A 72089-nucleotide genomic window follows, 5' to 3' on the forward strand; every position below is an offset into this window, starting at 1 on the left:
TATTGTTTGACTGGCGGAAGAATTGGGGCCATTTTACTGTTTCAGATGATGAATTTGATCCCATCATAATTATCTTCATAAATGGGGATTTATTCTTAAAATGAGCTGGCTACGATACCCTTCTCTGGTCAGATATGGAATGTCAGATACATATCCTATCCAAAGGTAGTAAAAATTCGACCCTCTAATTTCACATTTATTTTTTTATGAATTTTTCATAAGTGTCATTTTAACACACAAGTCTATGGGGTATGTTTTACGTGTGTGACTCCTTAAAACACAGCGACGGTTTACATGGTTTTAGACGGCAGGTAATGACGGTTTCTCTTAAAACATGGGCGCAATCAGTGCCCTAGGTTACACGGGCCTAATTACATCTGGCAGGCAAAAGATACTTATTCGAGCCAATTTATAAATTTTATTTTGCTGATTGACAAAAATGAATGAATATAACTGACAATCTAACACTGATTCTAGGGAAAGTACCTACCGAACTTTTTTTCTAAATTGGAAAGGTATATTCATACCACTTTGGAACTATTGTTTTCCTGGTTGAAGAATTAGGGTTTTTTTTTACTCTCTCAAGTAATGAATTTGTATACCTGTCAGTTGTAGTCTACATAAATGCCGATTTATCTTTAAAATGAGCCAGTCGAGGTTTCCTTTTCTGGTTAGAAATGGAATGTCAGACATATATCATACATGTATCCACTCGAATTTCATCCTTGTACATGTACTTTATGGGGGTTTTTTAAGTGCCACTTTACCACACAAGTCTATGGGAAATGTTTTAGGTTTGTGATACCCCTATATTATACAGATTAGCCAATTCGTTTTCAATAGCGCGAATTGTGTCATTAGAGAAGCACAATTCAAAATAAATTGCAAAAGTTTTTAACCCAACGAATGAAAATGGCTAAACTCTATAAATAAGAGGTTCTATTTGCGTCCACGAACCGCCTCTTCCTGCATGGGTTGAGCTACGATATTTCGAAATGGTTGGGTAGTGTAAAACCGCTTGGGTATTCTTGGATTTCTTCATAATTGTGCACCACATAAACCGTACGCATGTCCGATCCTCGCCGAAAATAAGGTATTATATAGATATTACCAAGACGATTATTAAAAGCCTGCAACCACATCATCTAAAACTGCATTTTATTTATTCATTTCACATCTTTATACTGGCTAACCAATTCAGCTGTACTTGATACCCCCCCCCCCCCCCGAAAAAAGGATAATAATAATAATTATAAAGTAAAAAATAAAAAAATAATAAAATAAATGAATAGATACATGTACGATATGTGTCATTGCATGTACAATTTTTTTCAAGGAAACGTGTTCAACTTTCCCTCCATACGAAAAAATACGACATTTGGGTTTATCGGATCAGAGTCGGAGACCTTAAACGCACTTTACTACTTCATATATTGATAATTCGCTGAATCCCCTATGATCTTCTAGCGGGAAACGTATACGCACGGCGCCATGACCAAATGAGGAAATAAAACTGGACTAAATAACTCATTTTTGCTTTGTATGCACGCATTTGATGCATCCGATGAGAGATGACAACTGCGTCTTTGCTCAATTTTTAAAAAAGAAACAAAAAGTCGACTATAGACAATCGGTCTGAAATTTAGATTGTGGTGATGGAGGCCGCATCATTGATCACATTTCTCATTTTTGGGCTGAGTGAGATTGGTGAGTTCTTTTCAAACCTCTAATTTATGTGATTTAAGTCTCGTTAGTTATGGACAATAATTTCCGAATTGTTTCAAATAGAATGCTGTCGTACTTTAATTTATCCTCTTCACGCGTGCAGTGATAATAAGTAAAGGCGCTGTGACATTTATTTGATGTTTATGATCATGTCACGTCCCGGGTCACGTCTCTTCTCAGTTATTGCAAGGTCAGTATTGGGGGGGGGGGGAATTATTGTTTGGTCGAGAGATATATGCTTTTAAATGAGTGGGGAGCTTAGGTTGTGTTGATAATCATGGTAATTTCTCTGACTTTTCATAGCTATAGTAATTATTACATTCCAGATCGCAGGTGTGATTTGATAATTTGATAAGAATTCGACGGCTGATGTATCAAGGATTATGAAAATTGTAGGGCGAAACCCAAGCAAATTAGCAAACACAAACATTTCATTTCAGAACAATCAGTTGTAAATATACATTGAATATTAAATGTCTCTATTTATTTTGCATTGCGTAGTATGATTACTTTTGAGTTCCATTTCCCCGATATTTATGTACATTTTACAAACGTAATTTTAAACAAAGTTTAGATTTCATTGTTAAGTAGGTTTCAACTTAAAGTTAACTGTTATATATAGATTGTATAAGAGTTAAAGCTTTCTCATCAACTCCGGCTCAAACAATTTCTTTTTTATTCAAAGTGATGCCCCGGGTTGAGAATAATAGGGTTAAACATATTAAGACAAATCAGACAAACAAACCGCTGAAGATTTGATTAAAATCGGACAACGAATACAATAGTTATGGCAATGAAACATTTGCATTATTCCGATGAAACAGTTCTAGGCATGTCTTCATGAATATTTAGTGAGCAAATTGATTATGTCATATCCTCAGTTTTTTGTATTTTATTAAGCTAAAATGAAGTGGTTTAGTTCCAGGAGAAATTTGACCGGCAAGACAAAATAAATCAAAAAGGGTATTCACATGACCAGATCGAAAGACTTTGGAAAAAGAAAAAAAAAAGGTCCACATTTGCTGATGCATGGCATATCCTCCCCCCTCCTTAAATCCGCGACTAATGCAAACTGCGTCTTTTGCACGATCTTTAGTTTTAATATAACTCCATCAGGGAAAAAGAAATGGTACATTTAACCATCGTGGTAGACAATATCTGTATGACATCTGAGTGAAATACTTTAACCCTATCTAGGCGGGGGGGGGGCTCTGAGGCCCCCCTCAACAAATCACGCGATATTTTCGCCGTGCGAAAGATTTTGACCGCGCTGCTCGCGGACTTTTTACTTTCAAGTCTTGCGCAACTTTTGAGACTAATTTTGCGTCACCCGGGTACGTGGTTCCGAAATTACGCAACATTATGTAAGTGCATGTCAGACCGAAAATTGCACAAAAACGTGATTTCGTGTACAAAGTCAATGCAAATTGTGTTTTCAACCCAAACTCACAAATGTATGATTGTTATTAGTTTTGCTGGTCTAAATGTATTTTTTATGCTTTTTATGATCACAGAAGAGTCCCCAACAAATTTCATTGAAAAAATAATGAAAAACAAAAGGTCAGAAAAACAAAGAAATACATAAGAAATTGCAAAAAAAACCCAATATAATACATAAGATAATGATTTGATATCGCAATTTTTTTATTTACACTGGCTAAGAACACCACAAAGAGTTTCTATGCTAAAAATTAGTACTTTTGGAGCTTTACTTAGGGAGTTACAGGAAAAAGTATGATTCCGCATAGGCCTACTAATAACGCAAAAATTAGCATAATCACTTAATAGTGATTCGCATGAAATAAATTACTATACAATCTTGTAGATTATGTCCCAGGCAACCCGTGTGCCAATTTTCGGAGCGATCGCGCGGTCGATAGCCGAGATCTTAAGGGGGGCCTGGGACCCCCCCCCCCCCTGGCCATATGAACTCCCAAAATACCCCGGCCAAGATAGGGTTAAAGATGGTATAAAGTTAGACAAAATGCATAGGCCTGCACAATGCAAAACATGATGGATTCACAAGACGTTGCGCCATCTATCGGTTTGAGCGAACAGGGCCTCCAATTTCGAACTTCGGGGTCCACATCGAGCGCAGACGCAGGCAGCGCACAATAGTGTACTGTAGTGTGACTGTTTGTGATTTAAAAATGAAAACCATATGGCAAGAATTCACCTCCAAAATGGCCTAAATTTCGCAAAGAAATGTGAGAGCAAATTTCTCTCCCACCTCCTGGACCCTAGTAAACAGCATATGCAAGCCGTGTTGATCAATGCTGAATATATTCGCTTGAATGCATGCACATTAGGACTAGCATGTACTATACAGATGCAATTTTTTTTCCCATAGGCATTGCGAATTTATTGCCAGTCCGCTGAAATCGATAGATGGCGCAACGTATTGTGAATCGATCAAATTGTGACTGAAGTCTTATCACTTTATGTCACTGTCACATGAAGAAAACCACCTCCCGATCGATCTATGGTCATGGTATGCCTGATGGTAATAAAGTTATAGGCCCGTCTTCTGAAGTCAGGATTAATACTCCCGGGGTATATCTGATATACCCCTCCCAGGTAATATAACAAGCTTTGATTCAAAGCTTGTTATATTACCTGGGAGGGGCTATTGATAATAATAATAATATAATACATAACATTTATAAGGCGCTTACTACTGGTGTTTCTAAGCACTCTGTGTTCTGTTTATGGTTTGTACTTGGGTTTATAAAAGGGGGCAGGGGATAATGAAACAGGTAATACAACTATTTGAATAATCAAAAATCGAAACTGGTGTGCACCTCCAATTGACCGACCCACAACTGTGAATAATATATTAAACAGGTAGGTTTTGAGTAGGGTTTTGAACTGATTCACAGACTTGGCATTATGAATGTAAGATGGTAGCTTATTCCAAAGGGATAGGGCAATTGAAGAAAAAGCGCGATCACCATATTCAGCAGAGGTTCGTGGTCCAGGAGTTAACTGCATTGTAGACAATGAACGAAGAGGTCTTGAGGAGGTACTAGAACGTAAGCATGGTAAGGAAATGAGATCTGTTAGATATTTTGGGGCTTGGCCATTGAGAATTTTTTAGGTGAGGAGAACTGTATTAGGTCCCCTCCCTGATATCTCGGCCGTGGGTAGCCCGATTGCCTCGACATTTTGCACAAGCGTCAAGGATTACGTAATCTACAAAGTAGTATGCATAGGATGGCGATCATGACGATCATTTTTAAATTAATGAATTTATTTAAATTTATGCTACAAATCATAGGTTTCGGTATTTCTCACCAAATAAAGCCTCTGGGATAGCAATATTTGTGCAAATGTCCTTCACAACTCCCTCATCAATTCCTGGAGAAAAAAAGGTTGCGGTAGATGCTTTTTTAAATACATATTATTGTTTTCAATTTTTCTTATGTATTTCTCTGTTTTTTTTTGTCAATCGTTTACAGATGCGTATATATGTGTGTATGTATGTGTGTGTATGAGAGAGTCTGTATGTATTTTTTGGTAAATATTTACAGATTTAATGCCATGATACTTACTAGAAAGTATTTACGTATACACAGTCATATAGAAAAATTTCGAAATTTCAGTGACATGTGTTCGGTAAGAGTAATCTGACACCCGCACGGTAGGTCCAATCTCCATAAATTTGGTATCAAAATTTGCGGGAAGGATCGTTATAACAAAACAGTCTTTATATTTTATATGGAAATATTGAGGCGCTAGGTAAGTACCGATAAAAATTCGACGGGTGTGGGCATTATACCCCCACCCCGGAGTGTTAGGGTTAAATAAGACCATGGTCTAAGTCTTTGCTGTGTTTACTGTGCTTTTTCTTAACTCGTGAATAGTGAAATGAGCCATATCTTATGCATCTTTCCGAAACGGTTAAGAATGATTTGAATAAAGATGAGCTGAGACGTTGAAATTCTACAGTTAGGGATTTATGTCACTGTTGGATTTCCATAGTTAAACCATTACTTTAGACCAGAGTTTAAATCAAACCAATCTTCAGCATACGAGCCATGGCGTTTCTCGGTCTGGAGCCGGTTTCATCATTGTGATTGATTCATTGCAATGAATTAGGGGCCCGTTGCAGAAAGAGTTGCGTTTAAACGCAAGTAAAAAAATCAATCGCAAGTCAAAAATGCGCGCTGTTGATTGGTTGAAAATCAAGTTGCGCGTGATTTTTAGAGTTGCGTTTGATTGCAACTCTTTCTGCAACTGGCCCCAGGTGGAAGGGGATGAGAATATCAAGGTCCCTTCTTACGATTTATCTATGGAAATCCATCATTGTCAGAATATTTTCTACTAGAAATTTGAACAATGACCTTTGTAAAAAAAGAAAGAAGCACAAGGAATTTAATTTTGAGGTGAAGTGACTATGATTAACATAAATAATAAAACAAGTTCATGAGTTTTAATGCAATTTACATTATATGTCAAAGTACATTGTGAATTTATGAGACATGATGTTTGAACAACTTTCAAATTTCGAATATCAGGATCCTGTCTTACGAAGAGTTTGAATTCATCCAGTTACAACTTTCATGACTATGGAAACGAAGCAACCCAACTTTTTTTTGGTGGTGTTGGTTAGAACTGTTTCCTAAATATTATTTATATATGCGCCATTGTATTGAATATTCAGAGTAGTATTGTACGTTTTCTGAGACACATCTTGCAAAATTTACTGTATCGTGAAAAGTTATGTCATCGAAGGATTTCCATAGTTAAGCTCGATCGGATCAATCATATCGCTACGGGGCCCTGAAGTGCACTTCGTTACTTCACATTTTGATAATTCGTATAAGGTCGGGCGCATTTTACGAACTGTTTCATAAATCCCCTCTGAGTTGTAGCGGGAATAAACGCATCCTCAACAAATGAGGAAATAAAACGGTACGTAAAAGCTCATTTCGCTTTGTGCAGGTGTTTACACGCATTTGGTTACCCCCGATGAGAGAAGTCAACTGCGATTTGATTCATTTCATAAAAAGAAGAAATAAAGTCTTTATTGTCAGTCGGTATGATTCATTAGATGTATTTAAAGATTATGGTGATGGAGACCGCGTTATTGATCACATTGCTACTTTGGGGGCTCAGTGAAATTGGTGAGTTCTTTTCCAAATTCCTCTTTTTAGGACTCTAAATTATGTGATTTAATTCTCGTGAATTATTCACAAGAATTTCCGTCTTTTGAAAATGAAATACTATGCTTTTAGTTTTATCTTTCTCTTGCGTGCAGTATCAATGTATACTGACATTTATTTCATTTTCTAAATTGTGTCATATCTCTTCTCAGGTAATTGTATGGTCATTATTGAAAAAAAACATGTTGGTCAAAATATACTTTTAATTGAGTGGCAAGATAAGGTTAAGTTCATGATCATGCTAATTGCCATGATTGCTATAATTTTGTTTTAATAGCTATGGTAATTACTAAATTTACTTTGCAGGGCCCGTCTTACAAAGAGTTGCTCTGGAAAGCGTTTCATGACAGCTATTTTTATCCGACGTTTACCATAGTTGCAGTGATTTCCAGCCAATAAGAATCAAGAAAAGTTGTCAACTTGTCGGACAAAAATGTTGAAGAAATGCTCCCCTGAGGTTTCGATAATCTAGATCACCCGAAATACAGGGGAAATTTGGTAATTTCATGTGACACTTAACTTTGTGACACAAAGTTGAAAATACCAGGAAATTGAGGCTAAAACTCGTGGTGATTATTCTTTAAAGTTTGGCCTGTAGCTCCATGAATGATATTTGAACGTTTACAGCTTTGAAATTCAGATTCATTTAATGTAATTCCTTACCCATCTTATGATAATATACGATTCGGGATAATTAGCATTATATAAAGTCATTCGTCTGGATTTAAACTTATTGAACTGCAATGCAATGCTACTAAGATATTAATAATTGTACACGAAACTCCTGTTTATTATTTCTCTGAATCCAAATGCCCCCATAATTGTTTTAGTTACACATTACAGATACGTGCTTTATATTATGTGGCTTGTACCTCGCACTTTTATATTGGCATAATATTGAATTTGTCGGCATCTTTTCCCGTTCTTTTAAATAATAGATCTATTGTTCAAACATAAAATGGACTGATTCAATTTGTATATATAAGGAAATATATAATAATATAAAAATATATTATAATCTGCTATGCAGTCACTAGATAAGTAACATAAGCATTCGAATCGCTGTACAAATTATCTTTAAAAAATCATTACAGTGAGAAATGTACAATTAGGTAGCAATGATATAATAAGTAGGATACTGGTGCCAAGTTTTGCCAATTGGAAGGTTAGGCTGATATTAAATCATTGTTAATTATTTTAGAGCTTGCTTAAATTCTCTACTCAAACAATTCAGTCTGGTAATATTAATACTGGATCATCACCAGAGTTCAGACAGGCTTACGACAGGTCCGTGACCCGAGTATAGCATCGTAACACGTGTTTTGAACGTAAAGGCGTACCAAATCCTAAATTGTCAACTTCAAAATTGCCATCAAATACCATATAAAACATATTATATCTAACTTGCAATGAGGTCATTATCAGAATGTCATCTTATCGATCAATACAATTTGCTATGACTTTCATGCGATTTGGGTTTTTATTGGAATCTTGAAGGTTAGCAGCGATTTCGACATCACTATTAAAACGGTTATTTTGAAACGCAGTATACATGTCTAAAATACTCCGTTGTATCCCCTATGCGGTTTGTCACAAAATCTGATCTAAAATCATCCGTAAAATGTGCGATAAAAGCTGTAAGAAGCTATACTGAAAAAAAATCACTGATTCTCACTGTCATCGAAATGTGCTTTGCTTGTTAGATGTTACATAGTTCATTCATTTCGTATCAATCGTGTGAATATAAGGCCGGCTGAGGGCTCCTGAAAACCTGGGGCGTCGATGTTGTGGGGGAGGGAGACAGTGAAAATATGCCCCCAATAATTTTGTCTATTTAAAAAAGATCATAATGAAGATGTAAATATATGTTCAACCGCTGAAGATGGCATAACAATTCTACTAACCCCTCCAAAAACAAGGTATTTTTGGCGAGCAAGATCATGAATTATAATTGCGCAAGGAAAACTTTTGACATCTATTTTTTTTAATTTTGCCCCCCCCCCCCCCTGGCCTTACAAAGGATCGACGTTCACTTCTTTCATCGAAGTGTGCATGATCGGTTGCAGCGGTGTTTATAGAACCATCTTGCTCTCACGCGTAATTCAGATGTCTTAGGATTCCGAGAGTAAACTTCATTTAGTTTCAAAATATAATTGAGCCAAGTGGCGTAAAGAGCCAAAAATCATTATTCGAGTTTAGACCAAGGTTTATCCTAGGTTTAATTATGGGAATACCACACATGTGGATTTTTAATTTTAAACAAAATTAACGTTATTGCAATGTGGGGTAAAGCCCCATCCTCAACTTGAGTGACAAAAACAAAAACGAAATAAGATAACATAAAATAATGAGCATGAAATATAACAACCAATTGTAAATGTACATTATATATTCAATGTGTATTTCTACTTTACACCCCGTAATATAATTTCTTTCAATCTTTTTAGTTTCATTTCCCCCATTATTTATGTACATTTACGAAAGTCGTAAAAACTAAGTTCAGATTTCCCTTTGAAGTAACCTAAAACTTTATTTAATAGTTAAAGCTTCCTCTTCAACTCCGGTTCAAACATTTTTTTTAATCCCTTTCTCTTCAATTTACAATCAATTTGGGAACTTTGTTTAGATGACACTTGACTTTGAAAAGAGTCAAGCACAGGAATATCATACAGGAAATATTAATTTTCGAATCTAAATTATGAACACTTTCATGAAAATTAAATATCAATGTACGGAGACATAGGAGGGGTGAATATCCCATAATGAATAATGCATATCAGTGGCGGATCCACGATTTCCAAATGTAACATGAAAAAAATGCCCCATTTTGGAAAATCCTGGATCCGCCCCTGACATGAAGTCGTTTGGTCCAAGGTAAAAATAAATGAAATAAGAATAACAAAAAATAGGTCCACATTTGCTATTGCATGGCATATCTCCCTTCATTTTTTTTTACCTTTAAAGGGGGACATGATATATATATTCATATATACAATGTGTGTTTGCGTGTGTGTATGTGTATTTATATATTCTAAATCTTGTAACTATCATGTTTGTAGAATGGCTAATTTTTTCATTGATAATGGTCGAAATTCAATTTATAAAGCATGGCGCGTCTCTGGAACTGAAGTTCGTCTTATTGGAGGAGGAGACGAAAGACGAGGGCGAGTAGAAGTCCGTCATGATGGGCTCTGGGGTAGTATCTGTGACGATGGCTGGGATATCCAAGATGCAATGGTAGTCTGTCGAAAACTTGGCTACGGGAACGCATCAGCGGCCACTGGTTATGCAGAATATGGCCCTGGATCTGGTCCCATCTTCCTGGATAATGTAGACTGCACTGGTCAAGAAATGGATCTAGATGATTGCAGTCATAATGGATTCGAAGTTCACGATTGTCAGCATAGCGAGGACGCTGGCGTAGAATGCGTACCAAAAGGTTTGCCATTTAAAAGTTTTTCATATGTTTTCAAATTTATCATTAAAATATTGAACAGATAATACCCTTCTGCTTTTTTAATTTATCAATCAATTTCATGAGATTTAATCCGATTTTTTTTTAATCAGTCTGCTTACAGTGGCAATCCTTCACTTGTAAATTGTGAATGTTGTAGGATCGTTGATCATATTTGCTTAGAATGACAATTCTAGTCCACTTTTTCCCTCTATGGTTTATAAGCAAAAGCAGTAATCAATATATTATGTATGTTCTGAAATGAAAATGTAGTTTACGATTGATAATAAATGCTGGTCAGGAGAAAAACAATAAATCTATTCAATTTTTAAAAGCCCTATACGGACCTAAAATGAAAACGAGTTGCTGAACGTGTTAAAGGGCACGCTTGTTCAATCTGTCAAGATTTCAAATGTAATGGCCTTGGGTAACGGGGTGTTGTAACAATGGGATCTAATTTGACGTCACACATTAAAAGTAGGTATTGCATTTTATTCACTAAATTAAGCAAAATAGACATACCAAAGTGTGCATCCTTAAAGGAAACATATGGTTTAGTGGTATTTGTAATCGAAATTTTGATGTCATACAAAGGAATGATTCTTTGTTGGAAGATTTGAATTTTCTGTTTCGAAATGTTATTTCTTTTCTTCCGTTCACCCCACCCCTATAACCCTACCCCTCCCCCCCCCCTCTCTCTCTTCTGTATCTCGCCTTCCGTCCGATATCTATCAAGATCTGCAAGTACGGCTGGTTGGCGGGGATTCAGCCTTAGAAGGTCGTGTCGAGGTGTTGTACAACGGTTCATGGGAAACAATTTGCGATAATTATTGGAGTTTAAGGGAGGCGAAAGTTGTATGCCGAATGTTGGGCTTCCAAACAGTCACTAGAGCCACCTACAACGCTGAGTTCGGAGAATGGTCTAGTAGTTTTCTCTGGGATTATGTTGGATATGTTGGATGCGTCGGGGATGAACGCAGCCTTGCAGAATGCTTTCACAGTGGATATGGGATTCATAATTGTGGACACTCAGAAGATGCATGGGTGGTCTGCGGTAATGATGTTAATGGTGAGCTGAACTGTTGGTAGAACTAAACGTCTTACTTGTAAATTGGCAGGTGATCCTCGCTGTGGTTATTTCTTTTAGAGAGAATAGAGAAAAAAGGGTTATAAAATTTCAACTAAATGCAGAAGTCCTAAAGACTAACATGAATGGAAACATGGTTAAACGTATGCCTATGGTTTCTATCATTCATAAATTCATTGTCGATCTTCGGTTTGAATTTCGGTTGCAGCAATCGATGTCATACTTCCATCATAAAACAAAATTTGATCTTTTTTCAGTTCAACAAAGTACTTTCCCACGTTGCTGCTATTGTTAATAACATCAGTAGCAAGAAAGAGTCTTGTACTTACAGTGGCAAGTAATATCTGCTTATCAAATAATTGGCCACAATCTGACCCTGGGGGCCACTCTTACTCACGAGTGGATACCATGCGCGACTATGAGATCTCAAAAAGCACCCTAAACACGTATTTTCCATATTCTGAAAATGCACACCTTAACAAGCATTGGCGTGTGAAATCATACCCTTAAAGGACAAGTCCACCCCAACAAAAACTTGATTTGAATAAAAAGAGAAAAATTCAACAAGCAAAACACTGAAAATTTCATCAAAATCGGTTATTTTTAACAAAATTGTTATATGAACGAGCCAGTTACATCCAAATGAGGGAGTTGATGACATGACTCACTATTTCTTTTGTATTTTATTATATAAAATATGAAATATTGTTCTTTTCTCGTCATTGTCATGTGAAATGAAGTTTCATTCCTCCCTGAACACGTGGAATTCCATTATTTTAACATTTTGTGCTTCAGGCAAGGAGGTCCTAATCATCAAGGTCCTAATCATCAAATTCGTAAAAATTGAAATATTGTATAACTCAAACAATAAAAAACAAAAGAAATAGTGAGTGAGTGACATCATCGACTCTCTCATTTGGATGTAACTGGCTTGTTCATATAACTATTTTGTTAAAAATAAGCGAAAATTTTAAACGTCATAACTTTCTTATTTTACATCCGATTTTGATGAAACTTTCAGTATTGTGCTTGTCTGATTTTTCTCTTTTGATTCAAATCAACATTTTTCTGAGGTGGACTTGACCTTTAACAAATTTGGAAACAAAACAATGCCATTGGCAGGTATTCCATTAATTGAACCCTAAAGTACATCCTTTATAATACATTTTAGTTTTGATTTTTTAATACACTCTCAAATTTGACCCTAAACACGTAGCTTTCATAGCGAAATAGATACCCTTTTTTCATTATTTTAGTGTTTTAGACACCCTTATTACGTTACGTACGTAACGTGCCCTATCTTGAAAAAGACATCGTTTTACGTGTTTTTGGGTCGCGCATGGTATCCACTCGCCAATGTTAGTGCCCCCACCCCCGGGAATCTGACATGAGTCGTTCATTTAAGCCCAAAGCAAAAATTGCTTATGACTGGTTTAAGTTATTGTTTTCATGGTTTTGAAATGGTTAATCAAATAACAAGAATCTACATTGCTATCTCATAAACAGAAATGCACATAATTTTACTCGGGCATTAGACAAATTATACACACCATGGGTGTCGATCACGGGGGGGGGGGGGTGGGGGATATATCCCCCCAATATTTCAAGTGGGGGGGATGGCCTGTATTATCCTCCCCCAATAATTTAGGGTAGAAAAATTATAATAATGATGATGAAAAGTTTGATCATAATGGTTATAGTATGCCATCAATCAGTTTGTTTCCCTCGCAATTTGTGTATACTTTTATTAAATAAAAACATTCCTTTTCAGGACTATTAAACAGATGGGTGGAGGTTCAAGATGAAAAAGAATGAAATATTTATGTATATGATATTTTTTTAACACATGACATAAAAAGACCCTAACGAAAAACAACTTTTGTTGATAGGGTGTTTCATCCCACCAGTGGTGAATAAATTAATTTTGATAAATCAATTAATTCAAAAGGGTGGAAAAATAAACCGGAGTAAAAGGATGGCAAGATAAATCGTCTAAGGAATGACCATATAGCTATCACATTAATAGCTCTATGGAATGACGGTAAGCCCGATGGCGCACGAGAAGCCATACAGTTTGTAATTTGTGCTAGTCTTAATTGGTCCGAATCTGCAGTTTATCATGCATTAAGAAGAAAAAAGATATTGCCAGTCGGGTTAGATTTAAGAGAAGTTGTATACACAGAGGCGTCGATCGGGGGGGGGGGGGACAGGGGGATATATCGCTTCCCCCCAATAATAAAAACAAAAAAATGGAATAAGATTGAAATGCTACACTGAAATCAGCAAGTGAGATTGAGATACCAACTCGATTTTCATTTCAAATCGTGCTCAAAATGTCTGCCTTTCAGATTGGAATATATAAATTTTCAGCTCGCGCTTCGCGCTCGCATGATTTCTGTACCAAAAACCCATACTTTTCATCATTGAATAGGTGAATAGAATGTCCCGTTTTCAGTTCTAAACCTCAAAAGAACTCCCGCTTCGATTTGCAATAATCTTTTGTTGGATATAATATATCTTGTTCTTTAGTAAAAGCGTCCATTAAACTATCCTTCCAGATCGAAATATCAAAATTTTCAACTCGCGCTTTGCGCTCGCATCTAGTGTTCTTCTAGATACCCATCTTAATCATTGGTACCAAAAATGCTTAGAATATCAAGCTTTCAGGTCAGAATATAAAGGAATTTCAGCTCGCTCTCTAGTAAGATACATACTAATCTACCCTCCTCATGAGTTACTAAAAACACACCTAAACAGGTACATTTTCCTGTTTTCATGTCATACTTAAAAATTTCAGCTCGCGCTTCGCGCTCGCATTGTTGGTGAGGGTGATATATATATAAATAAACATATATTATATATATACATATATACATCATGCTCAATAAACAGATCACTATGTACACGATCCAGACAATTTTTTGTCATTTTTTTCTTTCGTATTAGTTTAGAATAGGCTTACTTGTAACCCAACAATGAAGGAATTTCCAAGAACTCCATCCATATCAACCACTCTCTAATGTCCTAACTTGTTATTTTAGTGGGGGTAATGTTGACAGATCCCCATCCACATGAACATTTGTGTCAATCATCCCCCCCCCAAACCAAGAATACCGATCGACACCCATGATACACACACTCGTTACCTTTGACATGTTTGAAGCAGCAGAATAGTCATGAGCTTCAACTTTAAATCGTTCCAAACATGACAAAGGTACGTCGTACATGTTATTCTGACTTAAACTGTTACAATGCATGATATGTACACTCATTACCATATGTACCAGCACTGCAAGTTCGTCTTGTCGGTGGACAATCAGCCTTAGAGGGTCGCGTAGAGGTGTTCTACGACGGTTCCTGGGGAACAGTTTGCGATGACGACTGGAGTTTTAGTGACGCCAAAGTTGTATGCCGAATGTTGGGCTTTCAAACAGCCGTTAGGGCCACCACCAACGCTGAGTTTGGCGAAGGTTCAGGAAGTATTCTTTTGGATGAAGCTGGATGCATCGGAGATGAACTCAACCTTGCAGAATGCTTTCACACTGGATATGGGATTCATGATTGTGGTCACTCAGAAGACGCCGGTGTCGTCTGTTGGAAAGGTGAGAGCGTGTGTATGAGTTTAAAGGTTAAATCTTAATTTTAGTTGACTAAATTAACAGCTCTGCTATTTTTTTACTTAATGTTGCAGTTCTTACATTCTTTTGTTTTACTGTCACGAAATAAGGCATCTATCTCCATGTTCTAATATCCATTTTTACAGTATTTTCTTCTTCTTCGCCGTCCTCTTCCTTTTCCTCTTCTCTTTGTTCTTCCTCCTCTTCTTCTTTTTTTCATTTTGGTAACCGCATTCACTTGTTATCGTATGTTATTTCTACTGTAGTTCTTTGTTACATTCATTATCATTATGAGTATAATTGTTGCAATTATTCGTCGTCTTTGCCATTATTTGAATTTTGCTATTGCATGGGTCATGTTATTACCGTTGTCATCGTCTTCATAGTTTTCCTATTACCATTCGCACTATTTTCACCCTAACTAGCCCGATGGGCGAATTGAAATTCGCCTTGCAGGTGGAAGGGGGCAAAATGAAGGCCGAGTAGAAATGCTGTTTAACTCATCGTGGGGTACACTTTGTGGGCGAGGATGGGACTTAAAGGAGGCCGACGTGGCCTGTCGACTGTTAGGCTTCCTAGGTGCTTCAGACGTTCTCCATAACGCTGCATTCGGCGAAGGGACTGGGAAGGTACTTCTGGAAGACATCTCTTGTCTTGGATCGGAGGACACCTTGATGAACTGTACCTTCATGTCCATAGAGGCCGTCGACTGCCCCCATAATCTGGATGTTGGAGTCATGTGCAAAGGTGAATGTTAATTCATTTCATATCAAGAATTCAAGTACGAATTTACATTGACTTTAACCATTACCATCGCAATCAGTGATTTCAAGGAGTAAATCAATTTGGTAAATAAAATTAGAATATGAAAATCGTTTGATTCTTTGCATACTTAGTAGAGGCGCAATTTGAAATTGATATCCTTCTTTAATTATATGGTCACTAACGTGCCAGTGTAGCTGATGGGGAAGTGGTAGATTGCCAACGTGGCAGATTTATGTTTTTGCCTGTCACGTGATTTTACGATGGTTGATTTGAATAACGGTGCTGACCTTTCGCTTCTTTTTCAGTTGTCAGAAAATAGTCTATAAGAAAATTTTAAGGACATGTCCGCCCCAACCAAAAATGATTTGAATAAAAAGGAAAAATCCAACAAGCACAGCACTACAAATTTCATTTAAATTAAGAAAGTTACGACATTTTAAAGTTTCGCACAATTTCACAAAACGGTTATATTCACGTCCTGGTCGGCATACAAATGAGCAGGCTGATGACGTCATCCTTTCACTGTTTCTTTTGTATTTTATTACATGAAATATTCTAATTTTCTCCTCATTGTCAGGTGAAACACCGATTGATTCCTCCCTGAACATGTGGAATAAGCATTATTATTATATGGTTCTGTCATGTTCGTCCTTATTGTCAAATGTGTAAAAAGTGAAATATATATTGTATAATTCAAACAATATAATTCAAAAGAGATAGTGAGTGAGGGACATCATCGTCTGTCTCATTTGCATGTCACTGAGTTGTGCATATCACTGTTCTGTGAACAATAAGCGAAACATTAAATTTCATAACTTTCTTAGTTTACATCTGATTTGGATGAAATTTTCAGCGTTTTGCTAGTTAGATTTTTCTCTATTTATTAAGATCAACATTTTTGGGGGGTGAGCTTGACCTTAAAGACGTTTCACAGTTAGAGTAAAATCCATGTCATTTACACCAAACTTTGCACATAGATACTTTAGAGCCTTAATATTCGAAATATGCAAAAATTAACATAGGTCCATGTGCTTGATTTTTTGCTATAGAGCTTCAAATTTCTCCCAATTTGATGTTTTTAAGAATTGCGCATTCAAAAGAATTTGGCATTTTTAGACCGCCCAAGATTACTACAATGAGTTTAATTCTCTATTACTCAGTCAAAATACATGAAAAAGTCATCAAATTTCGCAAGAGAGTTAATAATTGTATAGTTAGAATGGAGAATCTATTTATATTGTTATTTGTTAGCAATTTTAAGCTTAACAGTACTGTCAGTTCTTAAAAATGGCGTAAAAGATAACAAAATGCCAATCTAAAAAATGTGAAATTTCAGTAACAAATTACAAACGTACAATAAATGCTGCACTTTATTCAAAATCCATGTCATTTTCACCAAAATTTTGCAGAATTGTAGAGGAAGGTATACCTAAGAGGTAAATATATTAAAAAATATGAGTTTATGTGCTTGTTTTCAAACTATCAGCATTTTTATTAGTGCAAATGTGCTTTTTAAAACACCAAAAATGCGCCGAATGCTTTGTATCTATGATAAGAAAAAAATCAAAACCACTCTACCATTTATTAAAACTCGGGGTAATATTCGTGATTCTTGGCAGCACTGCAGAGTAAAGTATTTTGAAATTGTAGAGAGAATTATTATTTTGAATGGTCTATGGAATAATTCCATTTTTAGCTTCATGGAATAACGCATGGGATCTGCAGTTAAAGTGCAGAAGATGAGAAAAATCAGCTCATATCCGCAGCTAATGAATCACCTGTTCATCCATTATGACGTCAGCGCTCGGAGTGTAAACTATGCGCAGATCATAATGCGAACAAACATAACTGTGGAAAGTCCTTAAAGGGATGTTCAGAGAAATAAAATGAGCATGTATTAAATTAATTATGGTAATAATTATTGTATCATAATCTGCGATGAAAAAAAAATGATTATCAATATAGTATCAAAGAACCAATACTCGAAGTGGCGAGAAAAGGTAAAATAAAAGTAGAACAGTAAAGCTGTTAATCGCGGATTGAATTTAATATTAGGGCGAGGTTATCCCCAGCTATAATATTGCCACCTTTACACCTCTAAAATTATATGCGTGAACCAAAATCTTGTGTTATATAACAGTTTACAGTCATTTAATATTCATCTTAATATTCCTTACCTTTAAAAGTCGTTTGCTCCTTAAGAAAGCTTATTTCAATAATATGAAAGCAGCTCAATTCATTTTATGAAATATTTTGTGTAAATTCTTGCCAAAATATTGAATTTTATAATATTTCGTATTAGTAACATCATATATCACTTTTGTTATTTTGTTTTATTTATTGTATGATATGTGTTTACTTTGTATTGTATTTGGACCTTATGAAAGAAGAGTATTGCCATGTTGACAAAACAGAATATGGGCTATCCATCGGTTTTTTTTTCATACGAAATATAAATGCTACGACTACTACTGCTACTACACAACTATCACTTGGCTTGCCTTTTCTTAATCCATGAAGCTAATGAAATATTTTGCATTGACTTGAATATTCCACCGCCTGATCGATACTGGGCTCATGATTCATTTTCATTTTTATGCATTTTTAGGTTCGGTGATGTCGATGATGTCCTCTAGCGAAATGCCGTTAACCAGGAATCCACAAAACTACTCTGAACACCAAGATGGAACATCGAATTCGATACCACCTGTTGAAAAGAGTCTTAATCCCCATTTGACCCTCTTATTGGTTGGAACGATCCTGGCAGTGTTCTGTGCTATTTTGATTGTTGCGGTTCTCTTCGGGTACTCTCGTAATAGAAAGCTGAAGGCGGCGATGAAGATCCTAGATGAACGGCTTTCCTCTAATGTGACTGGATTCCCGAAAGAAGATTCATCATATGAGACACTCGACCTGCCCAACATCTCAACAGGAATACACCTATACACTGGCTTAAAGGTATCTGGAATTAGCAACGAAGACCAGGTCTACACAGAAGTGGCCATTGCGAAGGATTGTGATGACGAAAGTCTTGGTTGCAGTTATAAATCTTCAAAACACTCTAATGGCATCAGGTCTAAGGCTGGCAGGCTTGATACTCGAGAGAGGGACATTCCATTGCCATCGGAACCGTATGACTCCACATATGCTAATTGCTGATAACGTTATTTTAAGTGTCTTAGCCAGGGTAATATAGGAGCGCCTTGAGCACCTAACAAGGTGGATACGTGCGCTACAAAAATTCTATATTATTATTATATATCTTCTCTCCTTTTCCACTGGCTTTATACATATAGGGGGCATATTGATCCGCAGTCATGACAAAATATAAAGGACAAAATTAAATATGGAATAGAAAAGGGGTGACATGAAATATACTTTTTAGTAGTTAGTCCAAGTTATCGCAGAATATTAGAAAATCCAAAACTTTTTCAAATTTTGCCATATCTGGCCCCTCAAAATGTTCTGTTTATTATGCCACTGCTTTTTTATGAAGTTCATTCCTATTTCAGTCCATCTTTTGCTATTCTTTTGTATACAATTATGATTTTATCACACTTCAGAAATGCACCTTCTGTATAAAATACGTTCAATATACACACTGTTCGGTAACATGCTGTCCACTGTGTTGAGTAATCAATGGTAATGTATGTTGTCAAAAGAATATATATATTATCAAATTGAGCATATCTATTTCTCAATTATTAGTTTTTATTACCCAATATGGACAAAATTTAACCAACAGCTGTGTGTGGACAGTATGTTGCCAGTGATTGTTAAATGTTGGGGATTTCTTTGCCCAACATTGTTAAGAGCGTACGTAGTTTGTGTATATTATTCATATACTTGCGATCATTATATTGAGTTATATGATTATTGTATCCAGGAGTTTATGATGGTCAGGATATTCCACTCAGACGAAATGCAATTTGATCAGATTGTACCAGAATTATGCACTCGCACCAACTGACTACAAACTGACCGATGGTATGCCAATGATAATATTGTCGCAGCATTTGTCGGGTCTGCAGTATTCGGTTTCTATCTTGGTGAAGTTTAAAGGCTTATAATTATATTTAAGGTCAAGTCCGCTCTAGAAGAATATTGATTTGAATAAATAAAGAAAAATCAAACTAGAACAACAATGGAAATTTCTTCAATATAGGATGTAAAATAAGAAAGTTATGATATATATTTTAAAGTTTCATTTTTCACAAAGCAGTGATATGCACAACTCAATGGCATGCAATGGAGAGAATCGATGATCTCCCTCACTTACTATTTCTTTTGTTTAATATTTCATTTCTTTTTTTTTACAGATTTGGCAATAAGGACCAACTTCATTGAATCATATAGTAATTAACTACACTAATTCGACATGTTCAGAGAGGAAGTAATCTTTGTTTTACTTGACAATGAGAAGAAAATTAAGAATAATTCATATTTCATGTAATAAAGTTCAAAAGAAATAGTGAGTGGATGACGTCATCTTTTTCCTCATTCGCATACCGACCAGGATGTAGATAAAACTCTTTGTGAAATTAAGTGAAACTTATACATATTAAACCTTTCTTATTTTACATTGATTTTGATGAATTTTTCAGTGTAATGCTTGTTGGATTTTTCTCTTTTGATTCAAATCAACATTTTGTTGGGGTGGACTTGTCCTGTAAGATCTGTGTTTGTGGCATTTACATTCTAACACTAATTATAGAAAGTAGCTTTCTGTAATTTTTACACATTTGCTTGCAACAGGAACTATGAATAATGTTGTTTAATTTGTAATTATGAAATACACAAAATAGCACTGTCGTTGATACATGCATATTTATAACGTGTTTGTATAGACCACTCTATATTCTTACTATTTAATACGATGGAACAGAATATTGCTGCTTGAAAATATTAATCCTTATAAATATTAAAAGACCACACTTTAAACAACCTTTGTTACTCTCGTTTCTTTCTGCAGTATTGAATTAGATGTTAGGGTGCATATGTGAGTATGCGTTTACTAAAAAGCAAATGAAATTGTGTAACAAACTCTCAGGAAGGTAGGAGGGCAAAGATCGAGTGAGTTTGAGTAGAGCGCATACATTCGTAATTCTGACGCTTCGTTATTACGAAGGTCCGTTAGTCCGAAAACAAAATGAGGTTCGTACTTCCGACGGTTCGTTAGTCCGGAAACAAATGAGGTTCATAATTCCGTAGGTTCGTTATTCCGAATGTTGGAATATTCCGAAGGTTCAGTATTTTGAAGGTTCGTAATTCCAAAGTTTCTTAATTTCGAAGGTTCGTTAGTTCGAAAACGAAATACGGTTCGTTAATTCTAAATGAAATGAGGTTCGTTTGAAGTACTTGTTCTATTCATGTATTCCATGAAGTGCTTAAAATATTCCTTTTCAGGTAATCCTCATAAAAATTTGAAAAGCAACGGTGTTTCTCTCCCTCCACCACGCTTTACCCTTCCAGTTTTTCCGGCTTCGCCACCTATAAAATTTATTTTTGCATTATCGAACCTTCGGAATAAAGAACCTTATTTCGTTTTCAGATTCACGAAAACCTCGGAACAACAAACTTTATATCGTTTTGGGGTTACCGAACCTTCGGAATAACAAACCTTATTTCGTTTTCGGATTAACGAAAATCGAGATATAGGCAATTTACGTGTTTTAGAATTCCGAACCTTCGGAATAAAGAATCTTCGGAATTACGAAGTGTAACCTGAGTAGAGCATAGGGGTGATAGGGGTGGGGGGCTGAGAGTGGGCACTCTTTCTCCCCATCTCCCCCTAACCAACCCCATTCACTCACCTTCTAATACCCTATTCGCTCTCACCCACACCTATACCCTACTCTCTCTCACCCACACCTAACCTTAATACTCACCAACCTTAATACATACATACTCTCAGCCACCCTTACCTAATCACTCTCACCCATACTTAAACTACTTACCCTCACATAACTTACTCACCCACACCTAATATGTTCACTCTCGCACTTACCCTAGGCACGCTCACCCACATTTATCAAATCTCACCTACCCTACTCTCACCTTCACCCAACCAACTCACTCTCACACAATACTATCCTACTCACTCTCAATCTCACCAAAGCTACTCACTCTCACCCACAAATATCATCCACACGTGTCAACTCTCACCCTCACCTGCCCTCGTCACTTTTGCTCGCACATGCCCTACTCATTTTCACCCACACATAACCTACTCAATCTCACCCACAACTACTCTGTTCACTCTTACCCTCACCCAATCTTCTCACTCCCACCTTTACCTAACGTACTCGCTCTCATCCAATCTTACCCCAATCACCCTCACCAACACTTAACCTACTCACTCTCACCCCACCCTACCCTATACTCTCACCCACACCTACTCTACTCACTCTCACCCACACCTATCCTACTCACTCTCACCCACACCTACCCTACTCTCACCCACACTTACCCTACTCACTCTCACCCACACTTACCCTACTCACTCTCACCCACACCTACCCTACTCACTCTCACCCACACTTACCTACTCATTCTCACCCACACCTACCCTACTCACTCTCACCCACACCTAACCTACTCACTCTCACCCACACTTACCCTACTCACTCTCACCCATACCCTACTCACTCTCACCCACACTTACCCTACTCACTCTCACCCACACCTACCCTACTCACTCTCACCCATACCCTACTCACACTCACCCACACCTACCCTACTCACTCTCACCCACACCTAACCTACTCACACCCACCCACACCTACCCTACTCACTCTCACCCACACCTACCCTACTCACTCTCACCCCACCTACCCTACTCACTCTCACCCACACCTACCCTACTCTCACCCACACCTACTCTACTCACTCTCACCCACACCTATCCTACTCACTCTCACCCACACCTACCCTACTCTCACCCACACTTACCCTACTCACTCTCACCCACACTTACCATACTCACTCTCACCACACCTACCCTACTCACTCTCACCCACACTTACCCTACTCACTCTCACCCACACTTACCCTACTCACTCTCACCCACACTTACCCTACTCACTCTCACCCACACCTACCCTAATAACTCTCACCCATACCCTACTCACACACACCTACCCTACTTGAATATTTGAAGAAAAAAAGTAATAGTCTACAGAAAAGCATTATTCATGAAGACTGACAATAGATGACAAATAGCATGCACGTCACCTAAGTGAAAATTCAGGAAATAACTTAATGAACACTGTAATAATTGACAAGAGAAATTCATATGCGCAGAATGCTACAAACACTGGAAGATTACTATAAGAAATTGACTTTATATCAAGCAATATACAACACCAGATGTTTTTTGGTTGCGCGCGCTGGTGGCTGCCCGCCCACTGCACATCTCTCTGATTGTGTTTGTATATTTCTCTTGTTTATACGTTTAAGATGTATTTGTTTTTTGTGATATCTTACTATACCTGCATCTGAGATACTACTAGTCAAATTTTGGAGCATTTAGGTCTGTATTATTGATAGATAAACCTTGTAAAGTTTTTGCACCTTTTTTGTGATTGTACCTTTATACTGTGCAGTAGAGGCCATTGCTTTATACACATGCCAGATTACATCTGGCCTGTTCACTTATGCCTCAAGTCAGTGCTGCTACTGTGCTGCTATTGTGTACTACTGATTCTTTTGTTTTGTATAGATGTTCACTGTCACTATGAATCTTACTGGCTTTGTAACTTTTATATGCCTGATGCTTGTGCTTAACCGAAGGCAATATGCAACAACGCAGCACTGCAATCTAGGCCGAAGTGATGTTATTGATACTCATGTACCATTGATCATATATATGTAAATAATGTTCATAATCGTAATAATGTACATTCATTCAGTCCGAGCAAGAAATATATTGGTGCTCCTGTACAATGTTATGCCAATTCTGTATCCACATTTCATATCTTGATATTGTTATCAGGTGATGTGAATCCGAACCCAGGCCCTGTCACACGTAGTAAGGCCCATTCGGATCCTGATCCTGACACAAACTGTCTTTCAGTGTCATACAAATATGACAGTAAAACACTTCACTCTCTCAATACCTGTTCTAATTCTACACTCTGCTGTAATCAGAACAAAGAAGTTTGTAATACGATCATGTCTTTAGGTATAACTAGAGGACGAAAGACACATCGAGGTAGGAAGGGTGGCCGTGACCGTTTTAATGACAACATAAAATTTGGTATGCTTAACTGCCGTTCTGTGCGTAATAAAACTACCCAATTTCATGAATTTGTCCTCGATCACCGACTCGACTTCACATGTGTCTGCGAAACCTGGCTTACCACATCCGATGATGCTGCAACTGCTGACCTCTGTCCACGAGGATATCTCTTCAAGCATCACCCCAGATCAACCAAGCGCGGTGGTGGAGTCGGGTTCCTCTACAAGGACAGTCTTCATGTTGATATTGGCCCAACAGGACAATTTGACACCTTCGAATCCCTGTCTGGAACTTTGTCTCATGCCGGCTCTAAGCAGGTCGACATCATCGTCGTCTACCGTCCTCCTGGATTTCAGGGATTTTCTCAGTTTCTCATTGATTTTTCAGCATTTCTTGATGAGAGACTGTGCAATCCTTCCTCTATCTTTATCACGGGGGACTTGAACATACACCTGGATAAGACTTCGTCTCCGCACACTCTTAAGTTTCTGGATCTCATCAGCAGCCATGGTCTCTCCCAGTTGGTCACATCCCCAACTCAAGACAAAGGTCATATTCTTGACGTTGTCCTCGTCCGGAACTCGGACAAGCTACCGATCTCCAAACCGAACATTATTCCAGGTATTTCAGACCACGCTGCTATCACCTGTATAATTCGCTCTTGTAGATCAAATCGTGTCAATAGAGCATATACCTCACGCAACATCAAAGATATCAATAGAAAGTCTTTTATAGAAGATGTCGCGAAAAGCAATATTATTTCCCCATCCTCCGTGTCTGAGAATATCGACTCGGCTACCAACCGCCACAACACCATCCTAACCTCACTTCTCGATATTCATGCCCCTGCCAAGACCCGCAAAGTGAGAGATCACCGAGATAGCCCCTGGTACAACAGCGAGATAACCGTTGAGAAACGCAAGCGTCGACAGCTCGAGCGACGATGGCGGTCAAACGGCAAGCTCTGCATAGACAGACAGATGTTCCAAGCGCAACGAGAGGTTGTGAATCATCTTGTTGAACGCGCCAAGAAATCCTACTATGTTGGGCTAATCAACATGTGTGGTAATGATACTAAGAAACTCTACTCCACCGCTAACCGTCTCCTCAATCGTAAACAGGACTCTCTACTCCCAAGGCACACCGATAGTCAAGAACTGGCCCAGAGATTCATCCACTTCTTCCACTCGAAGATACATAAAATTCAGAACAGCCTTACCCCAGATCTTACACCTGTCGATCCTGTCACATCAGCTTCCTTCGATACGATCCGGCCAACGACTCCTGACGAGATAAAGTCACTATTTCGCAGATTACCAGCCAAATCTTGCCATCTAGATCCCATCAATACTGTTCTCATCAAGGAATGCAGCTCTACATTCGCTAGTATTATTACCTATATTGTTAATCTAAGTATTGATCAGGCATGTGTACCTTCTGTCCTTAAAACGGCTCACATCCTTCCTATCCTGAAAAAACCCAATCTTGACCCCCAATCCTTGAGTAACTATCGTCCGATTTCTAATCTTCCATTCCTTTTCAAAATATTAGAGCGAGTAGTTTTTCACGATTATTAGACTATTGCATAGATAACAACCTCCTTGATCCCTTCCAATCTGCTTACCGCCCCCATCATAGTGTTGAAACCCTCCTCACAAATGTTACCAATCATGTTCTCCACGAGATGGATAAGGGAAAAGTGACTGGTATGATACTCCTTGATTTGTCAGCAGCATTCGACACCGTTAATCACACAGTCCTAATCAACACTCTCATATCTCTCGGTGTCAATGGTAAGGCACTTCAATGGTTTAAATCATACCTTACTTTTCACTCCCAGGCAGTAAGGATAAACGGTTGCCTTTCTTATTTTTTTACCATTTAAATGCGGAGTGCCGCAAGGCTCTGTGGGCGGTCCCACCATGTTCATGTTATATCTAACAGGTCTTAGGAATATTTTCCTTCAGCACTCACTCTCTTATCATATCTATGCTGACGATATTCAAATATATACGTCATTCAAACCCAATCAGAGCGATGCAGCTAGCGCTATCCACAATCTTGAGCGATGCGTTGACGATGTCCATATCTGGTTGAACTCACATTCACTTAAATTAAACCTTGCAAAATGTGAATTTATCATGTATGGATCCAAACCTCAATTAGAAAAGATTTCGATCAATTCAGTCACGCTCGCCGGGCATGTAGTGTCCTTATCTACTGCCTGCCGTAATCTAGGTATTTTTCTTGATTCCCAAATGACAATGTCCACACAGATTCAACGTATCTCTCAATCAGTTCGCTATCAGTTACGCAACCTAGGCTTCATCCGTAAATACCTCACCCGCAATGCCACAGAAAAAATCACCCATGCTCTAATATCATCTCGACTAGATTTCGGAAATGCCCTAATGTTTGGTTTACCTCAAAATGCTCTTGCAAAACTTCAAAAATTACAGAATGCTGCTGCGCGTATAGTGACCCTCACCAATAAGCACAGCCACATCACACCCGTTCTGAAATCGCTACACTAGCTACCTGTTGAACAACGCGTTATTTTTAAGATTCTTTTATTACTCTTTCACTGTACACATGGATCCGCTCCTCTCTATAACATCTCCTTGATACACCAATAGGCCCCTTCTAGATCTCTTCGTTCTCAAGAATCTGGTTTGATGGTTATCCCTAAAATCAAAACAAAGTGGGGGGGGGGGACGTACATTTGCCCATGCTGGGCCATCCGCATGGAATTCTCTTCCTCGGACCATTAAAGATAGTAGCTCTGTTGAAATGTTTAAGTCTAATCTTAAAACCTATGTTTAATTTGGCCTACAATTGATATTTATCCCTTCTATTTGTCTTCAGCACTTTTAATCTAAATACTTTTCCTTCTTTTTCACCTCTACTTTGCACTAGTGCGCCTAGAGCATTTGATATTCTTATGGATTTGGCGCCATACAAATCATATATATTATATGACTCATGGTTCTAAAAAGCGATACTACAGCTGTTGGACTGGGGAATCCCTCCAGCTCTACTTAACATTATCCCATTCCTTAAAATTCCTTTTACTACAAAACAAATAAGTTTAATACTGTCCAAGTGCATGCATATTGTATAATTACCAATTCATAAAAGAGCACAAGATGAAAAGAAAGGACTGTATTGCAAACTGCAGGTTAGATATTACTGAGCACTCCTGATTGAAAAACAACTTGACAGGTGCAATACGCCTGAAGAGAAGAAAATGTAGAATATTGGTAATCATATCCCCCCCCCCTAAGAAAAATATCAAATAGGGCTAAGGTAATGAAAAAATGAGGATCTGATTGAGTAGTACGCAGCAACATGTTCCAGTTATGTCCACATTTGTGTGTAACTGACGAACAGGTTCAGTATAAAACCCAACAAAGTGCCACTGACAATATATTACTGGACTGAGTAAAAATTATGGACTTACATTGGTTAGGCTATGTAGATTTTACTCGGACCTGGCTATCACCACGATGTGATCATAGTTTTAGAAGGGGTGCGATTATAATATATCAAGTACTGACGTCACCTCAGTGGAGATCTGTCTCGTACGGTACGGTAAACCGCAGCGTTATATTCACTGAGGTGTCGTCACGTGCGGCTTAATTAACAGCAGCGCGATTGGGTAATTTGATAGATTTATGCGTAGATTGCACAAATCACTCGTTTTGCTCTCTACAATGCCGTAGATGGATCAGAGCTGCAAGAAGCTTCGCGATTTAACCATAAATTCAATGCAGACTTTGATGGCACTCTACAAAGACTAAAAAGATATCGGCTGGGTGACTGCTTATCGGATCTCTCCGAAGCCATATCATCCCTAGGGGGAAATATAACTCCATCAGGGAAAAAGAAATGCTACATTTTACCATCGTGGTAGGCAATATCTGTATGACATCTGAGTGAAATACTTTAACCCTATCTAGGCCGGGGGCCTCGGAAGCCCCCCCCCCTCAACAAATCGCGCGATATTTTTTGACCGCGCCGCTCGCTGACTTTTTACTTTCAAGTCTTGCGCAATTTTTGAGACCAATTTTGCGTCACCCGGGTACGTGGTTCTGAAATTATGCAACATTATGTAAGTGCATGTCAGACCGAAAATTGCTCAAAAACGTGATTTCGTGTACAAAGTCAATGCAAATTGTGTTTTCAACCAAAATTTATAAATGTATGATTATTTTTAGTTTTGCTGGTCTAAATGTAATTATTTTATGATCACAGAAGCGTCCCCAACAAATTTCATTGAAAAAATAATGAAAAACAAAAGGTCAGCAAAACAAGGAAATACATAAGAAATTGCAAAAAAAATAATAATACATAAGATAATGATTTGATATCGCATTTCTTTTAATTTACACTTGCTAAGAACACCACAAACAGTTTCTATGCTAAAAATTAGTACATTTGGAGCTTTATTTAGGGAGTTAGAGGAAAAAGTATGAAGTCGCATACTAATTGCGCATAAATTAGCATAATCACTTAATAGTAATTCGCATGAAATAAATTACTGTACAATCTTGTAGATTATATATGTCCCAGACAACCCGTGTGCCAATTTTCGGCGCGATCGCGCGGTCGATGGCCGAGATCTTAAAGGGGGGGGGGGGGCCTGGGAGGCCCCCCCGGCCATATGAACTCCCAAAATACCCCGGCCAAGATAGGGTTAATTAATAAAGATGGTATAAAGTTAGACAAAATGCATAGGCCTGCACAATGCAAAACATGATGGATTTACAAGACGTTTCGCCATCTATCGGTTTGAGCGAACATGGCCTCCAATTTCAAACTTCGGGGTCCACATCGAGCGCAGACGCAGGCAGCGCACAATAGTGTGCTGTAGTGTGACTGTTTGTGCTTTAAAAATGAAAACCATATGGCAACAATTGACCTCCAAAATGGCCTAAATTTTGCAAAGAAATGTGAGCGCAAATTTCTCTCCCACCTCCTGGACCCAGTAAACAGCATATGCAAGCCGTGTTGACCAGTGCTGAATATAAATCGCCTGAATACATGCACATTAGGACTAGCATGTACAATACAGACGCAATTTTTCCCGTGAGGCATTGCGAATTTCTGCCAATCCGCTGCAACCGATAGATGGCGCAACGTATTGTGAATCGACCAAATTGTGACTGAAGTCTTATCACTTTATGTCACTGTCACGTGAAGAAAACCACCTCCCAATCGATCTATGGTCATGGTATGCCTGATGGTAATAAAGTTATAGGCCCGTATTCTGAAGTCAGGATTTACCTTAATACTACCTTAAAACAAATTAATAATTTTTTTTTAATAGAAAAACAAATCTGATACAAGTCCTTCTCAGTTGTGCTCTGTGTCGAACCTCGTACATTATTGTGTCTATCCTCTCCTCTATTTTCTCTTTCTCTCCTGTCCTTATCCGCCTTCCTATACCACTTATTTATTTAGGGCATCAATCACATTTTTTGCGAATTATATTCTTTCCAGGTCATTTCATATATTTTTTCTCCTTTTATACACATCATTAAATCCAGTTTGCTTGAGTCCACGATTGCATGTGTTTTATCTACGTTCAGCAGCACCCATCCATCCTATCAGGGCATTCTCCCCTTTTTCTTTTCTTTTTCGAGTATCATTTATCATTTATTTATTTTTTTCTCATTTGATTACATATATCTGTATTTGTACTTTGTTATTGGTTGTGTTATCTTTTTTTGAGGGGCCCACATTGTACAAGCATTGCTTTTTAGTGGGTCCCTCCATTTCCATCTTAATTTAATTTCTATTGAAAAATAGTATACTTACTTAAAACCTCCAATGTGTTGCCCAAATTGTGTTTTTTTCACAACATGTGTATTATTATTTTTGTTTCATTGCAACGGATACAAATACTTATGTTTATATATGGTACAGAGGCCGCGGAACAGTTTTCAAAGCCAAAAGTGGGGGGCTGACCATGCTAAAAATCACAATTATATGGTCATTTTTACGTTTTTGTACACGGTTCCGTGGCCCCTGTGGTATACAACTTGTTTTTGTTTGATGGAAGTGAAATAAATAAAATTTAATTGAATTGAATATATCTCATATACCCCTCCCAGGTAATATAACAAGCTTTGATTCAAAGCTTGTAATATTACCTGGGAGGGGCTATTGATAATAATAATAATAATAACAATAATGATACATAACATTTATTAGGCGCTTACTACTGGTGTTTCTAAGCGCTCTGTGTTCTGTTTATGCTTTGTACTTGGGTTTAAAGGGGGGGGGGGGGACAGGGGATAATGAACAGGTAATACAACTATTTGAATAATCAAAAATCAAAACTGGTGTGCACCTCCAATTGACCGACCCACAACTGTGAATCATCTATTAAACAGGTATGTTTTGAGTAGGGTTTTGAACTGATTCACAGACTTGGCATTATGAATGTAAGATGGTAGCTTATTCCAAAGAGAAGGGGCAATTGAAGAAAAAGCGCGATCACCATATTCTGTAGAGGTTCGAGGTCCAGGAGTTAACTGCATTGTAGACAATGAACGAAGAGGTCTTGAGGAGGTACTAGAACGTAAGGAAATGAAGATCTGTTAGATATTTTGGGGCTTGGCCATTGAGAATTTTGTAGGTGAGAAGGAGAACTGTATTAGGCCCCCTCCCTGATATCTCGGCCGTGGGTAGCCCGATTTCCTCGACATTTTGCACAAGGGTCAAGGATTACGTAATCTACAAAGTAGTATGCATAGGATGGCGATCATGGTGACAATTTTAAATTAATGAATTTATGTTGATTTATGCTACAAATCATAGGTTTCGGTATTTCTCACCAAATAAATCCTCTGGGATAGCAATATTGGTACAAATGTCTTTCACAACTCCCTCATCAATTCCTGGAGAAAAAAAAGGTTGTGGTAGATGCTTTTTAATGTATATTATTGTTTTTCACTTTTTCTCATGTATTTCTCTGTTTTTTGTCAATCGTTTACAGATGCCTATATATGTGTGTGTGTGCGTGTGTATGTTTATGAGAGTGTATGTATTTTTGGTAAATATCTACAGATTTAATGCCATGATACTTACTAGAAAGTATTTACGTATACACAGTCATATAGAAAAATTGCGAAATTTCAGTAACATGTGTTCGGTAAGAGTTATCTGACACCCGCATGGTAGGTCCAATCTCCATAAATTTTGTATCAAAATGTGCGGGAAGGATCTTTATACCAAAAAAGTCTTTACATTTCGTACGAAAATATTGAGACGCTAGGTAAGTACCGATAAAAATTCTACAGGGGGGGGGGCATTATACCCCCCCAGTGTTAGGGTTAAATGAGACCATGGTCTAACTCTGTGCTGTGTTTACTGTGCTCTTTTTTAACTCGTTAATAGTGAACTGAACCATATCTTATGCATCCTTCCGAAACAGTTAAGAATGATTTTAATAAAAAATGAGCTGGGACGTTGAAATTTTACAGTTAAGGATTTATGCAACTGTTGGATTTCCATAGTTAAACCATTACTTTAGACCAGAGTTTAAATCAAACCAAACTTCAGAATACGAGCCATGGCGTTTCTCGGTCTGGAGCCGGTTTCATCATTGTGATTGATTCATTGCAATGAATGAGGGGCCCGTTGCAGAAAGAGTTGCGTTTAAACGCAAGTCAAAAAATCAATCGCAAGTCAAAAATGTGCGCTGTTGATTGGTTGAAAATCAAGTAGCGCGTGATTTTTAGAGTTGCGTTTGATTGCAGCTGCTGCAACTCTTTCTGCAACGGGCCCCTGGGGCGGTCGAAGGGGATGAAATTATCAAGGTCCCTTTTTACGATTTATCCAATCAACTTCAATTCTATGGAAATCAATCATTGTCAGAATATTTTCTACTAGAAATTTGAACAATGACCTTTGTAAAAATAAGAAGCACAAGGAATTTAATTTTGAGGTGAAGTGACTATGATTAACATAAATAATAAAACAAGTTCATGAGTTTTATTGCAATTTAGGTTGTATGTCATAGGTCCATGCACCGTTCTTCATCGTTCTTCCCGCATCCGGGTTTTCGCTTTGGCTTTCCCGCCACAACGTTCCCTTGTCTTCAAAGGAACGGCCGCCATCAAAGGCCCTTTAATGCCACCGTTCTTTTGTTCGTCTTTCCTGCAAGTCTTAATTTCTGTCGAAAGGCCGAAGAATCTATTCTAAATAGCTCCCTCTACGACCAAAACAAATGTGTGCCTTCATCATGTTCATATCGACTGTCGGATCGAGAGTTCGGGTCACTGTTCTGAACTGTGGCTATCGGGTGCATTCATGAAGCCACGGTAGCTTAAAAAAAATCACGCATGTGTCAAAAATCGTTACTGATCTTTTGAATTTGCTGCAATAACCATGCAAACCTCTTTTCTTGCAATTGGAAGACAGTCAATTTATGTTTTAGGTGGGAAAATAAGATTCCACTTATTTTCGTTTCGTAGGCCCAGCCATTCGTAGAATTCACGTCGACTTGGAATATTAATTATTACTCGCATCTCAAACAGGTGTCGAGAACGCCCCCCCCCAAAAAAAAAACAGAAGGAAATAGAATGATAAAATAAATATGACCGGAACAGCTTAGCGCTATTAGGCATAGAAAGATAAAAGATTTACAAAGATTTATTAGAAATTGTTTCAAATAGTTTTTTCATATTTTTGACGGGCAACCATTTCCCCAGGATAACATATTGTCTCTTAATTTTCTTTATCTCCATGTTTTAAAGAAACGGGACCAAAAGGGATTGTGAAAAGAGGAAAAAGAAACTAAGAGGTCAAAGGGAGAGAAAAGGAAGGGGAAACAGAGAGAAATAAGAAAATAATATTTGGATGGAATAAGAGGAAGGGTGAAAAAATGGACGAAATACAGTTGAAAGATTGGAAAAAACTCGGAAATTTGAGAGGGGTTCTCCCGATTTCTGCCTCTGCATCGAAATCAATATTCATGAGAAAGCAGAGTTGTGTCCTCGCAGAAACCGTGATCAGGTGGGGGTGAAATTATTTTATGACTTGCGTCTTCGGAATGAGAGTACGCATGCGCGTGGACTGGATATTTACGAAATTGTGGTCGTCTATTTCGAAAATTGTATGCCATGAATGAATCAGCATCCTCAAACTTTCTGTACCCTTCTATCACTGGGGGATTTAGGGGGGGGGAAGCCGCCCTTGCCCCCTTCCATTATGAGAGGCACAATTAGAATTTGTAATGCAAAATGCAGCCAAAACAGAAGAGTGCCCCCCCCCCTAAAAGCGGAACCTTTTTCCCCCTGTCATGGATCCTCCCCTGACCTTTAGACATTATGTTGTATAGATCCGATTCTTGGTTGGATTTACATTTACAAAGGGCCCCCCCCCCCTATTGGCGGAGCAAAAAAAAGGGAAAGAAAGAAAAAAAAGAGAGTAGAAAAAAGAAGAGGAAAACATAAGAAGAGGAAGGCGAGTGAATAAGATGATGCGAAGACTTATTAAATAACTTTAATAATCATTACGCCACTGGGACAACCAATTCAAAGAAATAATTAAATATCAACCTTGGGCGGCCGATCGGGGAAAATATGGGTGAAAAAAATCACCCCCCCCCCCCTATTGGTGGAGGCTGGATCCGCCCCTGATTTAGATTTACATTTTATTCACCCTATCGATCCCCTCTCGGGGTATGAGAGTACAACATAAAAACAACATATAACAGACTAAAGTATAACTTCATTTAATTGGTTTAACGTATTAAACGTAATGTTCGGAATTGAAGATAAATACCAACTGTGGTAACGATCTGAAAATTTGTTCGATCAGAATCCAATGAAATTTACCAACGAAGTGTTTGTATAAATGAAAAATATTTGCCAAATAGCCCTGTGAAAGAAAGTCGTAAAAGTGCTGAGAAATGAGCGATATATAAGCACAGAATTCCATCAAATGTCAGGTATTTTTCGAGGCAATGTTATAATACACTGTCCACGTATGCTTTTCTGTTTTAGTGATCATCAGAATTATCGATATTGAGCGGCGATTTCATTATTCTACAAAGATAAGTGTATATTAATGTACTAGGTCTAGATTTATGATGAATATTTCGTATCGAAATCGTCATGTAATCATATTTGAAATTGCGCCTGATACGTTGTGCTGTACATGGTCTATATCCTCCCATAGTTATCGATATCGTCATCACCGCTGTTACTATCGCAATCATCTTCATTTCTCTATTATAAGTATTATCTTCGTTAACATTTCTATTATTTCATTATAATTTTATCATCATAAATCGATGGGGTGGGAGAAGGAGGAGGAGAAGAAGAATTACCAAGGAGAAGCAGACGTACATGTAGAATGGAGGAGCAGTAAAAAGGGATGAGATTAATAATGAGAGATGAGGAAGGATACGGAGAGGAAAAGGAAGATAGAGAGAAAAAAGGAGAGACGCAAGAAGAAAAGAAGAAGGACGAAGGAAAAGCAGTAGGAGACGTATAAGAAGGGCAGGTGGGCAGAAGAACAACAAGAAGAGAGGAGACGTAGAAAAAAGGGGAGGAAGGAAAAGAAAGAAGCTGCAGGAAAGGATGGGTGGAGAAAAAAGAATAATGAAAGACGACAAAGGATATGAAGAAGAAAAAAAGATTAAAAAAAGGAGGAGTAAGAAGAGTAGATGAAGAAGGGAGTGAAGGATGAGAACAAGAAGAATGATAAGGTGGAAAAGAAGAATAACGACGAGGAAGAAACAGAAGAAATAGAAGAGGGGTGAATTTGTTCTAAAGTAAAATCAGTGTGAGTAGAATTAAATTAATGTTTTTATTTATATTGCACTTGCAGTGATTACATCATTACAAAACTAGGATGCCATTATGTTCAATAATTTAAGCTTCAAAATTCGGTAATTCACGGGTGAAGATAAATTATGGGGCCGTAAGCTGCAGGGAGATATGTAGAGTGATATTAGCATTAGGTCAGTGCTCTAAAATAGATGGAATGTGATTATTTATTATTAATATTAGTTAGTACACTTACTGGCCTAAAAGCAAAAGCAAATAGGGCCATGATATAAGCTTCTCCATCAAGAGAATTGAACATTATTGACCTTTCAGGATTGCTTGGCATTGATACTCATCGAACTGTTCTTAGTCATTGCCCTGGCCTATCATGAAAAAGCAAGATCAGTCACCCGTATAGTAGAGAATCATTGACAATAGCATGCTCAGCGGGTTCGCCACAGAAAACAATGGGAGAGCTAGAAGCTTACAGTCTTGAATTCCCCATATCCGCTGCCGTGATTATTGTCGTAATTTCAATAGATAAACCTACTTCAAAAGACCGTTGGCCCGCCCGATGGGGAATCTTTTGTAATAATGTAGTGTATTAAAGTATGTGTATGCAGTAACTACCGCCCCGACTTCTGTTGTGCTATTTAAAAGATTTCTTTCACCATCATCGAGTAGCGATTTAGCGTGTAAAATCGCATAAATTATCTCACAAAACGGATCTAATGTTCATGATTACCAAAATCACCATAATCATTACCATTATCTTTCATTTTTTTAATAATAATAATAATAATAATAGCGGCATATTTACCCAGGGTAGCCACTACAGTTCCGAAAACTGTTCTCCCAGAGGGCCCTGCTATTATTACCCCGGCTTTAGCACGGCTACCTTGATCGGGCGCTCGAGCATTTAAATATATAATATTGACAGATTTCGCGCTCTGATTAGGCTTATTAGATTAGTGAATTAATTTATTGATAAATTGTCCCTTTTTCAGAATGGAATATCAAAAAGTTTCATCTCGCGATTTGATAAGAAGAGAAATAGGAAGACAGTCATAATTTTCACATGATGGAATATTGTTCTTAGAATATCCCGGCCCTATGTCAAAACTCAAAGTAATAATAATGAATCATATATGTTCCTTTTTAACTGTGATCCATATCCACTCACAATTCTACAAATCTCAAATTTTCCTCGCGCTCGCTTCGCTTGCTTAGTTATGTATTTACCTTTTTCATGATTACAAAGATTGCTTAGAACTTCTATTCTTCAGGTAGAAAAGTAAAAATTTTCAGCTCACGTTTCGCGCTCGCATTATTTGATTGTTGAAATATGTAACGTTTTCATTTACAGATAATTAAAAGTAGCCGTTAACCATTAACAGATTCTTTTTTATCAGAACGATCAATGCGTACTAAATTAATTCATCTCGTTTAGGATCACAAGCATTGCCAGAATGCTATTTTAGGACAAAATACATGAAATAAAAAAATAAAAATTAGCGCGCGCTTCGTGCTCGCACTATTTAGATTAGGCTTGTGAGATGATTTTACATATATTTTTACATTTGATTTAAAAGAATAAAGCTTAAAAGTGACACTATTTGGTTTACATATTATAAAGCGCCTTCTCATATTACAATTTACCTTAAACGTAAGTATTTTATTTTCAAACGAAATCTATGAAAAGGGTGCAGTTAGGCTTTCATTTTGATTCCAAATAGTCTCATAATTGGGATTAGTTGCAAACACGGTTTTCGAATAAAAGGCACATCGGGAACATCAAAGAATCAAGACAGTCACCCGCGCTGACAAAGTGATAATCTCCCCTTGACATACCCCTACCAATCAAGAGGTCATCTTCCTATTGAAATCCGCAACCCGTCAGACCACCTCTATGTTCAAGAAAATACGTTAATCTCCCCAATCAAGAATGGGGTAATTTAAATTTACCTTGTCAATGGGGTAAGCCGTTAAATACAGCTTGCAATGCGCTGGCCCATGTCATTTTCAACGTCCGGCTTTCGGGGAATTAAAATGAGCATCAAATGGGTAGTTTTCTTGTTCTCGTTTTGTCCCCATACTAGAACCTTGATTTTGTTTCTTTTCGTAATGTGCATTTTGATATGGTTTCCATTATATTAACATTTCGACATTTAATGTAGTTTAATGCTTGCCTTTATAAAGAGCAATATTACATTAAACCTATTTGGCGAAGCAGATTATAACATAACGTTCGACTGATATTTTATCAACACATTTTTGATTAACCATGTAACTTCCCTCTTTATAGGTCTACTCTTAATGTGAACATTTGAGTTATATTTATTGCCTACCAACTCTCTGTTTACCAGGCTAAAGTGAAGGTCCTCATTTGTGTATGAACGACATGTTCTCATTAAAATACATGTTGTGAGTTTCAAATAAAGGGGGCACACTTGTGTAAAAAAATGGCATATTTACATTTACAAATTTGATAAAGGCTCTCAAAGGGGGGGGGGAGGGGCACACGGACCGGATGATCCCCCCCCCCCGGGATTCACTACATAACTGTACCCTCTGATGTGCAGAATATAGACCCCCGTATAGACCCACTGACTTTTTTTAGTAGAGGTCACAAAATAGACCACAATACTTTTGAGAGCCCAACTATTGTTCAAAATAAATACGGCGCTTATTGGATTGTATTGTGTTACTCCGGCAGGATCCTCACCAGCATGCACTCCATTCTTGTTGATCTAGTATGCTAAATACCTCGGTCACATTTGTTCTAAGGCGAGTCGAAAACAGTCATTTTAACAGTTTTTGGACCTGCTAAATATAGGTTTTAATAAAATGAACAAATCGGCTGTTTTCGACTCGCTGTATGGCCGCCGTAGAGCAAATGTGACCGAGGTATTACCATTTTCTGTACGTTAATTTATTTTTTTGGTGCATATTTAAATATGCAAGCTATACAGAATGCAGCTATACGATTAACAGGTGAAGTACAAAGTTGGAAGGGAAACTAGGCCAAAGAGGCTTTCGTATTACTAACTTTACGTCGGTAAATTATGTTTACCTTAGACACTGGGAATCTAATTTGCAATAATTTGACATACACACATTGCAGATTAATTTAAATATTTGATAGGAAGAAGAAATCAACGGCAATATACACGTATTGTTCAAGTCAAACGTGAAGGTTAAAAAAGAATAGGTATAGAAAACTTTTAGAAAAATTCAAAGGAAGAAATAAAGTTGGATGAAAAAAGGAACCATCAGAATTAAGTTGACAAAATTGAATATTATAAGTAGAACAGGAAAATTGAAAGAAATTTGAAAGTCCCCTCCCCCCAGCGGACTGGTTTGAAGGGGTGGGGTCACCATGCATAAAATCATGGTACTTGTTGAGGCCTCAGCCCCAGACCCCCTTCGGTTATGTGGCTCCAGGATGGTAATCAAGAACACTAGGTCACAGAGCACTCTAGATCACAGGGGAAATTTATATAAGAGAATAAAGACGGATCCCAGGTAAAAAGATTTTATAGATTTTCCTGTCCAATATCATGTCGGAGTCACTTAAATGTGTTAACTTGCATTTTCATTCACGCGATATTTTTCATCGGTCATTAAAGTGAAGAATGTGATTAATAGAAGACGCTATAATTCCTTTATAAACACTCAACTCTATTCATGGTCAAGACTACCTCAACTTTGATAATTTCAATATTCATTTTTAAGTGTTTTTGATTTCGTTCGAAGGTAAAGATGTTTGTAATTGTCTTAAAAAGTAACGAAAGTACTTCTTGTTCTGAATTTCGGGCAATGAAATTCAAGAATTGTACATTTAAGCTACAATGACCGATATGACAGCTTGAGCATCCAATTTATTTTTTAAAGTTCAAATAAATGATATTTTATTCGTTTGTTTTGCACGGCATCTGTATTATGTGTGAATATATAAGTTTCTAGAATTCAAATGTTTAAACAAATGCAGTGGCGTACCTAGGATTTTCCACAAGGGGGGGGGGGCAAATCGCCCCAAAAGAGTCCTCAAAAAAGGACATTTCACAGAAAAAAACAAATTGACAAGAGGGCTAAATTAAACATAGATCTATGTTAAGCTCAAATTTGAATTTCAACGCTGCCCTTAGTTTTCAGCCTTTTTTTCACCAAAAAACGTTTGCATTTTATGTTTTAGTGTTTTTTTTCACAGTAGCGTTTCAGTGTATTGCTTTAAACGCCATCATTTTTGGACCCAGGTATGATTTATATTGCATCTTTTGCGTGGGGTTTTGCATTTCGTTTACAAAGATGTTAAGGTCAATTCCATATCTTTCCTTTTCACCCGACAATGCTGACTGTGCGGGCTCAGTGTGATGAAAAAAAATCTTACCCTCGCCTGAACACTTACTTTCAGAAATTCAATTTCTTAACGGTATGTTCTTCAAAATAAAACAACATGCTCGTGCTAAAGGGCTAAAGCTTAATTGTTCTATTAAAGAAATGAAATCTAAATCTTATTGAATTTTGTCATATACTGAAACCCGAAACGAAAAATTATCAAAAAAATGTGAAAGCGTAACTTTTGAAAATATATACCCCACTGAACTACGCACACCGATACAAGGACACAACGATATCCAGATCAGAGACTAGAGATCGCTCGTTTAATAGTTTGCCTAAGACGTCGATATCGTGGACATAGAGGGCGCTCATGCAGAAACATCTTATCGAAGAGCCTACCGGGGGGCGCGTTTCCGTTTTACACCCTGGCGAAGGCATTTTCCGGAAAAGTAACCAAAAAGCGACTAGTGAAGAGTCTACACACGTCGCTGGTTGCATGCAGCGTGCGACACAGGCGAGTCCACCACCGCATGCAATTTGCACAGTTACTGATCAGAGCACAGAGTTCCTCGGCACTTCATGTACATGAGAGCGGCAGTCAGGATCGAGTGAAATCCGAACATGCTTTTGCAGTCGCGTTGTTTATGATAGTTTTTTTTTCTAAAAATAAATCATTAAATGAATAGAATGACAGACAAAATCAAAATAAACAGATACTTATAATGGAAAGACAAATTGAAGTTTAATGGATTGATACACTTAGAAGCTGCCGAAAGATAGATATAGAAGACTGATAAATAGATAGAGACAAGATAGACAGATAGATAGATAGATAGAAATAGAGAGAGAGAGAGACAGAGAGAGAGGTGGATAGATAGATAGAAAGAGAGAGAAAGAGGGAAGAGATGGATGGATAGATAGATAAATAGAGAGAGGGGGGAGAGACAGAGAGGTTGATATATAGAGATAGATATAGATATATAGATAGAGAGAAATAGAGAAAGACAGACAGATGGATAGATAGAGGATTTGAGAGATAGATGAGAGATAGATAAAGAGGGAGAGAGACAAAGAATATTAACAAATTAACAGATAGATACTCTAGTTAAAAAAATAGATAGATAAATAGAGAGAATGAGAGAAAGACCGTGACAGATGGATAGATAGATAGATAGAGAGAGATAGATAGATATTAAATAGATAAAGAATGAAAGAGACAGAGAAGATTATTAACAAATTAACAGATAGATAGATACTCTAGTTAAAAAATAGATAAAAAGATAGAGAGAAATTGAGAAAGACAGACAGATGGATAGAGAGATAGATAGAGAATTTGAGAGATAAATAGATGTTAGATAGATAAAGAATGAGAGAAACAGAGAAGATAGACAAATTAACCGATACTGTAGTTTCATAGATAGATAGATAAATAGATAGAAGAAAGACAGACAGATGGATAGAGAGAGAGAGGCGAGCTGGAGAATTTGAGAGATAGATAGATGTCAGATAGATCAAGAATGAGAGAGAATTAAGAGCGACAAATTAACAGATAGATACTGTAGTTACATATGTAGAGAGAAATAGAGAAAGACAGACAGATGGATGGATAGATAGAGAGAGATAGAGAATTTGAGATATATAGATGTTAGATAAAGAATGAGAGAGACAGAGAAGATTATTAGATAGATAGATACTGCAGTTACATAGATAGAGATAGAATTTGAGAGATAGATATAGACAGATAGAGAGAAAGACAGACATCAGCAAATCGGCAAGGCAAATGATCAAGGCAAACATTCATATTGAACCTGGAAAGTATAAGCTCAGCTGCATTATTTGCAAGTATGTTCTGCGGATAACTTCGGTGCGGACTTTGGATCGCGCGCCAAGCTGATAATGTAAACAAACGTAGACGTAGACTCTTCACTAGTCGCTTTTTGGCTACTTTTCCGGAAAATGCCTTCGCCAGGGTGTAAAACGGAAACGCGCAAACGGGGGGTGTCAAAAGAAAAGATAAAAGCGCACGCTTCCGTTTTCGCTGCAAAAGGGAACGCTGTCGTCTTAAATGGCAAGAGCACTGACCCGTAGGAAAGAAAAATGGACAATGGCACGCTGAGCGGGTTCGCCGCAGAATATAAAGGTAAAAACGCACGCACACCTTTGACAAGCCGCCTTACATTATATGTCAAAGTACAATGTGAATTATGAGACATGATGTTTGAACAACTTTCAAACTTCGAATATCAGGACCCTGTCTTACGAAGAGTTTGAATTCGCAACTTTCATGACTATGGGAAACGAAGCAACCCAACTTTTCTTTTTGGTGGTGTTGGTTAGAACTGTTTCCTCAATATTATTTATATATGCGCCATTGTATTGAATATTCACAGTAGTAATGTACGTTTTCTGAGACACATCGTGCAAAATTTACTGTAACATGAAACATTATGTCATCGAAGGATTTCCATAGATAAAGGTATTGTTTAACTTTGTGAGAAGCCGATTAAAAAAAATCTCAAACATAGATGAAACATGTGTACAAGTGCGTGTATTACAACTAATAAACCCTGAAAACAACCATTATTGAGAATGAAAAGCTAAAACTACAAGGCAAACCTCGATTTTGTAAATAGGCGTCTTGTAGACGCCTACATAGTACGCATAAGTGAATGGGATGAAATTAAGATGGTGTTTACGGTCACTTTATATTTCAATTTTTGAAGCACTAAATAATTTTTTTTCGAACGCAATTTTTTCTGGGCTTCAGTTTTGTAAAATATCACAGACACGGGTGACAAGTGTGACCTTCTAGCTCTGATTTTTTTTCTAAAATCAAACCAATGTTAACCAAACACTTAAAGCTCGATCGGATCAATCATATCGCTTTATGAGACGGGGCCCTGAAGTGCAATTCGTTACTTCACATTTTGATAATTCGTATATGGTCGGACGCATTTTAAGAACTGTTTCATAAAATCCCCTCTGAGTTGTAGCGGGAATAAACGCATCCTCAACAAATGAGGAAATAAAACTGGACAGGTGTTTACACGCATTTGGTAACTCCGATGAGAGAAGTCAACTGCGATTTGATTCATTTCATAAAAAGAAGAAATAAAGTCTTTATTGTCAGTTGGTATGATTCATTAGATGTATTTAAAGATTGTGGTGATGGAGACCGCGTTATTGATCACATTGCTATTTGGGGGGCTCAGTGAAATTGGTGAGTTCTTTTCGAAATTCCTCTTTTTTAGAACTTGAATTATCTGATTTAATTCTCGTAAGTTATGCACAAGAATTTCCGACTTTTTGAAAATGCAATACTATGCTTTTAGTTTTATCTTTCTCTTGCGTGCAGTATCAATGTATACTGACATTCATTTCATTTTCTAAACTGTGTCATATCTCTTCTCAGGTAATTGTATGGTCATTATTGGAAAAACACGTTTGGTCAATATATACTTTTAATTGAATGGCAAGATAAGGTTAAGTTCATGACCATGCTAATGGCTCTGATTTCGTTTTAATACCTATAGTGGGCCTAATTACTGCATTCCAAGGCCCCGTCCTACAAAGAGTTGCTCTGGAAAGCGTTTCATGACAGGACATGTCAGCCATTTTTATCCGACAAGTCCCATTTCATCCGACAGTTACCGTAGTTTCGGTTATTTCCAGCCAATCACAATCAAGGAAAGTTTTCAGATCTGACAACTCGTCGGACAAAAATGTTTTTTTTTTCTTTTAAAATAATTTTATTAATAAAAAATCACATGTAATAGTTACATAAAATGTAAACAATGTCATACAAAGCATGAAATATTTTCTTCAGCAATACTGTTTTCAAATATGCACAAATGTTTACTTTTACAACTCTTCTCTATTTCTAAGCGATTACAAATCAACCTTTTGAATAAACAAAGTATTCCAAAATCATGAATTTCTGTTCGAATAAAAATTGAATAAATAGCATACCTTGCATACATGATTAGAAGATTCAAAACTCTATGCTTTTTGTTTCGTAACTCATATCCTTTTATCAGAGTAGCAACATTAAAATAAAAATTAATGCCTACAACTTCATACACAATGCTACTAAATTGTTTCCAGAATAATTGTGTTTTTTTACAAGTCACAAATAAATGTACGCTGTCTTGAATTTCATTGTCATGTGAACATAAAGGATTATCTATTGACTTCCATTTATACAAATTATATCTATGGGGTAAAATATTGTGTAATAACTTATAATTAAACTCTGTTATTCTATTTTCTTTGACAGTTTGTAAATTAAGAAATGACCCAGAAATTACAGGTATCAAACTTTTTAAATCAGTTGAAATCAAAATTTTGCAGTTTGCAGACGATGCATCAATATTCGTTAATAATACTCTTGCTTTACACAAAGCTATTAACGAGGTAGAAAAGTATAGTTCTTTTTCAGGATTGTATTTGAATAAAACAAAATGTTCCATAATAAATCTAAATGATGGTTCAGTTAATGAAAACGCCAAAAACATTCCTTGGACTAATTCAAATGTCAAACTTTTAGGCGTTTATTTTGGAGGAGATGAACAAAATCTCTCCGATTTGAACTGGAACTCAAAAATATTGAAAGTAGAACGTTTGATTAAATCATGGAATGCACGTCACCTAACTTTAATAGGAAAAATACTTATAATCAAAACATTTCTTATCTCTCAAATTTTGTATAATGCTCAAATGATTAAAATGCCAGAGAAGGTTGTAAAGCTTTTAACTTCCTTATTGTTCTCTTTTCTTTGGAATGGAAAGATTGATAAAGTAAAGAGAAAGGTTGTTTGTAAGCAATGTGATCTAGGTGGACTCAAAATGGTAGATTTGAATATGTTACTCCAAAGCTTTTTATTGAAGTGGATTTTGTATTACTATAATAACAAAGAATCAAAATTTAGTACAATTATTGATAGTTATCTTTCTCAATATGGAGGATTTGATTTTGTATTACATAGTAATTGTACAGAAAAAGAAATTAAAGTACATATAGACTAAATAAAAATGCCATATTATTATAAAGCGATCATTTACGCTTGGTTTAAATTTAAGCAAACTGTTCAAGATAAATCAGGTTTTCAGAATATCCAGATTGAGAAGGAAAATCTGTGGTTTAATTCGAAAATAAAAGATCACAATGGAAATGTATTGTTTTTTAAAAGATGGTTCGATATTGGAATTCTTAAGGTAAAAGACATTATTTTAGATTCCAAATTCAAATCATTAAAGGAAATGGAAGGTTTATTTGGAAAAAAGCATGCAAGTCTTTTTCAAGAGTATAACATTGTAATGAATGCCATACCAAATGTTTGGAAAAGAAATAAGTTTGAGTTATATTTTGAGATTCTGCAACCTAAGAGTGAAGATATTACACAGAATGTTTTGATGAATGTAAATAGGAAAAGAGGTTCAAAGTTATTTTACACCATGATTTTGAATAAGATAAGTATTAAACCTAAAGCTGAAGAAAGATGGGAAAATATTTTACAAGAAGAGATTGATTGGAAATCTGTATGGTTATTTAATTTACAAACTGTCGGACCAAAATGTTGAAGACATGCTCCTCTGATGTTTTAATAGCTAAAGTAATTACTACAATCCAGATCACCAGAAATACAGGTGTAATTTAGTAATTTTATGTGACACTTAAACAACTTTGTGACACAAAGTTGAAAATACAAGGAAATTGAGGCCAAAACTCGTGGTGATTGTTCCTTAAAGTTGGGCCTGTTGGCTCCAGGCATGACATTTGAAAGTTTACAGCTTTGAAATTCAGATTCGTTTAACGTAATTCCTTACCCATCTTATGATAATATACGATTCGGGATAATTAGCATTATATAAAGTCACTCGTCTGGATTTAAACTTATTGAACTGCAATGCAATGCTACTAAGATATTAATAATTTAACAGAGAACCGTTTAAAGTGAGAACCGATACCCGTTTTCAGATCGTTGGTCTTCGTTCTGTGTGCTATTTTTGAATTTGCTTTTACAAGAAATAAAACTATTCAAGCATTCTTAAATAATATACGACTGCACAAGATATAGACAATAAAGAAAAAAAATTATTTGTAGTCGAACATGAAGCAAACTTTATTAAGTAAGCTCAACGATTCAGTTGTTGTTGTTGTTATTTTGAATTGGCAAACTAGTCAGTTTTGACTACTGTTGCCTTATAAATATGCTTTTTTTCCAAAATATGATAATTTCTTTCAGGAGGGAGCTTGTCAAAGAGTAAAATCATATCGTAATTTAAATACAGTTAAAGTCATAATATTATTCTTTAGAGCCAAAACATTTCTAATTGTCACTATTTTTTTAATACCCGAACAGTGTAGAATAATTAAAGATACAAATGTAAAATAATTATTTAGTTGTAAACATCGTTATTTCTCAATCAGAAGCCGTAATTATTTTTTGTAAAGAAAGGCTTAACGTATTTTTAATTATCGATTACCACACATGTGGATATTTAATTTTAAACAAAATTAACGTTAATGCAATGTAGGATAGGGCCCAATCCTCAACTTGAGTGATCAAAACAAAAATAGAATAAAATAACAAAAATATTGAGCAAGAAATATAACAAATAATTGTAAGTTACATTATATATTATAGGCATTCCTATTTTACACCCCGTAATACAATTTCTTTCAATTTTTTAGTTTCAATTCCCCATTATTTATGTACATTTTACAAAAGTCGTTAAAACTAAGTTCAGATTTCCCTTTGAAGTAAGCTAAAACTTTATATAATAGTAAAAGCTTTCTCTTCAACTCTGGTTCAAACATTTTTTTTTTAAATCCCTTTCTCTTCAATTTACAATCAATTTATGAACTTTGTTTAGATGACACTTGACTTTGAAAAGAGTCAAGCACAGGAAAATCAAACAGGAAATAATCATTTCCGTATCTAAAGTATAAAAACTTTCTTGAAAATTAAATATCAATGTACAGAGATATAGTATGGGTGAATATCCCATAATGAATAATGCAAATCAGTGGCGGATCCAGGATTTCCAAATGTAACAGGAAAAAATGCCCCAGTTTGGAAAATCCTGGATCTGCCCCTGACATCAAGTCGTTTGGTCCAAGGTAAAAATAAATCTAAAAATGAAAATAATAAAAATAATTAAAAAAGGTCCACATTTGCTAATGCATGGCATTTCTCCCTTCAATTTTTTGTATACCTTTCAAGGTATATATATATATACAGTGCGTCCCAGAATAAACGAAACCGAGATTTAGCGATCATTTATCATTACTTAATCATAAATAAAATAGACAAATGACCTACCAATTTAAAGCTTAGAATCTCCTCTTTCATTTGATATTACTTAGCTTATTTCTTATTCACGCATGAGTGAGCAAAAACAATTTGAAGAAAGGATACCAAAACTCATTTGGCGAGGGGTATCTGGGTTTCAAAAAGAAAACCACATTTCTGAAAAGTTCACTATCTGCTCTTTAATTTGGTACCTCAATTACAGAGAATGGTCAAGAAATAAAAAAGTTCTGGTCATTTGAAATAAGGCTTGCATTTCCATAATTTCATGAGATAAACGTGTTTTCACCGGTTTCCCACAGAAGCTTTCACATGGTGAACAAAAGATTCAATGCATGGCTGATCGTCAACAAAACGGAGTGTCGAGTGAGTTTGAAAGCCAGCCTGGAGAACCTCTTCATTTTATGAAATTATTGAAATTCAAACCTTATTTCAAATGACCAGAACTTTCTTATTTCTTGACCATTTTCTGTAATTTAGGTATCAAATTAAAGAGCAGATAGTGAACTTTTCAAAAATGTGGTTTTCTTTTTGAAACCCAGATACCCCCCGCCAAATGAGTTTTTGATATCCTTTCTTCAAATTGTATTTGCTCACTCATGCGTGAATGAGAAATAATGTAAGTAATATCAGATGAAAGAGGAGATTCTAAGCTTTAAATTGGTAGGTCATTTGTCTATTTTATTTATGATTAAGTAATGATAAATGATCGCTAAATCTCGGTTTCGTTTTTTCTGGGACGCACTGTATATATATATATATATGTGTGTGTGTGTGTGTGTGTGTGTGTGTGTGGTGAGTGTTTGGATGTGTGTATGTGTATTTATATATTTTAAATCTTGTATCTATCATGTATGTACAATGGCTGATTTTTTTTTTTGTTAACGGTCGAAATTCAATTTATAAAGCATGGCGCGTCTCTGGAATAGAAGTTCGTCTTATTGGAGGAGGAGACGAAAGACGAGGGCGGGTAGAAGTCCTTCATGATGGGCTCTGGGGTAGTATCTGTGACGATGGCTGGGATATCCAAGATGCCATGGTCGTCTGTCGAAAACTTGGCTACGGGAACGCATCGGAGGCAACTGGGTATGCAGCATATCGCCCTGGATCTGGTCCCATCTTCCTGGATAATGTAGACTGCACTGGACAAGAAATGGATCTAGATGATTGCAGTCATAATGGATTTGAAGTTCACGATTGTCAGCATAGCGAGGACGCTGGCGTAGAATGCATACCAAAAGGTTAGCTATATTGTTAGAACATTTATCCTTAAAAAGAAGTTCCTGCAGTAGTCTCGAGAACACCTGTAATTTTACCAAATTGCGTAATCTTACAGAAAATTGGTAAATTAGATAAATCACCCTTTCCCCCTTTTTAAACAGACCCGTTCTGTTAAATTGCAGAAAAATTCCTGTATTATGAATTTACAGAATAATTGTGTTGTTGCTTTCTGCTAAATCTTTTTTCCCCTGTAAAATCACCGTTTTTAAACAGTGTAAAATCCTATTTTGAGGCATATATATTTTTTTTTCAAAAGCCCTAAATACGAATCAAAAACTGACATCAAGTTTTTTAACATGTAAATGGACATGGTTGTTTAACCCTTTAAGATTTTAAGATGAAGAGGGGGGGGGGGGGGACCCGATGCGTGCTAACCAAGGGATCTTATTTGACGACGTACATTACAAGCAGGCCTATATTCTATTCACTAAACAACCCCTGCTAAATTAAGCGATAAATAAAACATACCGAAATTTACATTTGATAAAGGAATACATGGTTTAGTGATAAAGGTAAATTGATTCTTTTTATAAATGCATACAGCAGTCCTGGTATATTGTACAAAGAAATTATTTTTTTGTTGGAAGATTAAGATGTTCCGTTTCACACTTTGATTTCTTTTCTTCAATTCATCCCACCCCTACCCCTGCTCCTCCTCCCACCCTCACTCCCTCTCCCCCTCTCTCTCTCTCTCCCTCTATCTCGTCTTCAATCGAAAATCGATCAAGATCTGCAAGTACGGCTACTTGGCGGGGAATCAGCCTTAGAGGGTCGCGTAGAGGTCTTCTACAACGGTTCCTGGGGAACAGTTTGCGATGATGACTGGAGTTTGAGTGACGCCAGAGTTGTATGCCGAATGTTGGGCTTTCAAACAGCCGTTAGGATCACCACCAACGCTGAGTTTGGAGAAGGTTCTGGAAGTATTCTTTTGGATGATGTTAGATGCGTCGGGAATGAACGTAACCTTGCGGAATGCTATCACGGTGGGTATGGGATCCATAATTGTGGGCACTCGGACGACGCAGGAGTGGTCTGCAGTTTGAATGGTGAGTTGATCGAAATATTCCAGGATAGGCCAATCTTTGTGTGATGGCATGCAGGTGACCCCGGCATAAGATGTCAGTCCTGGCCCTTGCATGCGGGTAGACCAAAAGCGCCAGTCTGTGTATTTTGGTTGTTCCGCTGAACTGCACTGTTTCCACTCATAGTAAAATGTCAGAAATTATTAAATAAACTCCCAGAAACGACGGTTATTCTTGTCTAGCATATGGGGTGCTGACCTAATCACCCCCCCCCCCCAAAAAAAAAGGTTGGGGGAGGTGCGCATGTAATAGGCCTACACCATATTTCACTTGTCATTTTTCTTTCAAACTAGAATCACCTTCATTTTTGAGTGAAAACCTTATTTTTTAGTTTTTAAGACCAGCAGCCCCTTTCGGATGACACCGGCCCTTTTGAGAACCTATCTAGTGTGATTTTCGTGCCAAACTTGATTTAATTGGTTAACCTGTCCATTTTGGGGTGCTGAAATGCCTTCCCAAAACAGTTGCTTATTGCTTTCTATGTATCCGTTCGATTTATACATATTCTTCTATATTCTTATAACACTCTACCAAAAACGCCATCGTTGATATAGGCCTTTAAGTGCTATTTTACCCCCCCCCCCTCAACGAACTGTATTACGCTGCTCCTACATGAAGAGTTTTGTTGTACTCCGTGTTAGAAAAGTATTATATCGTTATAATCGGGCGAAGACCTACACTATTATATATATTTTTCTTTTATAACCAAAAAGTTCTACAAGTTCGTCTTGTCGGTGGGCAATCAGCCTTAGAAGGTCGCGTAGAGGTGTTCAAGGACGGTTCTTGGGGAACAGTTTGCGATGATAACTGGAGCTCGAGTGACGCCAGAGTTGTATGCCGAATGTTGGGCTTCCAAGTGGCCACTCGGGCAGCCCGCGGCGCTGAGTTTGGACAAGGTTCTGGAAGTATTCTCTTGGATGATGTTGGATGCATCGGGGATGAACGCAACCTTGCAGATTGCTCTCACAGTGGATATGGGATTCATAATTGTGGACACTCAGAAGATGCAGGGGTGGTCTGCAGTAATGATGTTAATGGTGAGCTGAACTATATGTCCATGGCAGACCTAAACTTCTGTGTAGCCTAATTGTACAATGGCAGGTGATCTTCGTTGTGGTATTATTTTTAGGGAGAATAAAGAAAAAAAGAATATGACAAAAATTCAGCTTAATGCAGAGGTAGTAAAGACCGTCATAACTGAAGAAAATGCTTAAACGCTTGCCCATGGTTTCTAAAATATCTTTTTTTTCAGTTCAACGAATTACTTTCCTACGTTGAGCATGCTAGCTTTGAGTCAGTAGCAAAAAAGAGTCTAGAACTTATTAAAAACCCCTTCACACCTGAATGATGTAGGCGGACGAAGGGTGACGAATGGGAAAAATGCACGCGAATGATAACGATTTTCGGTTCACCTCTTTGAGTAAATTGAAGCCGAAAGCGAGCGAAGGGTTGATATAACCAATAAGACGAACAAACAGTGAGCAATGGTTTGATATGGCATGCGACTAGAAACGAAGACGATGGAATAGATGGGGCGTTCTTTGACGTTTGGGACATTGTATTATTCGGTAAGGGTTCTGTCGAGATCGGTCCACATTGGTAAATGTGCGATAAGGGACTATGCGCGACAATAATTAAGGCAAACGTTAAATCTATGTTGATATCAGAATATTTGAAGTAAGATTTCTGTGACGATGTGTCATCATTAAAGCATCATCACCATCATCATCCTCTCCATCGCCTTCATCTTCACCATTTCACTATCATCTTCATCCTTATCATCTCCATCTTCATTGCTCAAATTACATTACTGCTGTTTTTCATGAAATGTATTGTATATCGATTCTGCTGTATTAATGTATTATATTAATCAATGAGCTTTAACCTGGGGTTGTTATTTTTTTCAAGCAATCTGCTTATGATGACAATCCTTCTCCTGCAAATTGTAAATGTTAACTACTTTGGTATGAGATCAATTTTGTTTGTAATGATAATTTTAGTACACTTAGTTATGATTCATGCCAAAAAACTTCTCAATATACTATGTTTGTTATGTTATGGAAAATGTATTATATACGAATGATGTAATTGCAGAAGTAAACAATAAAATCAAAATCAAATCAAATCAATAACGGACGAACAATAAACTAATGATTACCGCAGATTACCGTAAATATGATTTACTATCAGTACAGTTGAAAACGATTGAAAACAATGCCTTTCGCCAGCCATCGCAAGGCATATTTCAGGCAATTCGGTTAGGTGTGAGGGGGCATTTAGATTGGCGATATGCAATACTTGCTTATCTTATGATTGACCAAAATCGTACAGGGGCCATTCATTTGAAACATGCAAGTACTATAGAGATTTAACCATCAATAAAAACTGCAGATGATACTGAGTGTATTCATTTTTACTTTAGACAGCTCATGGTTTTGAAATAAATATGGTTAATCAAATAAAAAAAAAAAAAGAAACAGCCCAATAGTCATTACCTGTGACGCAGACGTTTTAAACCGTTCCAAGATGATAAAGGTACCTCCCCGTGGGGCCACTTCCATTGACGGGTGGATACCATGCGTTACCATGGGATTTTGAAAAGCACCCTAAACAAGTATTTTCGATGTTCTGAAAAATGCACACTTGACAAGTATTGGCGTGTGAAGCACTATCTTTGCCAAGTATTGGAAACAGAACGGTACCCTTAACTGGTACTCCCTGCATTGACCCACTAAACAAGTACTACGATATCGTTATTGTTATGTCACGGACGTGATCCAGGACGTCAGCTTACTTTCATTGGGTTTGTACCACCCTACATTACATACCTCGCCGAAATCGGACCCTAAATACATAGTGTTGGGGCAAAAAGCGCATCTTGTATTTTAGTCTTTTTATACCTCAGAAAATTGGACCGCAAACACGTAGTTTTCATAGCAAAATATTCTCTCTATCTTTACATTTTTCTTCGACACACAGTTTCCACTCGTCAATGGAAGCCCCCTCCCGTTACCCTCGGTTACATCGTACATATAATTATGACTTATACTGTTACAATGCGTGGTAGTTGTATTATTGTTATGATATGTACACTCATTACCAGATGAACTGGAAGTCCGTCTTATTGATGGAGAATCAGCCTCAGAAGGTCGTGTAGAGGTGTTCTATGACGGTTCCTGGGGCACAGTTTGCGATGATGGCTGGAACTTGAGAGACGCAAGAGTTGTATGCCGAATGTTGGGCTTTCAAACAGCCGTTCGCGCAGCCAGCAGTGCTGCGTTTGGAGAAGGTTCTGGAAGTATTCTCTTGGATGATGTCAACTGCATCGGGAATGAAGACAACCTTGGGGAATGCTCTCACAGGGGATATGGGATTCATAATTGTGGGCACTCCGAAGATGCTGGGGTGGTCTGTGGCAAAGGTGAGACAGTGTGCATGAGTTGAAAGATTAAATCCTCATTTTAGTTGACTAAGTTAAGGGCTCTGCTATTTTAATTTTTTTTCATTAGTTTATTTTGTATTTCTTACATTATTTTCTTTTACTATCACGGAATAAGACATCTGTCTTAATGTTCTAATATTCTTTTTCTTCTGCAGTATCAAACTTGTCTCCACCTACTTCTCCTTAATTGCTCTCCTACTTCTTCCTCTTCTTCTATTTTTTCTTCTTCTGCTTTTTCTTTTTCTCCTTCTTCTGTTTCTTCTTCGTCTTTTCATTATCGTATGCGTTTTTTATTTTTATATATTATTACAACTGTTATTCTTTGTCAATTTTATTATCATCACTATTATCAACATATTTTGATGTTCATTGTTTTGATCATCTTTATCATTTGTTTTCAGCATCATTTCAATTTCGCTAGCACATGCCTTAATTCCCGTTGTCGTCATCTTCACAGATGTTTTCACATTATCATTCGCATTATTTTCACCCGAACTAGCCGATGGGCAAATTGAAATTCGCCTTGTAGGTGGAAGAGAGCAAAATGAAGGCCGCTTAGCAATGCTGTTTAACTCATCGTGGGGTACACTTTGTGGGCGAGGATGGGACTTAAAGGAGGCCGACGTGGCCTGTCGACTGTTAGGCTTCCCAGGTGCTTCAGACGTTCTCCATAACGCTGCATTCGGCAAAGGGACTGGGAAGGTACTTCTGGAAGACATCTCGTGTCTTGGATCGGAGGACACCTTGATGAACTGTACCTTCATTTCCATAGAGGCCGTCGACTGCCCCCACAATCTGGATGTTGGAGTCATGTGCAAAAATGAAGGTTGGTAATTCATTTCATATCAAGAATCAATGTACGAATTCTAAATTACTTTACTTACAATTGCAATCAATGTTATCAAGGAGCAAATCAATTGGTAAATGAAGTCAGAATATCATAATCGTTTGATTCTTTGTATACATAGAAAAGGCGCATAGGATATGTCATTTGAGATTTATATCCTTGTTTAGGCCTTTGATTAATGGTCCTAGCATGCCGGTGTACCTAATGGGGAAGTGGTAAAGTGCCAACGTGGCATATTTTGTTTTTTGCCTGTCAAATGATTTTACGATGGTTGATTCGGATAACGGTGCTTACATCTCGCTTCCCTTCCATTATCAGAAAACATTTTAGAAGAAAACGTTAAGGGCTGTTCAAAGAAAAGGGACAATATTGTATGTCTGTCACTTCTTTCAATAAAATGAAAATATAATTAAAAATAATGATGGTACCAATTATCGTACAATAGTCTTCGATGGAAATAATGATTATCAGTATCATCGCAAAATCAATAATCGTAATGCCAGGAAAAGGGAGATTGAAATAAAATATAGAACAAAATCAAAAATTGGATTTGATTTGGAATATCAGGACGAGATTGCCCGAATAGCAAATAGCCTCCTTTCAGCGACCATCACTGGGCCTAGCTTCCTTAAAGGTATCGTTTAACTTTATGAGCAGCCCATTTAAAAAATTATTAAACCAAGATGAAACATGTGTACAAGTGCATGTATTAGAACTGATAGACCCTGAAAACAACCATTATTGAGAATGAAAAGCTAAAACTACAAGGCAAACACCGATTTTGTAAATAGGCTTCTTATACACGCCTAAATAGTACACATAAGTGCTTTGGATGAAATTAAGATGGTGTTTCCGGTCACTTTATACTTCAATTTTTGAAGCACTATATAATTATTTTCGAACGCAATTTTTTCTAGGCTTCATTTTTTAAACATATCACAGACTCAGGTGACAAGTATGACCTTTTAGCTCAGATTTTTTAAAAGTCAAACCAATGTTAACCACTTTAATGTGAATTCTTTGAAGCTAAAGGAGATAATCTTTAATGATTAGGCTATGTGGAATAAGATATTTTACATAGACCTAAGTAGTACAGTCTGATACTGGAATCATGTTTCATTTCTATTTGTATGGATTCTTAGGTACGCTGATGTCACAGAAATCCTCTAGCCAAATGGCGATGATGTCCTCGAGCGAAATGTCGTCAACCAGAAATCCAGAAAATTACTCGGAACACCAAGATCGAACTTCGGACTTGACATCACCTGTTGATAAGAGTCGTAATCCCCCTTTGGCCCTCTTGTTGGTTGGGACGATCCTGGCAGTGATTTGCGCTATTTTCATTGTTGCAGTTCTCTTCGGGTACTATCGTATCAGAAGATTGAGGGAGATGATAAAGGTCCAAGGTAAACATCCTTGTTCAAATGTGACTGGATTCCCGAAAGAAGATTCATCATATGAAACACTCGACTTGCCCAAGACTTCAACAGGAATTACTGATGAAAAGGGATGCACCGGAAAACACCTCTACACGGGCTTAAAGGTGTCTGGAATTAGCCCTACAGACCAGGTCTACACAGAAATGACAATTTCGAAGGATTGCGATGACGAGAGTCATGGTTGCAGTTATAAATCTTCAAAACCCTCTAATGGCATCAGGCCAAAGGCTGGCAAGCTTGGTACTCGAGAGAGGGACATTCCATTGCCCTCGGAACCGTTGGACCCCATATATGCCAATTGCTGATTACATTCTAAGTATATTCTGGCTTCCTACATTTAGGGGGAGGCGCGATAGCTCAGTTGGTAGAGCGGGGGTTTCGGATTCTGGTGACCCGGGTTCGATTCACTAGTGGTGCGCTAGTGCCCTTTGGTAAGGCATTTATCCTCATTACCAGGTCCCTCGGAGAGGACCTTAAGCCGTTGGTCCCCTGGATGCTTGCTCACAGGCATTCGTGCTTTCTTAGCCGTCAGGTAAAACACATCGGTATAACATAATAAAACAGGGGGCATATGCATCCGCAAATGGAAAAAGGGTGACATAATATATATATATTTTTTTAGTAAGTCAAATTCTTTCAGAGAATATAAGAAAATTCAAATGCTTTTCAATATTTGCCATTCATGTGTATACAATTACAAGTTTATTCCACTTCAAAAATACACCTGTAAATGCCGTACTGATAACTTTATGTAGGAAATTTAATATACACACTTGAAATTTGGGCAAAATACTGTGTACTGTGTTTGGCAATGTATGGAAGGTGTGTTGCCGAGTGATGGTTGAAACATTTGCGTTTTTTGCCCTGCCTTTTTAAAAGTTTACGTAGTTTGAGTGTTATTATGCATATAATTTCGATCATTAGATCAAGTTATATGATTATTGTATCTAGGAGTTTATGATGCTCATGATATTCCACTCAGACGAAATGTGATTTGATTAGATATTGTACCAAAATTATGCACTCGCACCAACTGACTACAGACTGACCGATGGTATGCCAATTATAATATATATAGTTACAGCATTTGTCGTGTCTGCAGCAGTTGGTTTCTGTCTCGGTGAAGTAAAAATGCCTATGATTTATATAAAGATCTGTGTCAGTAGCAATTACATTTATATATTAAATACTGTACATAGAAGGTAACTTTCTGTAATTGTTACACGGTCGCATGTCATAAGGTGGTTCAATTTCGCGAACAGGGTATAAAAACAACCCTTTAAAAATATTTTTTATAGGTATTAACATTCTGTAGATAATGAAAAGATTTGAAGTCTCAAATAACCTTATTTTTCCTTAAAATGACTAATTAACAACTAATTATTACATACACGTCACTGTGAATCTCAATTGTGAAATGTGTTTTTCTCAAATTGAACCTGCTGCATATAACATGGTGTCAAAAGTTAATGCAGCATTGGATCACCCTTGTATTTTGCAGCTTTAATCTTGTAACATCAATTATTAAATCTGTAACATAAATTAAATGATTATCTGTTATTCTATGCATATTAATTACACTAATCAATGAACTTTTAATTTTACACTTTTGTCCGCAGAATGCCTGTCATCGTTTACATGTTATTTTTCTTTAATAATAATTAGGTTTACAAATGAGATAATTAAAAAATTTATCCAGTTTACTCTGCAGATCAGAGCTGACATATACATGTATTTTATTCTTGCATATTTTCAAGGTCGTGAAATGTTTATTACATTTAGTTATTATCTGCTATTAAACTGTATAGAAATACGAGACTGACAGTCATATTACATGAAGTTGTTAATTAAGTTTCATTAACATTCTATCATTCACCGCATCCACCGGCTCTGCCGCCCCTGTTACTTCAAAATTAATGTGCTATAGTTTTTGTTCCTGATATGAAATTGATATTTTTATACACTGTTAGAAAATTTATCCTTAAAATAAAAGAAGTTCCTGCAGCAGAGTCTCGAGATCATCTGTAATCTTATTGAATTGCGTAATCTTACAGGAATTTGGTATTTGGTGTATGGAATCTTACAAATTTCCTTGAATAAAACACCCTTTTCCCTTTTTTTTATACAGACCTGTTATGTTAAATTGCAGAAAAATTCCTGTTTTATGAATTTACAGAATGATTCTGTTATTGCTTTCTGCAAAATCTTCTGTTTATTTTCTGTAAAATCACGGGTTTTTTAACAGTGTAATAATTTATTCAGCCTAAAGGTCTAGCTTGAAAATGAGATCTTACTCAATAAATCTGGTCTAGGTGCTGTGATGTAGCAACAATTTAATCCATGGCACACTTTTTGCACACCCGACTTATGAAATGCGACCTGACATTAGCCTACAACAAGAACTATGAATAATGTTGCTTAATGTTTAATTATAAAATACACAAAATAGCACTGTGGAATACACACATACATTTATGGTGTGTTTGTAAAAAAACATCCTATATTGCTTAAAATTTGTAACTCTTGTGAATATTTATAGAACGCACCTTAAAGAGCCATACAGTGGCGTAGTGGCGTAACAACGCCTGCCCCCCCCCCCCCATCATCTGCGAAAGGAAAAAAAACGGGGGGGGGGGGAGAAAAAGAAACGTAGTGGGAAAGCATAGATTATTGTACATTATAATGTGATATCTTTAATACTTTATAAGACTTGAAATTTGCGCAGGGCATATGCGTTCAACTTTCCTGGTGCTCGCATTGTCTGTTTTAGGAGATCTATAATCATGTTGTACAAAACATCCCATTTTTAAGTCAATATTTACCAAATATATTTCCTCGCAATTCGAGTTAGTATTGTTTTATGTATTATGCTTCTTTTTCATGACTACTTAAAATGATTGACCCTTTAAAGGTTGCCCCATCCATTCCGTGCGTTCGTTCACATTAGTGGATTGGTGAGATAATATGTCTGATCTTCATGAATTCCTAATATCAGGCCTTAACATGTCCCGTTTTCTGATCTGAATATCAAACACTTTCAGCTCGCACTCGCTTCATTTGGTTGGTGAAATACGTATGGTCTTGATGAATTTCGACAAACAAGCCTTAGAATGCTCCTCTTCAGGTCTGAATTTCCTAAATTTTTAAGCTCGCTTCGCGCTCGCAATATTTGATTAGTGCGATACGTATATAATCACGTTTTCTAATTACGAAAAAAAGTGCTTCATGTGTTTAGATGTAATTCTATCAAAATCAGCATGCGCATGGCACACGAATTAAATGACTATGGTGAGATGTGTAATAAATTTCTAAAAAAATAGTCCTTAAAATGCCCTTTTTGGGGTCAATATAATGTATATATGAATTTTCAGCTCACGCTTTGCGCTCGCATCATTTGATTAATGAAATACGTATGGTCTTCATGAGTTCCTAAGAAAAAGCCTTGACCCTTAGGAAACGGGGGGTGGGGTCAATTTGAGCCCTCCCCCTCTACAAATTTCGCCGGAACGCCGCCGCGTAAACATTTTTGACCGCATCGCTCGCCGACTTTTTAATTGCAAGTCTTGCGCATCTTTTGAGACCAAATTGTGACCCCCGGGTACGCGGTTCCGAAATTACGCAATAGCATGTAAGCGCACGCCGGTCCTAAAATTGCTCTAAAACATGATAACTTGTGCAACAAAATTAATGCAAATTGTGTTTTTCAACCAAAAATCATAAATGTATGATTATTTTTACTTTTGTTGGTTAAGATGGATTTATTCTACGTTGTTTATGATTGCAAAAATGTCCCTGACAAATTTCATTTAAAAAACAATAAAAATAAAAGTTTGAAAATACATAGAAATACATTAGAATAAAAAAACAATAAGATACATAGAAAATTAATTATTTTGGGGGCAATTTTTTGTAGTGTTACGATACTGCAACAAATAACAATAAAAATTTTATTTAAATTTCCTTTTTTTTTTATTACAGGAAATAATTATACATAAATAAAACAAATAATGATCTTACATAAATCTCTTGAAGTGTCCGATGTAAAATTCCGAAGTGATGATACTATATCCAAGTAATAATCCAAATGATAAAATCCTAATTGACTGGTGAAAATTCACAATGATGGCGATGATGAAACTGATGTTGAAGTCCGATGAATAATAAGAGTCACTGCAACGAGTTGAAATGTCCGTGAAGACGATGTTGATGATGATTAACAGTCAATTTCAGCAATCCATGGGTTGAAGCGTGTTCATTGAACAGGTTGATGATGTTGATGATCTCGATGAGAACTGATAATTTCTCTCTCAAAATAACTGCAAACAGTTCATTGATGCATAAACTGCTCTGATCTGATCTGGTGAAGTGATCTCATATGATGTGATGTGATCTCCTGCTCTCATATGATGTGATGATCAAGTGATCTAATATGATGTGATGATCATCTTGAAAAATCTGCAGCTTTATACTAATTACAAGTGTTCTAGATCATTCTAAAATTTCAACTAATCTAGAAGCTTCTAAAAAATGTCACCACCATAGAAGGTTCTAGCACCTTCTTCCAAAAGAACATTCTCCTATAATGGAGCAGTCAAAAATCCAGAAGACTCTTGAATTACCTCACTGAAATCAAGAGTGTCAATAACATAGCTAAGCCTATTGTTCCTAATCTCTATTCAGAAATAACAATAAAACTCCTTGGCCTTTTAAATAGGCAAGGCCTGCATAATAAAAAGACATTCCAGAATGTTCTTTACAATTCTTGGCTATCCTTAAAGGGAAATAACTAATAGATGAATGTAATTGCTTTTAAAATTCTTTTACAATTATTCATATATATAACACCTCCCCCACCGGGGAAAAGAAAGCTTTACCGTAGTAAAGGTTTCTTTAAGATTACTTTTTCTTTTAACTGTTCAAAGTCATCTTGATAAATCATTTACATTTATCGTGTACAAAGATATAGTACTTAACGAACATGTTAAAATTAATGATCATCAAAGATGTTTTCTTCAAATGACACACTTGGTCAAAATCATGAATAATTTCACTTTTTATACTCTTGATAGAGCATCAGCAATTACATTATTCTTTCCCTTTATGTGTACAATTTTCAAAGGGAATGGTTGGAGCATTAGGCTCCATCTGTACAGTCTTTGATTCTTTGTTTTGAATTTCTCCAAAAACACAAGAGGATTGTGATCTGTGTAGACTGTAATCTCTCCATTGGTTAGATACACCTCAAACTGCTGAAGGGCTAGTACGAGACTCAGGGCCTCTTTTTCAATAGTTGAGTACTTCTTCTGAAATCGATTGAGTTTCTTAGAGAAGTAGCACACTGGTTTTTCGATGCCTTCTTCGTCTTCTTGGAGCAATACTGCTCCTACTCCAACATCACAAGCATCAATAGCTACTTTGAATGGCTTTGTGAAGTTTGGAGCTGCCAAAATAGGCTCATTCAGCAAAATGGCCTTTAATTTCTCAAATGATCTTTGACATTCGTCAGACCAAACATACTTCACTTTTGCCTTCAGCAGGTTTGTCAGAGGACTAACCACTGTACTGAAATTTGGAACAAATTTCCTGTAGAAGCCACTCATACCTAAGAATCTGAGCAATTCTTTCTTAGTTGTGGGAATTGGGAAGTCTAAGATAGCTTGTATCTTGGCTTCTCTTGGTAGCACTTGCCCTTGACCAACCACATGACCAAGATATGTGACCTTTGCCTTGGCAAATTCACTCTTCATCAGATTCACTACTAGATTGGCTTTGTCCAGCCTGTCAAACAGTGCTCGCAAATGATTCAGATGATCATTCCAAGTATCACTGTATACTAGGATGTCGTCTATGTATACGACACAATTGTCAAGTCCGGCAATCACTTGATTTGTCAACCTTTGGAAGGATGCTGGTGCATTTTTCATTCCAAAAGGCATGACTTTGCATTGAAATAAGCCTTCAGGTGTGACAAAGGCTGATATTTCTTTGGCTCGGTCAGTCAGTGGCACTTGCCAATATCCTTTAAGCAAGTCTATCTTTGTGATATGGGCAGAATTTCCAACCCTATCAATACAATCTTCTAACCTAGGAATTGGATACGAGTCAGTCTTAGTTACTGCATTTACCTTCCGGTAATCAATGCAAAATCTCTGAGAGCCGTCTGGCTTTGGAACCATTACAATGGGAGAACTCCAACTACTCTGACTCGGTTCGATTATGTCATTATCTAACATAAACTGTATTTCCTTATTCACCATTTCCAACTTGCTTGGATTGAGCCTATAAGGATTCTGTTTGATAGGTCTTACATCACCTACGTCTACATCATGTACAGTTAAAGGTGTACGACCTGGTTTGTCTTTACATACATTCTCATATTCTCTTAACAGGCCAGATATATCATTTCTTTGATCTTCAGGCAGGTGTTTTAATGCCTCATCCATGTTTCCTAACATCTCTGAGTTAGACAACTTTACGCCACATGGTTCGTTCTTAGATACATCTGTATATGACAATTCATCATCTGTCTTTTCATAGCATTCTTCTTCATGTACATTTACATGTTTTTCTTCTTCTTTAACCTGTGTTGTACCTATTGGCTGACTAGCCTCTCGCTCAAAGTATTCTTTTAACATGTTTACATGACAAACTCTTTGAGACTTTCTTCGATCAGGGGTACTGATCACATAGTTGACATCATTCAATTTCTTTTTGACTATGTAGGGACCACTAAACCTAGCTTTCAAGGGCTCACCTTGCAAAGGCAACAACACTAATACTTTGTCTCCAGGCTTGAAACTTCGCTCTTTTGCATTTTTGTCAGCATGAGCTTTCATTTTTCCTTGCGACTCTTTCAAGTGTTCCTTAGCCACATCACAAGCTTTTGAGAGCCTTTCTCTAAACTTTGACACATAGTCTAGAAGGTTTACATCATCATTCTGAACCATAAACCTCTCTTTGATAAGCTTTAGAGGACCCCTAACCTCATGACCATAGACCAATTCAAATGGACTGAAACCCGTGGACTCATTTGGGGAATCCCTAGTTGCAAACAGTAGGAATGAGATCCCTTTATCCCAGTCATCGGGATAGTCTTCACAATAAGCCCTAATCATGGTCTTCAAAGTCTGATGATAGCGTTCTAACGCTCCTTGGGACTGTGGGTGATAAGCAGAGGACTTGATCTGCTTTATTCCCAACTCCTTCATAACTTGCTGAAATATTCCTGACATGAAATTTGACCCTTGATCAGATTGAATTTCCTTCGGCAGACCGTACCTAGTGAAAAACTGCACTAACGCCTGCACCACTGTCTTTGCAGTGATACTTCTCAAAGGTATCGCCTCTGGAAACCGTGTAGACAAGTCCATAATCGTCAGGAGAAATATGTGACCCGACCTCGTTCTGGGTAAGGGTCCGACACAATCAACAAGAACCCTAGTAAAAGGTTCATCAAATGCAGGAATGGGTATCAATGGAGCAGGCTTGATAGAAGGCTGTGCCTTACCAATAATCTGACATGTGTGACATGTCTTACAGAAATGCACAACATCTTTGTGCATCTTAGGCCAATACAAATGCCTCATAATTCTATCTTCTGTCTTCCGAATACCGACATGACCTGCCATAGGTAACTCATGAGCCATTTTCAGAATATCTGTGCGGTAACAAGGAGGAACTACAACCTGGTGAATTATACACCAATCTTCATCAGCTGGTCTCCGGGGAGGTCTCCATTTCCTCATCAAAATGTCATCTTTGACATAAAAGCACTCAGGAACCTTATCAGCTTCAGCCTCAGAACATGCTTTCTGTGACAAGCTTTTTAATTCTGGGTCTGCCTGTTGTGCCTGTACAAGAAGGATTTACTAAACAAACTACCATTGTTAGCAACAGAGCCTTCAACACTATCCCCATTCAAATCCTTGAAAAAGGTTTCAGCTAACCAGACATCAGTACTCTCCTCTACATCAGCAGATTCCGCATCATCCTTTTCAGCTCTACGAGTCTGAGACCTAGTAACAACACAATCCGGGAAAATCCCTGGAAAATCTTCCTGCAACAATTCAGTTTCAGCTACCTCAACGGGCTTTTCCGAAACCACTGGAGATGCAACAACTTTATCTCCAGCCAAGTCGTTACCTAACAAGAAATCAACACCTTTCATGGGTAATTCTGGAACGACACCAACAGTCACAGGACCACTAACTAGGTCACACTTTAAGTCGACCTTATGCAAAGGAACCGACATGAAATTTGGGCCAATACCTTGAACTAAGACGTTGGCATTCTCTGAACTCTCCGGAGGAAGAGCCGAATCACCTGGCACCATCAGGGACTGTGCAGCCCCTGTATCCCTAAGGATCACCACTGACCTACCAGCAGCACCAGTCGAACAAGGGGATACTTCACCATCATGCAAAAAACTTCTAAAAGTTTCATCAACCTGCTTGACTTTATCAGCAAATACCAGAGAAACACTCTCAACATCTTGATTGGGCTCTGATGGAACAAACTCCATCGAGGGAACACTTGTTTGCTTGACAAAACCCATGTCTTTCTTAACTTTGGTTGGCATTCCAACCAATTTCCAACATGATTCTTTCAAATGTCCCGATTTATGACAATGAGTACAAATTTTGGAACTACGACTCTCAAACCTTTTGGTTGATTCTGTGCCCCCACTAGCCTGATTCTTGTTAGTGTATTTGTCCTTGCTTGCATACTTTCCCTCACTAGGTTTATTGTGGGATTCAAATGACCCTTTTCCTTTCTTTTTCCAATAATTCTTGAAAGGAGGCCTATCTCCACTACCCTTATGTGTGACCTCAAATTCATCAGCTACTATGGCTGCTTTACTGACTTCAGTAACTCTATGGTCATCTAAGTGAGATTTAATGCCAAAAGGAAGACTCTTTGAATTCTTCTAGGAGGACAACTTTCCTAAGGTGAACAAAATCTTTGTCAACTTTCAGTGATCTGTACCACTTATCGAACATCATTTCTTGTTCCCTAGCAAATTCAACATACGTCTGGCCTGATTGTCTTTGCATGTTCCTAAATTTATGTCTGTACGCTTCTGGTACCAACTCATATGCATTGAGAATTGTTTCTATCACTGTAGCATAGTCACATGATTGCGTTTCAGAGAGCGAAGAATAGACTTTTGCAGCCTTTCCAACAAAAACACTTTGGAGGAGATTAGTCCAGTATTCCTCGGGCCAATTCAGTCTCTTGGCCACTTTTTCAAATGACACAAAATATGTATCAACTCCCTCTTCATCAAATTTTGGCACAAGGCGAATATTTTTCGCCACATCAAAGCCTTGGGGAGATTTATCTTTAACAGAGTTAGTAATAGTATTTGCATGAGCTAACTCAATTTCTTTCAACTTTAACTGGTACTCCAATCTCATTTTCTCCATTTCAATGTTTTCTCTGATTCTTTCCTTTTCAAGGTTGATTTTCTCCTTTTCCAATTCAATATTTGCTAGTTGGATCTGAGCATCATCTGAAATATTGATAGAAGTTTCAGATTCCTCTGTAAGCTTCATGTGACTAGCTAACAAGTCAATTATCTCTGCCTTCTTTAAACCTGGGGCTAGAGATACACCCAAATGATCACAAACTGTTATCAAATCATCCTTCTTCAGTGACTTCAAATGATCATATGACAATTCTGTCATTGCAAGAAATTCTTCAACATCAAATGTAGCCATAGTGAATATACACAAATACAAGCAAGTAATAACACAGTACAGTATATTCTAGAACTTTCCAAAAATTTCCAAAATGTTTCCAATTCAAATTGGCTTTTGTTTCAAATTGACTTTCGTCTCAAATTGGCTTTCGTTTCCTGAAAAACTGTTTTTAATTTCAAATTGGCTTATACAAATTTGGTTTTCGTCTCCCGGACAACTGGTTTAGTTTCAAATTGGCTTGTACAAATTTGGTTTTAGTTTCAAAATTGCATTGGCTTGTACAAATTTGGTTTTCGTTTCCTGGACAAGCCCCCAGAATTATTTGTTACGATACTGCAACAAATAACAATAAAAATTTTATTTAAATTTCCTTTTTTTTATTACAGGAAATAATTATACATAAATAAAACAAATAATGATCTTACATAAATCTCTTGAAGTGTCCGATGTAAAATTCCGAAGTGATGATACTATATCCAAGTAATAATCCAAATGATAAAATCCTAATTGACTGGTGAAAATTCACAATGATGGCGATGATGAAACTGATGTTGAAGTCCGATGAATAATAAGAGTCACTGCAACGAGTTGAAATGTCCGTGAAGACGATGTTGATGATGATTAACAGTCAATTTCAGCAATCCATGGGTTGAAGCGTGTTCATTGAACAGGTTGATGATGTTGATGATCTCGATGAGAACTGATAATTTCTCTCTCAAAATAACTGCAAACAGTTCATTGATGCATAAACTGCTCTGATCTGATCTGGTGAAGTGATCTCATATGATGTGATGCGATCTCCTGCTCTCATATGATGTGATGATCAAGTGATCTAATATGATGTGATGATCATCTTGAAAAATCTGCAGCTTTATACTAATTACAAGTGTTCTAGATCATTCTAAAATTTCAACTAATCTAGAAGCTTCTAAAAAATGTCACCAACATAGAAGGTTCTAGCACCTTCTTCCAAAAGAACATTCTCCTATAATGGAGCAGTCAAAAATCCAGAAGACTCTTGAATTACCTCATTGAAATCAAGAGTGTCAATAACATAGCTAAGCATATTGTTCCTAATCTCTATTCAGAAATAACAATAAAACTCCTTGGCCTTTTAAATAGGCAAGGCCTGTATAATAAAAAGACATTCCAGAATGTTCTTTACAATTCTTGGCTATCCTTAAAGGGAAATAACTAATAGATGAATGTAATTGCTTTTAAAATTCTTTTACAATTATTCATATATATAACAGTAGATATTTGGTAGAATTTCATTTTCAAAAATCTACATTATAAATAAAAATTAGCATTTTAAAACTATAGAAATTGAGTTAAAGGCAAAAACATAAACAAAAAATGGGGCGAATTTCATACGCTTATTTGCATAATCAATTATTGAAAAATATAAGAAATTATTTTTTTTTTAAATCAAATTTTACTACACAGTCTTGTCGTTTACGTCCGGCTCTACGCGAGTGCAAATTTTCGCGGCGTTCTGAGATCTGAGGGGGGGGGGGGTATATGTTGGTCTGAAATAGCTCAGTTAAGATAGGGTTCGCGCTCGCAATATTTGATTAGTGAGATGGTATGCTAATCATGATTACAAGCAAAAAAAAAAAAACATTTTTCATGCGTTTAGATGTAATTCTGAAATCAGCAAGCGCTTGGCACTAGAATTACAGGACTGTGGTGAAATATACTCAGTGGATTGCTAAAAAATAGTCCTTAAATATCCCTGTTTGGGGTAAAATGCAAAGACTTCAGCTGACGCTTCACGCTGACATTGTTTGATCAGTGATAACCATTTACGTTTAATGGCACGGTCCTTTAAATGTCTCTATTAGGTCAGTATACTTGGCAATTGAACACCCTTCGTGCGTCCACTAAGTGACTCAAAATGTTTGCAGGTGCCCCCCCCCCATGCCGTGACCCATGGTACGCCACTGGAGTCATTGCTACTCTCATTTCATTCTGCAGTATTAAATCATATGTTCGGTACATATGTTTGTATGTGTATACTGAAAAGCCAATGAAATTGTGTGAAACTCTCGGGAAGGTAGCTGAGATGATATACGAGTGACTTTGATTAGAGCATGTGGTAAAGCGAAGGGGGTGGGGGCTATACGTAAGATCGTATCTCTGTGGGGCTGAGAGTGGGTACTTACTCTCCCCTACTTCGCCCTAACCAACTCCATTCATTCACCCTCTAGTACCCTACTCACTCTCACCCACTCCTATCAATTCTCACACTCACATAACCTACTCACCATCACCCACACGAAACCTTATTCATTCTCGCCCACCCTTAACCTACTCTCACCCACACCTACCTACTCACTTTCACCCACACCTACCCTACTCACTCTCACCCACACCTAACCTACTCACTCTCACCCACACCTACCCTACTCACTCTCACCCACACCTAACCTACTCACTCTCAGCCACACCTACCATACTCACTCTCACCCACACCTACCCTACTCACTCTCACCAACATCTACCCTACTCACTCTCACCCACACCTACCCTACTCACTCTCACCCACACCTACCATACTCACTCTCACCCACACCTACCATACTCACTCTCACCCACACCTAACCTACTCACTCTCACCCACACTTAACCTACTCACTCTCACCCACACCTACCCCACTCACTCTCACCCACACCAACCCTACTCACCCACACCTAACCTACTCACTCACCCACACCTACCCTACTCACCCACACCTACCCTACTCACTCTCACCCACACCTACCCTACTCACTCTCACCCACACCTACCATACTCACTCTCACCCACACCTAACCTACTCACTCTCACCCACACCTAACCTACTCACTCTAACCCACACCAACCCTACTCACCCACACCTAACCTACTCACTCACCCACACCTACCCTACTCACTCTCACCCACACCTAACCTACTAACTCTCATCCACACCTACCCTACTCACTCTCACCCACACCTACCCTACTCACTCTCACCCACACCTACCCTACTCACTCTCACCCACACTTACCCTACTCATTCTCACCCACACCTACCCTACACACTCTCACCCACACCTACCCTACTCACTCTCACCCACACTTACCCTACTCATTCTCACCCACACTTACCCTACTCATTCTCACCCACACCTACCCTACTCACTCTCACCCACACCTACCCTACTCACTCTCACCCACACTTACCCTACTCACTCTCACCCACACCTACCCTACTCACTCTCACCCACACCTACCCTACTCACTCTCACCCACACCTACCCTACTCACTCTCACCCACACCTACCCTACTCACTCTCACCCACACCTACCCTACTCACTCTCACCCACACTTGCCCTACTCATTCTCACCCACACCTACCCTACTCACTCTCACCCACACCTAACCTACTCACTCTCACCCACACTTACCCTACTCATTCTCACCCACACTTACCCTACTCATTCTCACCCACACCTACCCTACTCACTCTCACCCACACCTACCCTACTCACTCTCACCCACACTTACCCTACTCACTCTCACCCACACCTACCCTACTCACTCTCACCCACACCTACCCTACTCACTCTCACCCACACCTACCCTACTCACTCTCACCCACACCTACCCTACTCACTCTCACCCACACCTACCCTACTCACTCTCACCCACACTTGCCCTACTCATTCTCACCCACACCTACCCTACTCACTCTCACCCACACCTAACCTACTCACTCTCACCTACACATACCCTACTCACTTGAATATTTGAAGAAAAAAGTAATAGTCTACAGAAAAGCATTATTCATGAAGACTGACAATAGATGACAAATAACATGCATGTCACTTAAGTGAAAATTCAGGAAATAACTTACTGAACACTTTAATAATTGACAAGAGAAATTCATATGCGCAGAATGCTACAAACACTGGAAGATTATATCAAGCAATATACAACACCAGATGTATATGACTCATGGTTCTGAAAAGCGATACTACAGCTGTTGGACTGGGGAATCCCTTCAGCTCTCCTTAACATTATCCCATTCCTTAAAATTCCTTTTACTACAAAACAAATAAGTTTAATACTGTCCAAGTGCATGCATATTGAATAATTACCAATTCATAAAAGAGCACAAGATGAATAAAGAAAGGACTGCATAGCAAACTGCAGGTTAGATATTACTGAGCACTCCTGATTTTAAAACAACTTGACAGGTGCAATACGCCTGAAGAGAAGAAAATTTAGAATATTGGTAATCATATCCCCCCCTAAGAAAAATATCAAATAGAGCTAAGGTAATGAAAAAAAAATGAGGATCTGATTGAGTAGTACGAAGCAACATGTCCACATTTGTGTGTAACTGACGAACAGGTTCAGTATAAAACACAACAAGTGCCACTGAGAATATATTACTGGACTGAGTATAAATTATGGACTGACATTGGTTAGGCTATGTAGATTTTACTCGGACCTAGCTATCACCACGATGTGATCATAGTTTTAGAAGGGGTGCGATTATAATATATCAAGTACTGACGTCACCTCAGTGGAGATCTGTCTCGTACGGTACGGTAAACCGTAGCGTTATATTCACTGATGTGTCGTCACGTGCGGCTTAACAGCAGCGCGATTGGGTAATTTGCTAGATTCATGTATATGCGTAGATTGCACGAATCACTCGTTTTGCTCTCTACAATGCCGTAGATGGATCAGAGCTGCAAGAAGCTTTGCGAGTTAACCATAAATTCAATGCAGACTTTGATGGCACTCTACAAAGACTAAAAAGATATCGGCTGTGTGGCTGCTTAACAGATCTCTCCGAAGCCATATCATCCCTAGGAGGAAATCCCCGGGGGGGGGGCCACTTCCATTCACGAGTGGATACCATGCGCGACCATGGGGTCTCGAAAAGCACCCTAAACACGTAATTTCCATATTCTGAAAATGCACCCCTTAACAAGTATTGGCGTGTGAGACCCTACCCTTAACAAGTATTGGAAACAAAACGATACTCTTGGCAAAAATTCCCTGAAATGAACCCCTAAACAAGTACAGGAATGTTTTATTGTTACGGGTTCTTCGGTCGTCGGCTTTGCCTTATTTGGTTTAGTACGAACCCACCGTCTGCCCCTCGTGCAAATAGGGGCAAAAAGTACATCCTTTATAAAACATTTTAATTTTGTTTTATCATCCCCGCAAATTTGACCCTAAACACGTAATTTTCCTAGCGAAATAGATACCCTTTTTTCATTATTTTTGTGTTTTTGACACCCTTATCACGTTACGTACGTAACGTGCCCTATCGTGAAAAGGACATCCTTTTTACGTGTTTTTTGGTCGCGCATGGTATCCACTCGTCTATGTAACTGCCCCCCCCCCCCCCGGGGGGATATAACTCCATCAGGGAAAAAGAAATGTTACATTTAACCATCGAGGTAGACAATATCTGTATGAAATCTGAGTGAAATACTTTAAAGATGGTATAATGGTAGACAAATTACATAGGCCTAAACAATGCAAAACATGATGGATTCACAAGACGTTGCGCCATCTATCGGTTTGAGCGAACAGGGCCAATTTCGAACTACGGGGTCCACAACGAGCGCAGACGCAGGCAGAGCACAATAGTGTACTGCAGTGTGACTGTTTGTGCTTTAAAAATGATAACCAAATGGCAATAATTCACCCCTAAAATGGCCTAAATTTTGCAAAGAAATGTGAGAGTAAATTTCTCTCCCACCTCCTGGACCCTAATAAACAGCATATGCAAGCCGTTTTGACCAGTGCTGAATATAAATCGCTTGAATGCATGCACATTAGGACTAGCATGTACAATACAGATGCATTTTTTTCCCGCGAGGCATTGCGAATTTCGGCCAGTCCGCTGCAACCGATAGATGGCGCAACGTATTGTGAATCGATCAAATTGCGACTGAAGTCTTATTACTTTATGTCACTGTCACGTGAAGAAAACCACCTCCCGATCGATCTATGGTCATGGTATGCCTGATGGTAATACAGTTATAGGCCCGTCTTCTGAAGTCAGGATTTACCTTAATACTCCCGGGGTATATCTGATATACCCCTCCCAGGTAATATAACAAGCTTTGATTCAAAGCTTGTTATACTACCTGGGAGGGGCTATTATGCCCCCCTCCCTGATATATCGGCCTGGAAAGCCCGATTGCCTCGACATTTTGCACAAGGGTCAAGAATTACGTAATCTTCAAAGTAGCATGCTAACTTTACGAAAGTCCTTGCATTTTTTTAAGTAATGAATTTGTGCTAATTCATGCTACAAATCATAGGTTTCAGTATTTCTCACTAAATAAAGCCTCTGGGATAGCAATATTGGTACAAATGTGTTTCACAAAATGACTCTCTCATCAATTCCTGGAGAAAAAAGGGTTGTGGTAGATGTTTTTTTAATGTATATTATTGCTTTTCAATTTTTCTTATGTATTTCTCTGTTTTGTCAATCGTTTTCAGATGCGTAGGTATATGTGGGTTTGTGTGTGGGTGTATGAAAGAGTGTGTATGTATTTTTGATAAATATTTACAGATTTAAAGCCATGATACTTACTAGAAAATATCTACGTATATCATGGATCTCGTAATAGGTCCATGCGTATACACAGACATAGAAAGATTGCGAAATTTCAGTGACATGTGTTCGGTAAGCGTAATCTGACATCTGCACGGTAGCTCCAACCTCCATGAATTTGGTATCAAAATGTGCGGGAAGGATCTTAACAAAAAAGTCTTTATAATATTGAGGCGCTTGGTAAGTACCGATATAATTTAACCTCAACACTCGGGGGGGGGGGTATAATGCCCCCCCCCCCCGAGTGTTGGGGTTAAATTAGACCATGGTCTAACTTTGTGCGAAAAATTATAAAAGCCAAAAAAGTCAATTTTTCTTACATTGTTTGTTCCCTATGTTTACTGTGCTCTTTCTTAACTCGTGAATAATGAAGTGAGCCATATCTTATGCATCCATCCGAAACAGTTAATAATGATTTGAATAAAAATGAGCTGAGACGTTGAAATTCTACAATAAGGGATTTATGCCACTGTTGGGTTTCCATAGTCAAACCATTACTTTAGACCAGAGTTTAACCCTAATTCTTCCCCTTGACAAGTTTCGCGATATATCTGCTGCGCAAATTTTTTTGACTTTGCCGCTCACTGACTTTTTACTTTCAAGTCTCGCGCAAATTTTGAGACCAAATTTGTGACGCCCGGGTACGCGGTTACGACATTACGCAACATTATATAGGTGCATGTCAGACCCCAAATTGCACAAAAACTTGATTTCATGTGCAAATCCAATGCAAATTGTGTATTTAGCCAAAATTCATAAATCTATCATTATTTTTACTTTTACTAATTAAACTTAATTAATTTTGCCTTTTTTATGATCAAAATCAAGTCTGGAACGATTTCCATGAAAAAAAAGCAAAGAAATTCATAACAAATTAAAAAAACAATAGAATACACAAGAAATCGGTCTCGGTACCAGAATTTATATTCATTCACAATTCTTAGGAATGCTACAAAGAATATTTTCACCAAAAATAGAATGCTAGGAGCTTTATTTAGTGAATCAGAGCAAAAAGTATGTTTTCCCAAATGAATTAGCATAATTAATTCATAAAAAATAAAAATATATGAATTCAGTGAAATTTACCAATGCAATTGCGTAGATTACGTCATTCTCTACCATCATGCAAATGTGATCGATTCATTGCAATGAATCAGGTGGAAGGAGATGAGAACATCACGGTCCCTTCTTAC

At 37.5% G+C, this 72089-nt stretch overlaps 3 protein-coding genes across 3 annotated transcripts; all 3 read left to right on the top strand.

The window, feature by feature from the left end:
* The first annotated feature begins 9950 nt into the window (after nt 1-9950).
* LOC121419636 (scavenger receptor cysteine-rich domain-containing group B protein-like) lies at nt 9951-15071 on the top strand. The gene is made up of 3 exons (XM_041614092.1): nt 9951-10329; nt 11081-11413; nt 14719-15071. Exons 1-3 carry the CDS (start codon nt 9951-9953, stop codon nt 15069-15071), a joined length of 1065 nt encoding a protein of 354 aa, XP_041470026.1.
* Nucleotides 15072-15480: 409 nt separating this feature from the next.
* On the top strand, nt 15481-19950 carry LOC121420810 (galectin-3-binding protein B-like). The gene is made up of 2 exons (XM_041615445.1): nt 15481-15795; nt 18422-19950. The coding sequence occupies exons 1-2, from the start codon at nt 15537-15539 to the stop codon at nt 18970-18972; spliced, it is 810 nt and encodes a 269-aa protein (XP_041471379.1). The 5' UTR covers nt 15481-15536; the 3' UTR covers nt 18973-19950.
* Nucleotides 19951-42107: 22157 nt separating this feature from the next.
* Nucleotides 42108-54995, top strand: LOC121420317 (scavenger receptor cysteine-rich domain-containing group B protein-like). The gene is made up of 7 exons (XM_041614902.1): nt 42108-42397; nt 47399-47731; nt 48500-48817; nt 49567-49890; nt 51957-52274; nt 52795-53121; nt 54285-54995. The coding sequence occupies exons 1-7, from the start codon at nt 42325-42327 to the stop codon at nt 54884-54886; spliced, it is 2295 nt and encodes a 764-aa protein (XP_041470836.1). The 5' UTR covers nt 42108-42324; the 3' UTR covers nt 54887-54995.
* The last annotated feature ends 17094 nt before the right edge of the window (nt 54996-72089 follow it).

Source organism: Lytechinus variegatus, chromosome 8 (assembly GCF_018143015.1).
Source record: "Lytechinus variegatus isolate NC3 chromosome 8, Lvar_3.0, whole genome shotgun sequence".
Taxonomy (NCBI): Eukaryota; Metazoa; Echinodermata; class Echinoidea; order Temnopleuroida; family Toxopneustidae; genus Lytechinus; species Lytechinus variegatus.

What these genes read in the sequence shown, in the direction of transcription:
- LOC121420810 (XM_041615445.1), top strand. Translation starts at nt 15,537, where the DNA reads ATGCTGTTTAACTCATCGTGGGGTACACTTTGTGGGCGAGGATGGGAC. An exon ending in TGTTGGAGTCATGTGCAAAG is followed by an intron (nt 15,796 to 18,421) that starts GTGAATGTTAAT and finishes ATGCATTTTTAG; the next exon opens with GTTCGGTGATGTCGATGATG.
- LOC121419636 (XM_041614092.1), top strand. Translation starts at nt 9,951, where the DNA reads ATGGCTAATTTTTTCATTGATAATGGTCGAAATTCAATTTATAAAGCA. An exon ending in CGTAGAATGCGTACCAAAAG is followed by an intron (nt 10,330 to 11,080) that starts GTTTGCCATTTA and finishes ATATCTATCAAG; the next exon opens with ATCTGCAAGTACGGCTGGTT. An exon ending in CTGCGGTAATGATGTTAATG is followed by an intron (nt 11,414 to 14,718) that starts GTGAGCTGAACT and finishes CATATGTACCAG; the next exon opens with CACTGCAAGTTCGTCTTGTC.
- LOC121420317 (XM_041614902.1), top strand. Translation starts at nt 42,325, where the DNA reads ATGTATTTAAAGATTGTGGTGATGGAGACCGCGTTATTGATCACATTG. An exon ending in CGTAGAATGCATACCAAAAG is followed by an intron (nt 47,732 to 48,499) that starts GTTAGCTATATT and finishes AAATCGATCAAG; the next exon opens with ATCTGCAAGTACGGCTACTT. An exon ending in CTGCAGTAATGATGTTAATG is followed by an intron (nt 49,891 to 51,956) that starts GTGAGCTGAACT and finishes ACTCATTACCAG; the next exon opens with ATGAACTGGAAGTCCGTCTT.